A 72089-nucleotide genomic window follows, 5' to 3' on the forward strand; every position below is an offset into this window, starting at 1 on the left:
GATTTTTTTAATAAAAATACAGTGAAACCTTCAATTGTGAGCATAATTTGTTCTGGAAATATGCTTGTAATCTAAAGCACTCATATATCAAAGCAAATTTCAAGAAACCTTGGCTCAGTTGTGATCATTCAATGTCATTCAATGTCACATACTACTCATATTGCAAGACATCAGTCATTTTTCAAGTTAAAATTTATTAGAAACGTTTGTTCGTCTTGTGGAACACTCGCAGAACAAGTTACTTTGCAATCCAAGGTTTTACTGTACTTCATGGGAAGGGTGACTTCTAACAAAGCTTTTTGGGTATCTCTATTTGAATGTCACAGAAATAATAAAATTTTGGGGGTTTTAACAGGTTGATGGAACCAATCTCCTCATAACAGATGAGTGTTTCAGTGATTTACACTTATTTAGAAATGAAACCAGTCTTGAGTTTCTCAGTCAGTTCTCTTCGTTCCACAGCAAACAACCCTCCCAACTCGAATGGAAGCACTATCAAGAATTCATTAATGAAATGATGTTTCTTTCCACTGCTAAAGTTCTGAAAGCACTTTACCTCAAATTGCCATGGGGCATTTATTGGATATTTGAGCTCATGATTAGTTAGTGGTTGTATTTGAAAATATATTTATCAACATACAAAAGTTAATGCTAAAATACTATTTTTGTGATTAAAATTGTAACACATTTAACTCAGTAGTTATTGAAGGATTGGGAGGTGGTTTTTCTTCAGTGTAACAATGTATTTTTTTTTAATTTTAAGGGATAACACTTTGCTCAGTATTTATTCTCACTGGGATAATCTCCTTTATGCACTTTTGTCCACCTGACAAAGTTGGCCTAAGACAAAGTTTTTCTTTATCGTGCTCTCTTATATAGAATGAAGATAACTGAGATTTGATATAATTACTTAAATTTCTGCAATCTTTTTTTCCAAATGTTGATTGGCAGGCTGGAGTGTACCACACTCCAGAAGGGGAGGGAAGGAAAGGGAAGGGACAGAGAAACTCCCTTCTTTTACCAACCCAGTACATCCACCAAGTTTACATACATTTCATGAATTGAAACAGATGCAAATTTATGGGCTTATTGCATAGAACCATATGCTTATTTTTTGCTGAGGACACCATTGGCAGTCTAATAACTGCCATACCTTCAAAGTGATGATGACCACACATGATATTTCAAGATGTCTGAAGCAAACATAATATTCTATAAAGATAACTGTGGTATACTATATTCACAACTCCAGAAAATGCTAAATTTGTATCATAAGATGACAAAAATAAAAATGTAATGCTTTTCCATCATAGATCTCTTGAATTCTATGTACAGACCAATGGATCTGTGGATCTGAATTTAAAACCCCAGGTGAGAGAGCAAACAAAAAAAATCTACTTACTGCAGAAAGAAATTTAAACTTCCTTTTGGAGATGAGGTTTATTTACTCTACCTTAGGAAAATTCTAACTTACATAAAATCTAATAAGGTTTAATTAATTCTTAGAAGAACACTTTATAAGGGGGAAAGAGGCCTTTCCAGCATTTAAATATGCACATGTTTGTCTTTAGACTTTTTTTTCAAAAATTAAGACTTTCTGGGGCACCTGGGTGGCTCAGTTGGTTGAGCGTCTGACCTTGGCTCAGGCCATGATCTCACAGTTCATGGTTTGAAGCCCCACATTGGGCTCTGTGCTGATAGCTCAGAATCTGGAGCCTGCTTCAGGTTCTGTGTTTCCTGCTCTCTGCCACTCCCCCCCTAACACTCTGTTTCTCTCTTCCTCAAAAATAAATAAACATTAAAAAAAAGTAAGACTTTCATCTTTTAGAACAATTTTAGGTTCATGACAAAATTGAGGAAAACGTACAGACATTTCCTATATATTCTCTGCCCCCACACGTGTCTCACCTCCCTCATTATTAACATCCTCCACCAGCTTTAGACTTTTCTGAAAAACATGAAAACCAGATGCCTGCTTACAGCAGTAGAATATCCCCCTGATAAAAATGGACAGAGCTCCCGGATCAGTATTTAACTCATTCGCTAATTTCCTCAGAGTTCAGTAGTTTCATGTTTATGTACTTAGGCTTCCTTTGGCCCACCGTCTCTTTGCTTTGGCTTTGTATTACAGAGGCAAATGTCCAGATGATTTTAGCCAAAATCCACTTTGGACATATTCTGGGGTTTACATATCCATGTGAGTCTTGTACTTTATTCATTAACATTTTATGTTGAGTTAAAATTTACACTAAACTTTGTTTACAGACAAATGTTTTAACAAAAGAAATGTGATGACTGAGATGTTTAGCCCTCAAATTACTTTTTTTTTTGTTTTTGTTGTTGTTGCTGAAATTGAAATTAACTAGTGCATTCATTGTTTACTTAAACTTTGAAATACATCAAAATACTGTTGTAAGTAAACTGTTCAACATCATACTAAAAGATAATATATCTTGAAAAAAATACACTTCACCTCAAAATTAACCCAATATATAATAATCATAAAGCTATGTTAAGTTGAATAGGACAAAAGTGGAGAAAGAAATGATTCTGATATATATTCATGATTTCTTCTGTATCAGACATTATATTATCTTGCTCAATCTTTATACTAACTGTAAGAGGAAGGTATTATTATATCATTATTACTGGAAACCAAGATTAAGTGACTTCCCCAGGTCACACTAATTGACAGATATGGAATTTATGCCCACGTAGTTCTGTCGTCTATGAATAACACAGATCTGGATGTGTAGCTAAGAAAAAAACACAGCCATTACAGACACAATATCCAAGACATCTCATAACAGATTGACCTCAAGCCAATAAATATAAAGACACTGAAGCTTGCAGTTTGCTTTTTTTTTCTTCAGATTTCCCTGAGGAGTTAGTTTCTTTTTTACTTTATTTATTTTAAACAAAGCTGAGTTAAAAGATCACTTTTTAAGGCATAAAACTAACTAGTAAATGAGAAAGTTTACGTGCTGGTTGAATTTATTGTGAAGTTGTTTTAAAAACCACATTTAAATAAGCTAAAAAAGATTTTTTTTCAGCTAAAAAACACATTTTGTTAATAGACTCAACAACTTCTAAACCTGTAGTCCTAAATTTCTTCAGCTTTGTTTGTTTGGGTTATTTTGTTATTACCATCAGCTAATGCTACCAGAATTTCTTTTTGGAAGGAGAGGGTATGGGGGTGGGTAGGCTAACCACAATAGAGACGAGTCTTCTGTCTTTGCAAAAAAAAAATAAGGATTTGGGGATCTTTGTCATGCTTTTCTAGCTCCTCTCTTTCTGTCTTTCCTTCTCCTTCAGCTCCAGGACTGCTGTGTACTTTGGGGTCACTAAAAGAGCAGCTAACCATTTGACACAGTGTTTGGATTCTCACCCCCACACAACAGACCCTCATTACCAAACTGTTAATCACTGCCAAAGGAGCAAGTCCCCTGACAGCTCTCAAGCCCCCATCCCCCAAAGTACATCTTTCCACACTTGGTATCAAATTGCATTGTGATTACAACAACACGGGGACTGGATAGTTTAAATGTACATTAGCAATGAAGAGGCTTTTTTCTAGCTTGGATTTAAATGTTTCTTCAGCTTTTGAGTACATGTTTGCACATCAGCAAGAAGTATAGAGTTTGAAATTTGTTCTTATAAATGTATACACATTATACACAACACACCTGACGCCCTTGTCTCTTGGAGTCAAAACGCTGTCTGTAAGAGATCCAACCTTCCAATGTGGAGTTTTATATTTTCTTGTCATTGGAAATTGCCTAATCTTTTATTTAGCTATTAGGTTAATGACACAACTACTTATTCAAAAAAGAAACGTTTGTGCCATCAACAGTCATTTTGTTTATGTGATACCAAATATCCGAACTGGCTGATGTTTTCCATCCACCCAGTGGACTCGTTCAAATCATCTGGTGTGTTTATAGTGTGTGTATGCAGAGCCAAGAGGTAAAGAGATGGAACTTGATTTTATATAACAAATTCATTTCTGTGTTTCTGGCATGGCTCATTTCTGTATTTCTAGCTTATCTTTATTTTTAAAAGGTCATATTTTTATTTCCTAAACTTAAAGGTTTATTAAAAATATAGTCCTCAAGTGAAAATGCAAGACTAAAGACAGTTATGTAAATAGGCCAGTTTGTCTTGTATTTATTTATTAAATTAAATAGCAAAATGGGGAGCTCCTATATTACAGGTGTTTGCCTCCTTACTTTTTACCCTGTTATATCAAAGACATTCTAAGTGACATGAAATTGAGTACTTTAAGCCAGTTGATGTGCACCAAATCCTCTTGAAATTATATTCTTATTTGTGTAATATTAACAATATATGAATGTAAGTAAAAGTAGCGTGTGGTGATGATCAGTGTTAGTGCTTCTGGTGGTATTTTAGTCCTGTCCCTAGTGGTTGAAAACTAGCACCAATCAAGATTCTGTTGGTTGTGAGTGCTGGATTCCCAAGGCAAGTTAAACTGAAAAGGAATATATTGCTTCACATAACTGGAAAGTCAAAGTAAAATTACCTGTCTGTTGGCACTGTTGAACATAGGAGCTCAAATGTGAACACAAAGACTTTCTCATTGTGTCCACCTTCTTACTCTCTGGCTTTGTCTGGCTTCATTCTGCAAGTTGGCTCTCAACATCTGGTAAGCAAGATGGACCCTTAGCGGAACCAGAACTTGGTTTTTCTGGGAACAGCAGTTCTTTCTTCTAGTGTCTCCATATCAGTCCCTGAAAAATGCTTGGCCTTTCTCTGATTGAGATACATGCTATCATTGGAACTATACTATGTTCAAAATAACTCAGAGCAATAATTGGTATAGCCTCAGTGATATGCTCATTCCTATGGCTATTGGCAGATTTCAATGATCACAACCCTACCAGGACTCTACGGGCCGAAGAGAGATGATTTCTCCAAAGTGATGCAGAAGCATAATTGACATTTCCCCACCCTCCACCCACCTACACCAGTTGCCAACAACACGGGCACTAGCAGGTGACTTAATATTCACTAAGTATAAAGTCAGGAATTCAGAAAGCTGACATTATTTACACACTCTCTCTCTCTGTCAATCTAAGTCTTCAACACAAAGAACTAAGCCACTTTCTTCACCACCCTCATTCTGTTCTGTAGTCTGCAACCCATTTTCACCCCCCATTTTGCTAGGACTGGTTTAGCTTTCTTTTTATCCATTATTCAGATTATATGTATGTTCTGGGAAGCATTTTAAGCTTTCATGTAACACATAACTAACAAACACGCTTATCTTTCTCTTCTTTTATTTCTTATAACATTCTGTTAATCATTTTTTATATATCTTTTACTGCCACCAACAATATCACAAATTATTTTCTAATTGTAAATTTTACTTTCATTGGCATAATAATATGGCTGCCCACAGGCACTGGGGAATGTCTTTTTATTTACATTTAGCAAGGAGGATAAAAAGAAAAAGAGAGAAGATGCTGGCTCTATTTCAAATGAGATCTGAGTGAGCTCTCTTCCAGTAATAGCCCAGTCAAGACTTGCCCATTCAAGATCCAATCTAGGGCCAGAAGAATGTAACCATCAGTTGGCATGCCAATCACTTGAAGCAAAATAAAACAACGAGACCACTATTATATCCAGTGCTGAACTGAATATACAGTAAAGAATCAAATACAAATGCAAATAGAATGGACTATAATGGAATTAAAGCATGTAATAAGCTGGTGAAATGAAATTAAAAGAATTATAATTAATATGCAGCTCCTATTAAATTAGAATTAAAAGAGAATATTTGCAACTCAAATGAATTTTATCTTATTCACAGTGATTTTAAATAATATCCTACAGAGTTTATCTGATTAATCCTTGTACTATATTATTAAGCCCAGTACAAACTTCCTAAAACAAGCAGTGTTATATTAAGAGGTGATATGATTAAGTAATCCCAAAAAGATCATGATAAAATGGCCCAATTCCACTGAGACAATTCAACATAATGACTCATCAGTTTTCAAAAAAGAATTGAGAATTTGATTTTTAATGATCATGTTCAAGATATGTGTTTCCTTATATCTTAATTATGAAGAAATTGAGAGTATCAGAAGAAAGAGTACATAGTTTATTGATATTCATTCCCTATGATACCTGACAGTTTTCTATACCATGGAACAGTGTAAGACTTCTGAAAAAGCAAAGATTTGACCTTAATATGTGGGTCTTGACTTAAATGGATTATGTATAGCATTGATGTTAAGATCCTCTTTCTATTCGCCCTTCTACATAGAAGTCTGTGGGGACATGAGGGTCACTTACTGAAAGAAATTCTCCATTTCCTTTGCCAAAATACCTTTTGGGGGGCACCTGGGTGGCTCAGTCAGCTGAGCGTCTGACTTCGGCTCAGGTCATGATCTTGCAATTTGTGAGTTCGAGCCCCACATCGGGCTCTGTGCCGACAGCTCTGAGCCTGGAGCCTGCTTCAGATTCTATGTTTCCTTCTCTCTCTGCCCCTCCCCCACATGTGCTCTGTCTCTCTCTATCAAAAATAAATAAAATATAAAAAAAAATTTAAAAACCTTTTGGAAGCAGATCTGTGCCTAGATTTGAATGGTCCTGTGTACAGCCAAGAATTTTTCTTGGCTAACTAAAAGAATGCAACCTTTACATTTTTGGACAGTAATATCATTATTATATCCCAATAAACACGTAACCAATGTCCACACATTCTGAATTGAATGCTTTGTCCTTTAATTTTCTGTATCAGTTGTCAAAGTATTTGCCTAGAAATCTGTATATATGTGTGTATGTGTGTGCATATGTGTGTGTAAAGAGAGAGAGAGACAGAAGGAGGGAGAATTATTTCAAGAAGACACTGAACAAAAACAACTATTTAAATTCATATATTTCAGTACTTTTTTCAGTATTTATGAGGGATACAACATAAGGCAATGTTTTCTGTGATGTTATTTCTCACAGACTTCATTGAACAGTGATTAATGGATTGCTGTTATTATTATTATTATTGTAATGTTTAGGGGTTTGCTATTTGGTAGGGAAGACTCACACTTCAAAGTTCTTTGGGGACTTTTTCCTAGCTGTGTGTCTCATGATTTTCCTGGATAGTAAGACTGAAGGAAATTAGAAATGAGTAGAATGGAACAACACTAAGGGAGTGTTCAGGTTGCTAGAATTTTTTTCTTTTTACATGGTAATTGGGAACAATTCTAGAAATATCCTGAGTAGATCAAAAGAACTTTAGCACTGACAAATATTTTTTTCCAGTTATCCTATTAAAATATAAGATCATCAGATTATTTTTTAAAGTAGAACATGTTTAGACACTAAAAGATATTACCTATAGGTAAGATAACCTTACAGGGTGATTTATGTCTATGTTTTAAATCATGCCTCAAACATGGTTTTGTCTTAGATACATACCTAATGAGAAGATAAAAGTTTTAGAGGGGACAGTATAATTTCTTGTATATTCCCTCCCCATAATACCTGACCAATACTTTTTTATAACATTATGACACACATTTTCCTAAAAAACAAGGATTTGAAATAGAATATATAAGTATTAACTCAGAAAATTTACCTTTTTAAAAAATTGTTTCTCTTTTATATTATTTATAACCAATATGTAGGTCTGAAATTTGAAATGTTTACCTAAATTAGGCAGCTAAGGACATTAGTGTCTTTTCCTATAAACTATGCAGAAACAAATAATAGCATCTTGTTGCCTAGTAAATGATCCAACTTTAAACAAAAGGTCTGAGAGTTTGAATGTTGAATATTGAACTACCAAGACACTCATTATACAATAACCAACTATTTCTTATTATGAATTAAAACACTAAGGTAATTTGGCTTTGAATTTTTTAGAAAATTACAGTTCTACTCATAATGTTATCTCTAGAAATCATTATTTCTAATTGAGTTTTAGCTTTTTTGGATAAATCAAATAAGATAAAATATATTGAATTACAGTTTAAATTTTTAAAATAAACTATATTTGAAGGCATTTAAAAATTGTAAAATACAGAGATCCTTGTTTATTTTACAGAATTTTGTTTTAAAATGTTTCTGACTGATTTATGTGACTCAAGAAATCCAGCGTTCTACCATTTTTATAATATCAAGAAGAAATAGAGAGTATTTCCTGAGTTTAACCCCTGTATGTTTGCAACGTATTTTAGAGTAATGCCTAACTTTAGATACATTTGCACATAGATATTTTGCTCTCAAAGATTTAAAATAAAATAAATAAAATCAATGAAATAAAATAACCATAAAATAAAACTTTCCCATTCCAAAAAAAAAATGTAGGTAAGATCGAAGACTCCTATTTTATCTTCACTAATTCATGCCTTATTGAACCATATGCTGCCAGAACTTGTTATTTTCTAGAACAATTAAGTCTTCTTTGGAACTGACATGAGCTTTTTCTTACCATAAGGATATTACTAAATAGAAAGCTGTCATTTTCCAAGCAGTTTTGAAAAGTAAATTCAGAGTCCTTTTACCCCTAAGTATCCACAAACTGCTTTAAACTTTAAGAATTAAATAAAACATCAAAGCAGGAAAGGCCCCTTGTATGACAGTATTTTTATTTATATGATTTTTTTTATTTCCAGGTAATCTGATAGGCAAGTATGACTAACTTCATGATAGATATTGAAAAAAAAATGGAGGTTTAAATTCACTAACTTGCTTCTTGTAATAGAACTAGATACTGTCAATGCTTGGACATGAACCATGATGTCCCAACTCCAAATCAGAATTCCAGCCTTCTTTTTCTTTATCAGATACACAGAAAAATACTCTACAAATGCACATGAATTCACCATTAATATAGTGCATGAATTTCTCCCTATTGCTTGAACCTGTGAGGTGCTTTTACATTCATTACCTCATTTGATATTAAGAACAGCCACAAGAATTAGACAATTATTATGACTTCCATTTCATTAATGAGGAAACAGAGGGTTAGAAAGTTCAATGATTTTTGTCTCTCACTCGACATTTAGCTGTCACAGTGAAAGTCCATATGTCTCCAAGAACTTACCTGATTCTGAGTTTTTAATGATTGGTTAAACCTGTTGCCCTCCAATACCAGTTAATTTTTTCCTTCGCAAGGAGTTCTTTTTAAACAAGTAATTCCTCACAGTCTCACAGGTGCCCAGGATTTATCCAGCCTTTTGATTATGTCCAGACAATCACACCAATAGTTAAATATTTGTTCCACAATGACTTAAACACAAATGTGAAGTCAACAGAGTAACCCAACAACATTTGCTTAATCAGCATTTTTAAACTCCTTCCTTGTAGATGTTGTTCAGAGGACTAAAATCTGCTTTCCCCTTTGAGCCTTTATGCTATATAATAGAGATGGCTGGAAGCCATTAAAACAAAACAATCTGTGTATCCTCAAGGCAGAATAAAAATGTAAGTTCATTTTAAGCATGACACTGCTATGAAGCTGATGTTGTGCTTTTTTTGATTAATCTCCATGTGTATATTCATTTTATGCAATATGTTATATGACAGTAGCTTTCCATTTAGCAAATTGGTTTCTGCCTTAATTCAGTGGGGATGAAAAATATTAAAATCTGCCCTTTTTGTGATGCATTTGCATTTCAAGAGGCCCTGTTTCCAAGAAAAGTATGATTTTGAAGTATACAATAGACAATCTAGTTCAAAAATGGAATTAATTTTGTTTAAACTGGGTCTCTTGAGTAATTATACATTTGTGGTAGCAATAATATTGCTGAAAACAATTAATATGAAGTCCTGATTTTAAAAATATTTCCATATAACAAAGAAATATGACATAGTTTTAGGGTTGCTTTAAGAACAATATAAAGAATCTAACAGTGAAACAGAATTTTATAAGTTTGCTTCAAGGTTTTGATGTTGACGTTGAATAGGCAGTAGGGGGCTGGGGGGCTGGGATAGGGTAGTTGAGTGGAAAGAAGGTTGTTATTAAATTGTGTGTCCCTGGTAGTTTCATTCCCCTAAGGAACTTTCAGAAACCTTGTTTCTGGTGCTGATACAAGTGCCAGACTACAGTTTTCACATTATAAATTACCCTTGTTTTGTTAAAGCTTAAATTATTTTTATTAGCTGGTCACCTGGGATATGTGCAAGAGTCAAGTTAAAACTTTCAGATAAGCAAAGCAGCTGTTGGAATTAGCTTTCTCTTTGTCCCTTTTACCACACACTCTGCCTCTTGCCTTTCTCCATCCAATCTCTCTCAATCAATCACTCTCTCATCTCCCCTTTTCTCCATAAAGAAATAAAGTGACAGAACACATGAGTTTTAAGAGATACTTTGCAAGCCCAATAGATCAATTTTCCATTGTGACACGAATTTATCGGTACTAGGGCAAGTAGTATGGCTGTTCTCTCCTCCAGGATGTGAACCTTAAAGATTCAGCAGTGAAACTGAAAAACTTTCTTGCGGTAACACAGGGAGAATGTGAATTTGTTCATAAAGTCATTTGAAAGAATTTTTGTTTCATATAAGAAAGCCTAACAGTTAAAAATTCAAATCTCCTGAGATATTTCATTTTTATTGAAGTAAATATTTGGAAATTATAGAAATTGGGAAAATGAATATAAGTGTAAGGAAGAAAAATGAAATGGTATATCAAACAAAGATAACTATAATTTTGGTGTTTCATTTGCAGTATCTTTGAAGTGAATAGTGTATATGTATCCATCATACGTATACATATGTATTTATATTCATCATACATATTTTTCTGTTTTCTTATTGTCATATCATTACAATTTTCATTCTACATAATGATTCTTATAACTGCATAATTTCCATAAAATGAATTTCCATTTCATGAATGGATTTATTGTAATATTTTCTACTACTGGACAGTTAGTTTAAATCCATATATTTTTGTGATATTTCATATCAAAAGTCTACTCTTCATGCAAAATATTTTAATTTTTTTATTTCAGACTATTTCCTTAGTTACATTCCTAGAAGTGAAATTGATTGGTTATAGAGAGTGTATATTTGAGAAGAGTGTGGTTTTAGAGAAAATGGATGTCATAGCTATGAGGCATTCTATACCAATAGAGTTCTGATATGCTATTCCCCTACTACTTAGTGTGTGAAATAATTAGTTTTCTCAAGCGGAATATCACATATTAGATTGTTACAAACACACAGAAACCTCCACCAAATATTTTACTATAAGCATTCTATTTTATGAAGAATATTGTTGATCAAAGTACAACCTGGTAACCAAAATGGTTAGGTATCTACAAGCCATAAAAATGATTTAAGGATTTAAGTGTTTTTATCTTGGACATATTATGGGGAAGGATGGTAAGGATAACATACATCTTTTCTTTATATCATTTTAAAAGGCCAGAACAGAACAACAAGTAAAACTATAATGAAACAGCTTCTGGTTCCTTCTGCAGAGCCCTTTATATAATTAGCTTTCATCCAACTTGAGTGAGATGCCTTTATAGATCATAGGTCTTTCAAACATATGTTTCATATGCTCTCTATATAAGGGGCTTCTGATCTGTGTGAGAGGATGAGCTCATTCCCAATATAATAATTTAACAATTCTATGACTTTTAAATACATTTAAAATATTCCTGAACACTTATTTTTAAACTTGTTGTTTAGAACTTTTTCAATTTAATAATATTCAATAATAAGTTTAAGGACTAGATATAATGAATGAATCCATATGTAGAAAGATACCATATTTTAACTGTGGGAGATTTTGCCAACACTCTTGCCTCTCTCTGTTCTCATCAGACTCCATGAACAAAATGGAATGAAATGGCCAAGGTTGTGATTTCTTAGGAAATCACATTCTACAAATAAAATATGAAACTTTTTCTTGCCACAGTACTGAATGACTATATTACCTTATGAAAATGGTTTTGATAATGTTTTTGAAATTTTACAGAATACAGCAGTTAAAAACAAGAGAGGAGAAGTTATAGGTGAAAAAAAGGTAAGAAACTTATATGGTATCATCAAATCCCAACCTATAGAAGATTCGTGATCCTTGATGTAGAATGCATTGGCCCATACAAGTCTCCATAATCCTGAAGACCTATTTCCAGCTGTAACTGTAAGGTGCAATTATTATCAACCCCACTCGTTGGGGCAAATCAACAAAAGAGAGCTAGCCAAACATTGAATTCTTGCATTCCTAAAATAGTTTGAGGAAACCTCTTGAGATCCAGTATCTGATTCTTCAGACTATCTTGGGAGAAGGAAAAAGGAAGTCAGAACAAAGTCATACATATTCTGATACAAAAATAAATAAACATGGTTTTAAAAGTGAAAAAAAGATGATGGACAAGAACAAACATACCCTTAGAACTATAATGTGTTTGGTCTTAAAAACTCTAAGGCAACAAGGGATTTTATATGAAGATGTGACAAATTCCTCACAGATGGGAAAAGATGTAAAATGCTGCTTTGTAAGCATTCATTTTAACCAGAAAGGATTTTCTCATACAATGGCAGTACAGACTGTGTGGCAAATGATAAAATAAATAGATAGCTACTCAATAATATTCCACTGCATTCATCTAGAGGCCAAAGCCACCAGCATAATCTCTACAGTTGAAACAAAGTCTCTTAGTTTCAGAATGGCCACACAGATAGATGTTATCCATTGGCTTGTGAGAAAAAGCTTCTTTAACACTTTTGACATAGTCTAGGGGTGTGTGACATGGGAACTTACCTAACCAAGGCTGTCCACCTACACAAGCGTGTCCTTGAACTGCAAATGTCCTCAATACTAAGTTCACTATCTTCTCTGTATCTTTGCCCAGCACTTCTACAATATTCCTCACTTATTCCCTGTCCCCTGGCTAACCGGCTAACTGGCTAACTGGCATCAGTTATGTTTTCTTTTGTTTCTTTGCTTACTGGTAACCACAGTAGGTCACTTTATTTTATCTTGCTCATTGCCAAGTCACTGAGTGTTACGAAAGGGCAAAGGAGATCACACAAAATTAGGGATAAATAGATGAAAAATTTATTTGATTCTCAAATTCTTTAAGAACAATGAGCTCTGAGAAGAAAATAAATTACCTACATTTTGGGGACTGTTAACTCCCTAAGGTCATTAGGTATCATTTGGTGCGGTTTCCCAAGCTCTAGTTTAGAGACCAACAGCACTCAATGACTCCATTGTTATTCTTCCATGAGAAAGCATATTCAAATTTATTACTGAATAATTATAAAAATGCTTTTCATCACTGATAGCAATTATGATTGCATTTCTCATTTCCTTATTTTGTGCAAATGGGATGGATGCCACACATCAAGAGTAATACTCACATCTCTCAGTTTGGTCTTTAGCCCCCTACCCCATTCTCACATAAAAGTCATCACTGGTGGAGGGTAGAGTCCCAGGCCAGGAAGGAAATGTGATGCCATACAATACTCAAGATAACAATAGCACTCAAACACCGAGGGAGAATGAGAATGGAAAGAATAACCACAAGGTTGGGGTGAGAGTGGGAAACAGAATCTATGCCAAAATTCTAACCATTGCAGGGGAGAAAAATACAGAGTGATTCAAAAGACAAGTCTTATGAAAAAGTAAGTTTTGATTTTAGAACTATTGAAAAACTTCATTATTCTGTAAAAAATAATATGTGAACACACTGTCAATTAAATTTTCCAGTTTCTAATAGGTGTGAGTAATATTTGAGAACAGCAGCAGTGCTCCAGTATAATGTCTTCTAACAGAATGTGAGAATTTAGTGGGTTGAAAGAGTTAACTTGCTTCGATAATAAAAGATATGCATTCACTTCTTACTGGCAGGAACAGGTCACATCTTTAAAATTTCAAAAACCAGCCATCTCCATACATGTCGAGATTAAAACTGTGTTCCAACCTGCTTAAAGTCAGATTCCACTTTGTTATTAATCTCCCCTCTAGCCGCACCCCCCCACCGCCTCTGCACAAAAGCCCTCTGCTTTGCCAGCTGTATACCATATTGAATCAACTTGCATTGAAACACTAACATAGTCTGTGAGTCTGCACTGAAATTCCCATAGGTGTTTTGACTTAGATTATAATTATGGATAGAAATCACATATGGCTACCCCTCTGGAAAATGCTATATCTAATCCTCTGTCAATGTGCCTGTTTGGAGCTGTCCCCTGAAACTCACACCTCTCACCTTTGTCCTCAGTAGAAATCAACTGCCCCATATTACTAGGTAAATGTCCTCCTGTATGTCAATTTAAATATTCTTGTGCCTAATAGTTAATACCTTTTCAAAAGTGCTATCCCGCCTATAAATGAAGGCCTTAGACTCATACAATTACTTTGTCAGTCTTCTATAGGAATGTGTCTAACCTCTATCACAGAACTCATTATAGTTTTATTTAAATGGTATTTATTGTTATATTCTAATTTAATTACTATAACATATTGAATATTATTTATTATTACATGATTATTAACTTAATATATTTATTATTATATTCTAATTATCTGATGACCCAAACTAGACTACAAGCAACTGAGAACAGGGACCATGTTTTGTCTTTGTACAAAGTATTGTACAATACTGCACATTTGACAGTGATACGAACATGATGTTTGTTCAATGAATACACGAACATCGACTATGCATGCCTGGAAAACATACCTTTACTTGTTTTAGATTCAACACCAGGATTACCAAAGAAGGTAAGAATGCAATTTAATTGTCAACCAAAGGCTAGAATGGAATCATATTTTTCAGCCAAATACACATCTTTGCTGTCTATAGAGAAACATGAAAATTGACAACAAAAATGATAGTGTTTAGTGTTATAAAAACAGTAAAATTCTCTGATTAGGATTTTCTCTCTGTGTACTCAACCATTTTTCTTGTGGTTTAGTTGTTTGAAACTTTGCAGCCTGATAAAAGTGTGAATGATAAGCAGAATCAAAATGTTTTAACTTAGGTGTAATGGGGACTTTTATGAAAAAAAATTAAAACATTAATTTTAACTTTGAATACAATTTTAAATTATTGTGTTATAGAGATACACTCATTTCATGCATTAGAAATATCCCATCCCATTCCAAATTGAAATACGTGGGAAATACATCAGATCTAATCCTTTGTCCCCCTCTCACTCTGCCCTCCCCCCTTCATGCTTTCTTTCTCTCTCAAATAATAATAATGATGATAATAATATAATTATTAATATAGAATACTTGATTCAATATAATAATTAATGTAATTGTGTATTATTATTATTATCACTCTCCTAAGATTATGCACTCCATTTTTGAAATCTGGACTCAAAATGGAGAAATAAAGAATTGATGACCTGGGATTGCTTAAATCTGTCACCTTAGTACACTGTATCTCTTATTATACAAGTGAGATTGCACTTGAACTTTGGCCTTGATTACTATCTTAAGACAACATAGCACCATATGCACTCATAAAATTGAGACCAATTTGGTCTTTTCTAAGCCCTAATAAAGTCTCTTTAATAAAATGGAAGGAAGGAATTCTGAACTACTCAACCAATATTCTGATTTTTTAAAAATGAACTTAAAAGCTTACATACCTCTCTGTGTGTGACATTCTGAAGTACTAAATCAACCACCACTTATCAAATGTGTGATTCAAGAATTATAGAATATCTAATGTTAGTTATATGTTAAACTAATGATCAATCAAATCCTTATAATCACTAAATGACCTTCTAAAAAACACGTATGCACACATATTTCTTATTGCTTAAATTATCACTTGTAGTTTGTTGCTGAATCTTATTTTTCATAGATGAAAATGAGGTAATTTTGTTTTTTAAATCCAATTGAAGTGGGAGAATTTCCACTTTGTTGCTAGAGTCTAGAGGCAACTTATGAGAGTCCATATTATGCCAAAAGATGATTGGGGAACTGCTATTTCCAAAAAGATAAATATTTATCTAAAACCTTTCTCATTTTTCATAATCTGTCTGAGACTAGAAAAAGACCTTGACTTCTTTTTGTAGTTCACTTGCATTTTAATTTCTCATGAACTTTTTGATATCATCATAGATTATTGACAAATGAATTATACCAATATTTGCAAGAGCAAAAAACAAGCCTCGATGCAGTAAGACTTTGGGACAGAAAAACACTATAACCCAGGAAGAAAATAATTGCATACTTCATTTTAATTTAATTTTGATTCCCTATCTCAATATCTCATAGAATTCTATTCCCTCGTTGGTAACTATGGTAGCTACTGTGAGTGATCAAATGAAACCATTCCAACCTCTCCCTACACATATGTGCATATCTTGGTCACAGAACTCTCTTTTGTTCAGATATTGATCTGGCAGCAGTGTGTTCTGACAAGGTACACCTTTCCCCTATTTCAAAGAGGTAAATCATGTTTGGTCTCAACCAATCAGGAAAAACATATATTACAATCAATGATGTAGGGGTGGTCATAATTTCCAGTTTTGAAAATGAGACATAAAATGTGAAAAGAGTCCTAGCAATAAAAGTGAGAAGATATACTTCCTGATAAATTAGAGAATATTTGGAAATTGGCCCTTTTCTCTTCCTGTTTTATTTCTTTATGATTGTGTGAAACCATAACGCTTAAAACTACTGCAGTGATTTCTTAAAAAAAAAAATGTTTATTTTTGAGAGAGAGTGAGTGAGCAGGGGAGGGGCAGAGAGAGAGGGGGACAGAGGATCCAAAGCAGGCTCTGTGCTGACAGCAGAGAGCCTGATGTGGGGTTGAACTCACTAACTGTGAGATCATGACCTGAGCCCAAGTCAGATGCTTAACCAACTGAACCACCTAGGCACCCTGTTGCAGTGATTTTATTATGAAGTGAAAATATAGAAGGACAAAAGCCAAAATGCTGAGAAAAATAAAAGGAAAGAGTAGAAAAAGTCTAAGTCACTATACCGGCTCTAGAATTGCCAGAATTCTTTTTTTCTTCCCTAAAATATTCTATTACTTGCAGATAAACACATCCAGATACCATATTCATGCTAAGTTTTAGAGAATTAAAACTTGAGGAGTGCCTGAGTGGCTCTGTTGGTTAAGTGGCTGACTGCATCTTGGTTCAGGTCATGATCTCACAGTCCATGTGTTCGAGCTCAAGTCAGGCTCCATGCTGACAGCAAGGAGTCTGATTAGGATTCTCTCTCTCCCTCTTTCTCTGCCCTTCCCCTACTCTCACTCATGCTCTGTCTCTCAAAATAAATAAACTTAAATGAAAGTTGAGCAAATAGGAAAATACATCTAATTTAGTCCTTTTGGTTGAAAATAGAGACTAAATGCCCTTTGATGTTATCATGTACCAAGTTAATTATTGCTTGAGGTGATAACAAGAGCCATCAAGTTATTTCAATTATAGTTGCCCTGAAACTCAGGCAATACTGAAGTTGAGATGCAACATCAGGGGATTCCCCAGTTGAAAGCCATATGCCTGCTCCAGGACCTTGTCCTCTTGTCATCTCACCAATGAATGGACTCTAAGCATTGGAACTATGTTCCCTCTTATTTTTTTTTTAAATTTTTTTTTCAACGTTTATTTATTTTGGGGACAGAGAGAGACAGAGCATGAACGGGCGAGGGGCAGAGAGAGAGGGAGACACAGAATCGGAAACAGGCTCCAGGCTCTGAGACATCAGCCCAGAGCCCGACGCGGGGCTCGAACTCACGGACCGCGAGATCGTGACCTGGCTGAAGTCAGACGCTTAACCGACTGCGCCACCCAGGCGCCCCTGTTCCTTTTATTAATATAAACACTTTTAGTGACTAGGTCAGCAAGAAATGAAACTGGATTTGCTTTAGCACCTCTTTATCAAATAGCTCATGAAATAGCATCAAGATCTTAGCTGCAATGCCAATAATGATATAAATTACCAAGTAAATACTCAGGGAAAGCGAAAATATTTTCAGTTCTTTTCTTTCTTCTCTAAAGTTCTTAGATTTTTTAAACTGATAAGAGAAGGTATCTTAGTGTACCACTTAGTTTTCTTCTTGGTAAAATATATGGTCTACTAAACACTGATATAAGAACAATCATGGTGTAACAAAAGGACAAATTTTTTTCATTTAAACCTCTGATTATGAATTCAATTGTTCCAGTATTGGCAACCACTTATAAGTGGTTGGCATTGATTAGATAAAAAATATTTAAGCTCTAGTCTTTTTGAATTCGAGGTCAATTTACAGATTTTCTCAAATATTAGTTTATTGAATTCATTATTCAGAAGTATGAGATACCATATTAGGATTGTTATTAAATGACTTATTTTTGTAAATAAATATAATTGTTATATCCAAGCCAAATATATAGATATCCTGGATATATCTATATGTGTTTTTTATCATTGCTCTTAATTTTGTTGGTTTGTGGAAAAGAATGCTAGAAGGAGGAAGAAAGACTGTGGTTAGAATGCTAAGATCTCTTATAAAACAAAAGTGCTAAACATCATCTACATTATTGAAATTATATTTATATAGTTATGTTTGATCTGCAGCTGAACTGATAGAGATATGTGTTTAATATCATTTTTCTGTGAGGTAGTAAGCTCTTGCTAGAACAGATAATATTATTACAAAAATGCAGATACAAAATTGGACATGAAGGTAAGAGATAATAAGGAAAAATGAGTGGCTGGGGCCTCTTTCTGCCCAGAAGTTCATGCTTGGTGGTGCCCTTCTTAGAAATATTTCTAAGCGATTATTCAATATGTCATTGTGTCATTCTGTAGAACTCCCATTTCTGTCTAGGTTTTACCTTGATGCCATATCAACTCTCTCACATGAAGTAACATTCAGAACTTTAAACCAGATAGAAATAGGTCAAGTACTTGTTACATAAGTAAATGATAAAGATAAATAGTTACAAATGTCAAAAAAGAAAAAAAATGAATTATGAACAAAGAAATAAATTTACTTCTGTGAAGTCCAGTAAGTAATCTTTTTATTGCTCAAATAAATCAATTCTCTATTCAAATTCAGCTCAGGGATACTTAGTAAGAACAGGAATGTGCCAATCAGATGTTGAGTAATGATGTGAGAAATGAGGTGCAAAACTGTATACTATTTTGTAATGTCAAAATATATTAAAACAGGAACAGAATGGGAATCCATGTTCCCATTGTTGAGGTGATTGTTTTTTTGTTGTTCATCACAAGTTGTTCTGTGGACATTATTCATATATATATTATCTCCCCCAGATGGTGGGAACTTGGAAAAGAGGAGTCACATTTTCCCCTCAAACATTAATCCCTAGAAAACGTAACCAAGTTCTTTGTATACAGTAAATGCCAATGCCAATACCTTTTTTTCCTTTGTCACATAGATACATTTTAGTGATTTCTACACCTGACTATTAGTTCTTCTATTATCTTGTGTTTTATTTAATATAGTGTGTTTTACCATCAAGAGAACTTTTTAAGGTTTTTAAAATCTAAGATTTCTAAATTTTGTTTCTGGAGATATTTTTAGAACTATTTAGATATTGAATTTTCTTTTTCCATAAGGAGTTGAAGGTTTTCCACTCTTTGGAAAATCTTCAAGCTTGTTAAGATTTAGGTGAAAATGTCATAAGCCTGACTGTTCATATTATGTAATCATATAATATTCGGGCTTTGGTGAAGAAATATCTTCACAAACTGAAATTTTCCTGACAACATCAGAGACCTGAAATTTTATAATGGATTATTTTTAACTTGCTCTGGATATTAAGATGGCCCCTCTCTTTTCTTCTTAAAGCAAACCATACATATAACACGATTTCTACATTAAAGCTGCATCTTTGTAGGAAATGGGCAGAGTGTTTAACCAATGATATACCTGACTTCATTCCAACCCAAACAACACAGCCTTTTTTATTTTTGCCCCTGCCTCAGGCTATCTGAAAGTATTAGAGTTAATGTGCAATCAGGTAAGTAAGCCCATATTACATATCTGTAATTTTCATCCAGTAGAAAGAAAATATTACATTACAAGTCTCCATAATTGCATTCAAATGTAATCAAATACAAAACTTAAAGAACCCAAATCCTTTGAGTTACAAGATCTCTTTTTCTATACATTTACCCAGTCTTAATAGTTGCAAAAATAAGTTGAAATAATTCTCGAGGCACCAAAAAAACCCTAACAAGATTGCCTTATATTGTAACTGCCAGCTTCTGGCTCTCATTCTTTCATAGGACTGTCTGCAACAGCCATTTATATGTTTAAGCAACAAAGACCTGGACAGGGATGCATTTTCAAAACATCTATTTATAACTAGGAAAATAACCCTTTGTAATTAAATAAAGTTTCTTTGGCTGGGGTGTTGGGTGAAAATAATACTATGATAAATAAGAGTTATATATTTATTTTTTTTGATCTATGAATAAAGAATAAAGGTTCCTTGCTTAGCAACAAACTTGAGGAAACCTGAATTAAAAATCTTAGAAAAGAGACTCATCAAAACCATGAATATGTTCCAACCTTTGAATATTTAAAGTGCATTATGTTAACGACAATTCTATTTATCTAATGTGGTCTGCTACCTTCCTTCCTTCTTTCTTATTTTTATCATGGGGAAAATACAGAGCCACTTGAAAAATAAGGATGGGATATGAGGGTAGATACTACTAAACAACATTGAGTCCATCTGTTTCACTCCATTCCAGACTATGTGAAAGGAAACAGGATGTTAAGAAGTTGGACATAGAATATATATATTCTATAGAATATATATATATTCATAGAATATATGAAAATGTTAGCAAACTTCTTGGCCAAGAAAGATTTTCCTCTGTACTCCCCAAATTCTATGTGCTTTGGATTCATTTGAATTAAATGTTTCTACTTTTAAAATATAAACGCTATCTTCATAATGTTATTTCTTATGAGAAATTATTAGGTGATTTTTTTTTCTCCCAAGAATAATTATAAACACCACCAGACAAAATACACACTCAACTGCTTCCCTGCCCTCCAGCAGTTTGAAGACATTTGAGAAAATCTCTGGTAACCATGGGACAAGATCCTGGGGAGAAGGGAAGTGCATTGAAATGAGTTTCACAGGAAAACCATTGATTTTCCTCTAGCACTTGCTGATTCAGAGTTTAGGGTATAGAGCTACATGTGGCTGAATGGAGCTTAAACTAGACTCTCTCTGCCAGGAAAACAGAAATTGGAGTTCAGAGTTGCCAGATTGGCCAGAAAGGAGGGGTCAGTATCTCAAAGAAAGGGACCCACAGCAATATCACCCTGAGGCAAAATGCAATAACTGACATTAAGAATTTAATAATGTGTTTAATAGTGACTTAGAACAAGGAAGAAGATGAATAAACTAAAATATAACTTAGTAGAACATTACCAGATTAAAACACAGAGAAAATAAGAGGATTTGGGAAAATGTGACAGAACACAAGAGACACATGAGACATTGTAAAAATGGTCTCATGTAACTGGAATCACAGAAGGAGAGTAGAAAGCAATAAAGGAGAATTATCTAAACAAACACTGGCTGCAAATTTGCCAAAACCAAAGACTGAATCAAGCATAGATTCAAAATTTTGTAATGAGATAACTAGAATGATAACCACATATGACAATGTCATAGTAATACAGTAAAAAACAAAGACCAGAGAGAATCTTAAAAGCAGGCAAAAACAGGAATAACAAAAAGACTAATACCTGACTTTATAACAGAAAAAAAAAGCCAGATACCAACATAATTACATCTTAAAATGTTGACAGAGAATAACTCCACGCCTTGAATTGAATACCCAGTTAAAACTTTTTAAAAAATGAAGATGAAAAAAAAATGAAGGTGAAATACAGATCTATCAGACAAACAAAAACTGAGAGAATTGGTCACCACCTTACACTCACTAAGGGAAACATGAAAGGTAGTTTTTCAGTCTAAAGAAATAAGATTGAAAATGAAAGCATTGTAAACAGGGAAAATTAAAAGTATAGAAAGAGTGAATATGAGGAGTAAATCAAAATGTATATTGGGGCACCTGGGTGGCTCAGTTGGTTGAGGGTTTGACTTTGGTTCAGGTCTTGATCTCACAGTTCCTGAGTTCCAGCCTCCCATATCTCTCTGACAAATAAATAAAACATTTAAAAAACTGTATATTGACTGTTTAAAACAACAACAACCACCATGTAAATAATTATAATAATATTACCACTGTGTGAGATGGAAAACACATGTAATACTAAAATACATATCAATAGCACAAAAGATGAGAGGTGAGAAAATGGAGGAAAAGTTTACATTGTCTGGAAAATGACAAAAGTACTAATTAAAGATAGATTTTTACATTTTCTAATTTCTAGTGTAACTACTAAAAGAATAATAAAATCAAATATAACAAACAACAGAAGGATAAACTTAATAGTAGAAGACACTTCATTAATCCAAGGGAAGGTAAGAAATAAAAATGGAGAAAACAAGGGGAAAATAAAGGATAGGAAGATGAGGTAAATTTCAAACTCAATACATAAGTAATTTTATTAACTACAAATGGAGTAAATACTCCCTTTGAAAGACAAATATTGTTCGATTAAATAGCAGTGACAATAAATAATGCTAACACAAAACACTTCAAATATTAGACGTTGAAAGTAAAAAGATAGAAAGTACATATGCAAACACAGACCAAAAGAGACTTTAGTGGCTTTACTAATATGAGAGAAAGTAAATTATAAAGCAAAGAGAATTACTAAAGATGCAAAAGATGTTGCATGCTAAGAAAGATGTCAATTCACCAGGAAAATATAATTTAAGAATTGTATACATCTCACACCATAACTTCAAAATTTATAAAGCAAAAATTGACACTAAAAGGACCATAAAGCCTCTATCATACTATTATATCTGTAAGACTCTCTAAGGAAGCAAATATATCTACCTGTACCTATATATCATCTCTACTATCTATCTATCCATCCATCCATCCATCCATCCTTCCATCCATCATCTAACTCAGAAGACGTATGGAAGATTTAAGCAAGGTGATTAACAAATTGACCGTATTGACTTATTCAGAAAAGTGAATTAACTACAGGATACATATTCTTTAAAAGTTTACATGGAATATTTCCCCAAATGGAAGGGTTTAACAAAATCATATACCATATATTCTCTAACCACAGTGCAATTAAACTGGAAATCAATAATAAAAAAGATAAACAAAAATCCTCAAATGTTTGAAAATTCAGTAACATACTTATAAATCATGGGTCAAAGAAGAAATCATGATGAAAACTACAAATATTTTGAGTTGAATTATTATGAAAATGTGATAGCCTGCTTCTTGGCAATTTTCTTCTGTGTTACTTCCAAAGTGTTCTTTGAACAGGGTTCTTACTACATACCACACTCTCTTTCTTTGCAATACCAATCAAAAACACCACCACCATGGCTGTTTCTCCTTAAATAGCTTATCTTTACTCCAAAGCCCTGACTCTTTCCTTGCTGTTCTTCTGCTCATCCTTTTCCATTCAATAGAAAAACAGTTATAAAAATATTGAAGACCATAGACTTCCTCATATTTTAAAACTTATCAAAATCCTTAAGTTTTTCAGTGCTTTTCAGAGAGAAAGAAATAAAAAAGAACCTAAAAAGACAATAGAAAATATCAATGAAACCAAGACTTTATTTTTTGAGGGCAAACTTTTAGCTAGAATTACCAAGAGAAAAAGAGAGAGAATTAAAGTAAATAAAATTAGAAGTGTAAGATGAGACATTGCAACTGATACCACAGAAATACAAAGATTATAAGAGACCACTAAGAACAATTATATGCCCCAAATTGTACAATTTAGAAGTGGATCAATTTCGGGGCGCCTGGGTGGCTTGGTCGGTTAAGTGTCCGACTTCGGCTCAGGTCATGATCTCACGGTCCGTGGGTTCAAGCCCCACGTCGGGCTCTGTGCTGACAGCTCGGAGCCTGGAGCCTGTTTCAGATTCTGTGTCTCCCTCTCTCTGTGACCCTCCCCCATTCATGCTCTGTCTTTCTCTGTCTCAAAAATAAATAAACGTTAAAAAAAAAAGAAGTGGATCAATTTCTAGACATATACAACATACACAGACTGAATCATGATAAAATAGAATATCTGAACAGAAACTACTAGTAAAAAGATCAAGTCAGTAATCAAAAAGCAACCAACAAAGAAAAGTTCAAGACCAAATGGCTTCACTGGTGAATTCTAACAATCATTTAAGAAGAACAAATAGCAATCCTTTTTAAACTCTTCCAAAAAGGAGGGAACACTTCCAAATTCATTTTACAAGGCAACATAACCCTGATAACAAAGCCAGACAAGGATACTACAAGAAAAGAAAATTATAGGCCAATATTCCTGATGAGCATATATACAAATATCTTCAGGGGCGCCTGAGTGGCGCAGTCGGTTGAGCGTCCGATTTCAGCCAGGTCACGATCTCGCGGTCCGTGAGTTCGAGCCCCGCGTCAGGCTCTGGGCTGATGGCTCAGAGCCTGGAGCCTGTTTCCGATTCTGTGTCTCCCTCTCTCTCTGCCCCTCCCCCGTTCATGCTCTGTCTCTCTCTGTCCCAAAAATAAATAAACGTTGAAAAAAAAATTAAAAAAAAATATCTTCAAAAAAATATTAGCAAACCAAATTCAACAGTATATTAAAAGGATCATATACCATGATCATGGAAGATTTATTCCAGCGGTGTAAGGATAATTCAGTACCTCCAAATCAATGAATGTTATACACCACATTAATAAAATGAAGGGTAAAAATTTTATGATCATCTCAATAGATGCAGAAAAAAACATTTGACAAAATTCAGTATCCATTCATGGTAAAAACTCTCAATTAACTGGGCAGAGAGGGAAAATACCTCAACATAATAAAGGCCATATGTGACAAGCCCACACCTAACATCATACTCAATGGTGAAGAGCTGAAATCTCTCCTTGTAAGATTAGGAACAAGACAAGGATGCCCATTCTTACCACTTCTTTTTGACATAGTACTAGAAGTGCTAGGTAGGGCAATTGGAAGAAAAAAAATGTTTTCTAAAATGGAAGAATTAGATGCCTTTGATTTCCTTTTGTTGTCTGATTGCTGATGCTAGAACCTCCAACACCATGTTAAACAACAGCGGTGAGAGTGGACATCCCTGTCATGTTCCTGATCTCAGGGAGAAAGCTCTCAGTTTTTCCCCATTGAGGATGATATTAGCGTGGGCTTTTCATAAATGGCTTTTATGATGTTTAAGTATGTTCCTTCTATGCCGACTTTCTCGAAGGTTTTTGTTAAGAAAGGATGCTGAATGTTGTCAAATGCTTTTTCTGCATCAATTGACAGGATCGTATGGTTCTTATCTTTTCTTTTATTAATGTGATGTATCACACTGATTGATTTGCGAATGTTGAACCAGCCCTGCAGCCCAGGAATGAATCCTACTTAATCATGGTGAATAACTCTTTTTATATGCTGTTGAATTCGATTTGCTAGAATCTTATTGAGAATTTTTGCATCCACATTCATCAGGGATATTGGCCTGTAGTTCTCTTTTTTTACTGGGTCTCTGTCTGGTTTAGGAATCAAAGTAATGCTGGCTTCATAGAATGAGTCTGGAAGTCTTCCTTCACTTTCTATTTCTTGGAATAGCTTGAGAAAGATAGGTATTATATCTGCTTTAAATGTCTGGTAGAATTCCCCTGGGAAGCCATCTGGTCCTGGACTCTTATTTGTTGGGAGATTTTTGATAACTGATTCAGTTTCTTCGCTGGTTATGGGTCTGTTCAAGCTTTCTATTTCTTCCTGTTTGAATTTTGGAAGTGTGTGGGTGTTTAGGAATTTGTCCATTTCTTCCATGTTGTGCAGTTTGTTGGGATATAATTTTTCATAGTATTCCCTCATAATTGCTTATGTTTCTGAGGAATTGGTTGTAATAATTCCATTTTCATTAATGATTTTATCTATTTGCGTCATCTCCCTTTTCTTTTTGAGAAGCCTGGCTAGAGGTTTATCAATTTTGTTTATTTTTTCAAAAAACCAACTCTTGGTTTCATTGATCTGCTCTACAGTTTTTTTAGATTCTATATTGTTTAGTTCTTCTCTGGTCTTTATTATTTCTCTTCTGCTGGGTGTGGGGTGTCTTTGCTGTTCTGCTTCTATTTCCTTTACGTGTGCTGTTAAATTTTGTATTGGGGATTTTTCTTGTTTCTTGTCAAAACCACACTCAGATATCACCTCACGTCAGTCAGAGTGGCTAAAATGAACAAATCAGGAGACTATAGATGCTGGAGAGGATGTAGAGAAACGGGAACCCTCTTTAACTGTTGAGAATGCAAACTGGTGCAGCCGCTCTGGAAAACAGTGTGGAGGTTCCTCAGAAAATTAAAAATAGACATACCCTATGACCCAGAAATAGCATTGCTAGGCATTTACCCAAGGGATACAGGAGTGCTGATGCATAGGGGCACTTGTACCTCAATGTTTATGGCAGCACTCTCAACAATAGCTAAATTATGGAAAGAGCCTAAATGTCCATCCACTGATGAATGGATAAAGAAATTGTGGTTTATATACACAATGGAATACTACATGGCAATGAGAAAGAATGAAATATAGCCTTTTGTAGCAACGTGGATGGAACTGGAGAGTGTTATGCTAAGTGAAATAAGTCATACAGAGAAGGACAGAGTCCATATGTTTTCACTCCTATGTAGATCCTGAGAAACTTAACAGAAACCCATGGGGGAGGGGAAGGGAAAAAAATGGTTAGAGAGGGAGGGAGCCAAAACATGCGAGACTCCTATAAACTGAGAACAAACTGAGGGTTTATGGGGGATGGGAGGGACGGGTGGGTGGGTGATGGGTATTGAGGAGGGCACCTGTTGGGATGAGCACTGGGTGTTGTATGGAAACCAATTTGACAATAAAAGATAAATAAATAAAATGGAAGAATTAAAACTGTCTTTAGTGGGGTGCCTGGGTGGCTCAGTCTGTTAAGTGTCCGACTTAGGACATGACTCAGGTCATGATCTCACAGTTTGTGAGTTCAAGCCCCTGTCGGGCCCTGTGCTGACAGCTCAGAGCCTGGAGCCTGCTTCAGATTCTGTGTCTCCCTCTCTCTCTGCCCCTTCCCCACTCGCACTCTGTCTCTGTCTCTCAAAAATGAATAAACGTTAAAAAAACTAAAACTGTCTTTTATTTCAGATGACATGCTTTTATATAGAAACAACCCTAAATACTCCACCAGAAAACTGTTCAAACCAATAAGCAAATTCATCTGTAGAATACAAAACCAATATACAAAAGTCAGCTTTGATTCTATATACTAATAACAAATTATCAGAAAGAGAAAATAAGAACACTATCCATTTACAACTGCATCAAAGAGAATAGGAATAAATTTAACAAAGGAGGCAAAAGATCTCTACACTGAAATCTATAAGTTGATGAAAGAAATCCCAAAACAACATGAATAAATAAATAGATATTCTACACTCATGGGTTGGAAGAATCAATATTGTTAAAATGTTCATACTACCCAACGCAATCTACAGATTGAATGTGATCCCTACCAAATATCCAATGACATTTTTCATAGAAAAAACTATCCTAAATTTTGTATGAAACCACACAGACCCTGAATAGCCAAACTAATACTGAGAAAGAAGAACAAAGCTGGAGGCATTAAACTTCCTAATTTTAAACTACATTGCAAATCTATAATAATTAAAACAGTATGGTATTGTCATAAAAATGGACACACAGAGCAATAGAATAGAATAGGCAGCCAAGAAATAAACATATGAATACATGGTCAATTAATTTACACCAAAGGAGCCAAGAATATACAGTGGGGAATGGATAATCTCTTCAATAAATGGTGTTAGGGAAACTGGACAACCACATGTAAAAAAAATGAAACTGGACCCTATCTTACACCATGCACAAAAATCAACTCAAAATCAATTAAAGACTTGAATGTAAGACTTGAAACAATAAAATTCCTCACAGAAACATAGGGGACAAGTTCCTTTACATAGGTCTTGGCAATGCTTTTGGGTTTGACACCAAAACAAAGGCAACAAAAGGAAAAAATAAATAAGTGAGACTACATCAAACTTAAAATCTTCTACACAGCAAAGGAAACCATCAACAAAATGAAAAGCAGCATACAGAATGGGAGAAAATATTTGCAAGCCATATATCAGATAAGGGAATAATATTCAAAATACATAAGGAACTTCTACAATTCAGTAGCAAAGCAGCAAGCAATCATTAAAAATGGGCAGAGAAACTGAAATTATTATTATTATTATTCTAATTATTATTCTATTATTCTATTCCTTTATTCTATATGATTATTATTCTAAAGAAGACATACAAAAGGCCAACAGGTACATGAAAAGGTGCTCAGAGAAATGTAAATCAAAAGCACAAGATCACCTCACAATTGTGAGAAATGACGAGAGATAACAAGTGTTGACAAGGATGTGGGGAAAAGGGAAACTTGGTACACTTTTGTCGGGAATGTAAATTGGTGCAGCCATTATGGGAAACAGTATAGAGTTCATCAAATAATTAAAAATAGAATTACCAAATGACCCCGCAATTCCACTTCTAGGTATATATCCAAAGGAAATGAAAACAATATATCAAATGGATACAAATACTCCAATGTTTACTGCAGCATTTTTCATAATAGCCAAGATATGAAAACAACCTGTCAACAGATGAATGGATAAAGATGTAGTTTATCTATATACAATGGAATATTATTCAATAATGAGAAATAAGGAAAATCTACATTTGTAACAATATGGAAGGACTTGAGGGCATTGTGCTAAGTGAAATAACCCAGACAGAGAAAAACAAATACTAAAAGGTATCATCACTTACATGTGGAATCTTAAAGAACAAAAAAACATGTCAAATGTACAGACACAAAATAGAAAAGTGATTGCCAGGGGCTGGGGAGTGGGAGAAACAGGGAGAAGTTGGTAAAACGGTAAAAAATTTCAGCTATAAGATAAATAAGATCTGAGTATCTAATGTAAAACACAGTGACTATAGTTGATAACACTGTATTGTATAGCTGAGATTTACTAAAAGAATAGTACTTAAATGTTTTTGTCAAAAAAAAGATAAATAAGTGAGATGATGGATATGTTAATAAACTGGGTGAGGAGAACTTTTACACAATGGGAACATATATCACCAAGACGTACAATTTGAATAGTTCATAATTTTATATATCAATGATATATAAAGTAAAGCTGAGATTGAAAAAAATAAGTAGAGATAAGAATTGCACAGCTGATTCTTGATGATATTGGAAAATTTCAAGCTCAGAAGCAGTTCATGGACTGTGTCTCTAGAACAGCAAACTACTGCCTGTGGGCCAACTACAAGACCTCTTCCTATTTTTTTAAATAAAGTTTTATTGGAACATATTCATACACATTCATTTAAGTATTGTTTATGGCTGCTTTTGCACTACAAGAGCAGAGTTGGGTAGTTGTAACAGAGACAGTGTGACCCTCAAAGTCTAAAATGTTTACTGTATCCTCCTGTCTCTGGAAAGAAAATTGCTTGGTCTAACTTGAATCATGGGTTCATCCCTATGGCTTAAGGATGGTGTTGGGATGGACTTCTGTGATTGGCTGGTCTATCAGAAACATGATGGGGAAGAAAGCTCCTCAGAGGAAGGGCATTACTATCACTAGAAGAGTAGGATGGGATATCAGGCAGATACCACTAATGCATGGTCTTACCCTATGCAGGCCAATCCACAAGAATGCCATCAATGCCAGGTTGATATACAACTGAAAAAAAGCAATGACAAGCAGACCTTGAATTCTAAGACTGTGACAATATGTGGAAAAAGGTTACTTCTATATATTACATATTATTTTACTATTACAGGCCACAGATTAGAGCAATAATTCATTTACATTTTATAATTATATATCTGACATTTATTAGGATTATAAAGAGAGAATTTATCTCAGTATCTCCTTTCAGGAAGTGTTGTTATCTCTATTTTATATGTAAGAATCAGAAAAGTTATGTGATTTGTCTATGGTTTAGATTTAATATGTAGAGGAAGACTAGAATATTATCCAGTTCAATGTTCATATTGCACTTTAAATGCTCCCCCTCTATTTTTCTGACAGTTACCAACAGAAAAAACAGATTATATTGGTGAAAAGGTGCCACAAGATATATTCCTTTTAACACTATTACAAAAATTCTGTTAAACAGCCTTCATCTTTGTTAATTTCATTTTGTTCAGTCTATAACAATCCAAATTGCTAATATCATGAATATATGCTATTTTTTTCCAAATAGAATATCTATTGATCCTGGAATATAAAATGCATTTTAAAGGTAATAGCAATAAAAACTGTAGTAGATATCTGGAGAAGAAATCACAATATTAGAGCTGGCAGATTCATTCTATATCAATTCTAACTTGCCTTTGTTGTTGTTGTTGTTGTTAAGGAAACCACAGATTTAGGAAGGGTGAGTAATTTGTTAAAAGTTAAGTAGTTATTTGAGAAGAAATCTAAGAAGAGTGTAAGTGTATTATTTCCCACTGGATCTTTTTTTTTAATCCCTTGGGGAATGTTTCCTGGCTCTATGTATTTAAGATCCATATGGCAATTGGGAATACTATCAATTTTTTGAAGACTTTGGATGGAATAAGAAACAATCTGGCACAAGGAAAATTTATTTGAATGTTATTCTAAATTAATTCCTTATATAATCACTTATCCAACTATTGCAGAAAGATTTTTTAAAAAGTGGTGATGTTTTTCTTAGAATATATCTACTGCAGTCTGTCTTCACGTAAACTACTTTCATCATGCCTGCCCATACTGCACAAATAAAACAATTATTTTATCAATAGCGAGAAAATTTTACCTTGACTGAGGCCTCAAATCCATAGTCATAAACCTTAAAGTCAACATTTAACTGTCTATATTTTTTAAACATTTCTTATAGTGCTGAAGTGCTAGTGCTAAATAGTTCTAACATATAACACACATATTCTGCATGACAAATATATTCATTGAATGAATACCACACAAATTTATTTGAGAAATTTTATATATCTTTACTTTAAAAGCTAACTTAAAATTTGTTTTGTATATCAAGAAATTAAACATTATTGTTCTTTTCCTTTTAAAAGAACTTCTAGGGCGCCTGGGTTGTTCAATCGGTTAAGCAGCCCACTTCGGCTCAGGTCATGATCTCCCAGTCTGTGGATTCGAGCCCCACATTGGGCTCTGTGCTGACAGCTCAGAGCCTGGAGCCTGCTTTGCACTCTGTGTCTCCCTCTCTCTCTGCACTTCCTCTTATGTTCTGTCTCTTTCAGTCAAAAATAAATAAACATTAAAAAAAAATTTTTAAGAACTTCTCATTAAAAAACCCAAAGAAATACAAGTTACAGGCAGGATCACCAAAGGGTGCTAAAACAATTGTTTGAAAGTCCATTGATGGAAAAGATAGTCTCACCATGCCCAGGTACCATCTAATATATTACTTGTTAAATATATATATATATATATATATATATATATATATGTCTCCAGCAAATCGCAGGATATAATCAATGTGCAGAAATCTGTTGCATTTCTATACATCAATAACAAAGCAACAGAAAAAGAAATCAAGGAATCAATCCCATTTGCAATTGCACCAAAAATAATAAGATACCTAGGAATAAACCTAACTAACGAGGTAAAAGATCTGTACTCTGAAAACTATAGAATGCTTATGAAAGAAATAGAAGAGGACACAAAGAAATGGAAAGACATTCCATGCTCGTGGATTGGAAGAACAAACATTGTTAAAATGTCTATACTATCCAAAGCAATCTATACATTCAATTCAATCTCTGAAAAATACCACCAGCATTTTTCACAGAGCTAGAACAATCCTCAAATTTTTATGGAATCACAAAATACCCCAAATAGCCAAAGCAATCCTGAAAAAGAAAAAAAACTGGACACATCACAATTCCAGACTTCAAGCTATATTACAAAGCTGTAGTCATCAAGACACTATGGTACTGGCACAAAAACAGATGCATAGACCAATGGAACAGAATAGAAAACCCAGAAATGGACCCACAACCATATGGTCAAGTAATCTTTGACAAAGCAGGAAAGAATATCTGATGGAAAAAAGACAAGTCTCTCCAACAAATGGTGCTTGGAAAACTGGATGGTGATACGCAGAAGAATAAAACTGGACCACTTTCTTACACCATACACAAAAATGAATTAAAAATGAACGAAAGATCTAAATGTGAAACAGGAAACCATCAAAATCCTACAGGAGAACACAGGCAGCAACATCTTTGACCTCGGTCAGAGCAACTTCTTACGAGACACGTCTCTGAAAGCAAGGGAAACAAAAGCAAACATGAACTATTGGGACTTCGTCAACATAAAAATCTGCACAGGGAAGGAAGCAATCAACAAAATTAAAAAGCAGCCTATGGAATGGGAGAAGATTTTCTAAATGACATATCTAATAAAGGGTAGTATCTAAGATCTATAAAGAACTTATCACACTCAATACCCAAAAAACAAATAACACAGTTATGAAATGGGTAGACGATACGAATAGAAACTTTTCCAAAGAAGACATCCAGATGGCTAACAGACACATGGAAAGATGCTCAACATCACTCATCATCAGGGAACACAAATCAAACCATGATGAGATACCACCTCACACTTGTCAGAATGGCTAAAATTAACAACACAAAAAACATCAGTTGTAGGTGAGGATATGGAGGAAAGGGAACCCTCTTGCACCATTGGTGGGAATGCAAACTGCTGCAGCCACTCTGGAAAACAGTATGGAGATTCCTCAAAAAACTAAAAGTAGAACTACTCTATGACCCAGCAATTGCACTACTAGGTATTTACCCAAAGGATACAAAAATAAAGATTTGAAAAGGTACCTATACCCAATGTTTATAGCAGCATTATCAACAATAGGCAAACTATGGAGAGAGCCTAAATGTCCATCAACTGATGAATGGATACATCATGTGTATGTAAACATACATACATACATACACAATGAGATGTTATGCAGCCATCAAAAAAGAATGAAATCTTGCCATCTGCAAAAACATGGGTGGAACATTCTAGAATGTATTATGCTAAGTGAAATAAGTCAGTCAGAGAAAGACAAATACCATATGATTTCACTCAGATGAACATATGAAAAGGGGGAAAGAGGAGAGAGGGAAACAAACCACAAGACATTCTTAACCATAGGGAACAAACTGAGGGTTGATGGAGAGAGGTGGGTGTGGGAAGGACTAGATGAGTGACAGGTATTAAGTGTTGTGATGAGCACTGGGTGTTGAATGTAAGTGATGAATGTACAAATGTGATTTGTATTTCATTACAAATAATACATATGTAATGAAAAATATATGTATATGTATACATGCCAAAGGTATATATTACCTTTGAAAAATTCTTGCCAAAATTGTTTATCTTAAATTTAAGCATGCTGTGAAATCTAACTTCCAGTTTACAGAAAATACAGGGTGCAGAAGAAAGTTAATTATATCACACGGACATATTTAGACAAATTCAGAAATTTAGATGTCTTATGAGAGAACTGACCTGGTCTCTTCAAAAATTCAATATCATAGAAAAAAAAGGGGGGACGACAACTCCATGGGAAAGAGACATAATAATAATAAGCCATATATGTATATTGATTGAATTGTTTCTAAAAATAGCCAATCAGACATTTTGGTGGCAGCTGGTTAAGGATGTTATTGGTGAATTACTGTTAACTTTTGTAAATGTAAAAATAATAATGTGGTTATGTAAGGAACCTCCTTATTTTAGGCAGCAATGCTGAAATTTTTAGGAGTGATATCTCAATATGTCTGCATCTTATTTTCAAATGGCTGATCAGAGAATTAACAGGAAAAAAGAAGAAAAGGAGGAAAGGAAGGAAGGAAAGGTAGGACGGGAAGGAAGGAAAGGAAAGAGTGAAGAAATATAGGATATTGTAAAATAAGATGGAGGCTATAGGAGTCTATTGTATACTCATTCATATTTTTTGAATGTTTGAATTTTCATAATGAGAATGTGAGAAAAAAATTCTTGTAAATCTAGGCTAGAAGAATAGCTGCTACCTGAGGAAAGGTATTGTCCTTGTCTACAAGAGATGGTACATTAGTGAAATAAGCACTAAATCAAGATCAAGTCAATTTCTCATAGTATTCTTTTCAGAATGTCCCTAAATACATACTGCAGCAACCATGTACTCTACAGAGACGGCTCCAGCTTTCCTTCAAGTGACATTAGAGCAGGAGGATGAGAAGGGATTTTAACTCTTCTTTTATTAATTTCTGAATCAAGTTTTTAAAATATACTCCAATATAATTATTCTTTTCTTCAGTCATAAATTTTTGGGAGTCTAATAAAAAGGCATTTCTACATATAAAGATGTTCTCTAAAAGGGTTAAAAAAGTAACATTTTGTCTTACCACAGTTAATGAACTTTTAATGAAATCACCTGTAAATAAGTGTCTATTTTTTGGTTTCGATTATTCTTATATGAACAAAGGATTATATGAGAAGTAAATCACAATCCTCTCACTTTCTGTCACTACAGTGCTTTAATAGATACATACTGTAAGATTTTAAATGGTTGATAAAAATACTCAATTCCAGGAATTATGTTTTATTATAAATCTTAGCCTTTGATATTGTTTTCCAAAGAAAATGCTCCAACGATTTTCAATTCCTAAGGGCCAAATTCTGCCGTCAGTTATCCATGCATGGCTCCCATTGACTTCAATGGCTTTCAGTGACTACCATGGAAGAAAGCCAAATTCCACTCGAGGATGTGTGCATGCAACTCTATTTGAAGTTAGTGGGGGTCACATACATATCCTAGGGCAGAACTTGGCCCAAGGATTCTATACTAATCAATTGCTGTCTTAGCATGCAAAACAATGGAAAAAATATTGCCACTACAAAAGTAAACCAAATGTTAAAGACAGCTCTCCAAGAGAAATCTAGAAAAGACTTCTTAAAGAAATATAAAAACATTGTCATGCCATTACTGCTCTGCTGGAGACTGAAAACAATTAGGATCCTAATAAGATATATGTTGCAATGAAAAATTTTCCTGGATTATACAACATTCTCACACAAATCTGGCCCACTCAAGAATCTGGCCCATTTCAAACTTTGGCTTTTCCTTCTGTGAGTATGTTAATCTCCTGACCTTTCTCCACGCTTAGCTCCCACAGTTATTTTAAATGCTGTTCATGTATTTTACATAAATATATACTAAAAGTGGATAGTCAGTTTGGTGCCTTCTCTTGTTTTTTCCCCAGTTAGTACCCCAACATGGGATACTAGTTGAATGTAACAAATAAGCACAGTGCAATTACTATAGTAGGAAGAAACATAACAATAATCAATTTTATCTGTAATTTTCATCTTTTTTTCAAACTCCTTTCCCTGTCCAGATGACAAATCAGTCCAAATATGCTTTCTTTATTTGTATAAACAAAGAATGTAGTGAAATATCCCTCTTTGTTACTACCTTAGCAGTACTGCAGCTTTTTTAAGGCAAGAGATGCTGATTTTCCATTTCTTCTCAAGTTAACATACACACAGAAGAGGGTGCATATCACAAATGTATTTATGAATTTTTACAAAATAAAGATGGCAATGTAAGTATTACCAGATGAAGAAATTATCATGACAAAAGTCTCCCTGGTTCACCTTCCCAATCATTACTCTCTCAAAGGTAATGAGTATTGTGGCTTCTTGGTCACACATTAGTGAGAAAGACTGGAGTGTTTATGAGTCTCTCCTCTTTGTGTTTCCTGCCTGTTAAGGCTGAAAATCTCAGGTATGATTTTTAGCCTTATACCTGTACCTTTTAATTCAGCCTCTTGGTCCAGATGACCTTAAAAATAGGCAAATTCCTCAAAAGGTAGGAATGTAGAGTGTCAGACTCATTATTCTCTGTTTTCTTGTCTCTGGGATTTTTGGCCTCTGAAGTCCTAGCTGCCTTGGTAGTCCTGAACTCCAATTGCGTGTCCTTGAAACCCCAAGAGAGCTGAAAGATTTGAACTGTACTTTAGACTTGGGCTCTTGGATCACTGCTCATCGAACCACAAATATCCAATGTGGAAAAAATGATGGCAAATGCTGGACTCATCTCAATTTGTTCTCCTCTTTAGAATCTTTGGCCCTCAAAATAAGTCTCCCTTGATTGTTTCCCATGACTTTACAGAGCCTTTAAAATATTATTTATTCATCTTTGTAGTTATTTTCAGTAGGAACATTGATTAGATATAAACTACTCCATCATATTCAAAAGAAGTGTCTTCTTCAGCTCTTTACAACTCTCCCTTTTTAAATTTTAATTCCAGTATAGTTAACATACCATGTTACATTAGTTTCAGATGTATAATACAGTGATTTTGCAATCCAATACATTACCCAGTTCTCAGCACAAGTTCAGTCCTTAATCCCCATCACCAATTCCACCCATCCCCCACCCATCTCCCCTCTGGTAACCATCAATTTGTTCTCTATAGTTAAGAGTCTGTTTCTTGGTTTCTCTCTCTCTCTCTCTCTCTCTCTCTCTCTCTCTCTCTGTGTCTGTCTCTTTATCTCTCTCTCTTTTATCCTTTGCTTGTTTGTTCTGTTTCTTAAATTCCACATGTGAATGAAATCATATGATAATTGTCTTTCTTTGACTTAGTTTGATTAGCATCATACTTTCTAGCTCTATCCATGTCTTTGCAAATGGCAAGATTTCATTCCTTTTTATGGCTTAATAATATTCCATTATATATAGATAGATAGATACATAGATAGATATGCACAATATATATATCACATGTTTTTTATCCATTCATCTATCAATAGACACTTGGGCTGCTTCCATAATTTGGCTATTTTAGATAATGTTGCTAAATATAAGGGTGCATATATCCTTTTGAATTAAAGTTTTGTATTTTTTGGGTAAATACCCAGTAGTTCAATTATTAGACTGTAGGGTAGTTCTATTTTTAATGTTTCAAGGAAGTGCCATACCGTTTTCCACAGTGACTGCACCAGTTTGCATTCCCACCAATGGTGCAAGAGGGTTCTTTTTTCTACACATCCTCACCAACACTTGTTTTTTTATGTTTTTGGTTTCAGCTATTCTGACAGGTATGAGGTGATATCTTATTGTAGTTTTGATTTGCATTTCCCTTACTTACCTCTCTTTCTTTACTAACTTCTTCAATTTTCCTCTTTGGGATAAAAATTGTAATATTGTCTTCCTTGTCCCTTCACCCAGTCATTACCATTACATCTTCCTTTTCTCTGTATACTTATATTATTTGACCTCTTTCAATGTTTTCTGTACTATTTTTTTATATTTATATCTCCTCTACTGGCCCTACTGTTGTTACATTTTGGCTATTATCTATATAAGAACTACAGTTAATACATTAAGCCAGTATAGTCATACATACCTATGTAGAATTGAGAATTTTACTAAATATAATTTGCCCTGCTTCACGTAATACATCCTGATCTATTCTTTTCATCATGTTCTATTTTATTTCATTTAAAAAATGCTGTTTGTAATCAATTAAATTGATTTTAACTACCATAATTTGTCCATACCTAAAAACCATGAACTCTTTGAGCCTAAACTAACATTTTACTTCATTAATTGCCAACTGTCCCCTGGACCCAGAATTATACTAACATATTGCAGGTGATCAATAAATGTTTGGGGCTTGAACAAACAACCAAAGCCAATAGGTTCCTGGTTGGTCTAGTGAAGGCATTATTAGAAACAAATTGCTAACTGAACTAGAGCTATTTAGTGTCGTAGCATAATTCTTATGGAAATTTGTTTCTGAAATATAATAGTAATTTCTTGTCAATATTGCTCAAAGACTGGAAATACCTGTGCAGTTTTAATAGTCAAGTTTATATTTTGTAACATTATTGAGTTATAAGTGACATACAGTGAAATGCACATATTTGATGAGTCTTAACATATATGTAAACTTTTGAAACCAACACCATGATCAAATAATAACCCCTTTTCCACTACTCCCAAATAATGACCTTTTTTACTACTCTTTGTGCATCCCTTTAATCTGTATCTCCCAATATCCCTCCTCAGGCAACAACTTATTTGATTTCTGTCACTGCTGATTATTTGCAGTAATAATATCACTTAGAAAAGTTATTTTGAGTAACAAAATCACTTAGCAAAATTATTTTGAGATTTATCCATAATTTGCATATATAAATGGTTCATGCCTGTTTATTGTTGAGTAGTGTTCTATTATGTGGATGTGCTATAATTTTATTCACTAGTTGATGGGCATTTGAGTTGTTCCCTGCTTGGTATTATAAAGCTGCTATGAACATTTGTGTAGAAGTCTTTGAATATATGCTTATACTATAAAAAGAAATGGGATGGCTAGGTCATGCAGGGGGTTTATATATAGCTTTTTAAGAGATTGCAAAATGGTTCCCGAAATGGTTTCCAAAGTGTTAGCACTATTTTACATCTCTACCAACAGTATATGAGTGTTCTAGTTACTCTGCATTCTCATTAACAGTTGGTTATTCTTTTAATTTTAGCCACTCTAATAAGGTGTGGAGTTTTCAGGTAGTTTCAGAAAGCATTCCTCTCCACCATTCCAGATACTTGTTCCAACAGCATACCGATTTAGAGTCTGGCTCTGCAGTTTTTTTTTTTTAATTTTTTTAATGTTTATTTATTTTTGAGAGAGAGAAAGAGACAGCCTGAGCTGGAGAGGGGCAGAGAGAAAGGGAGACACAGAATCCAAAGCAGGCTCCAGGCTCGGAGCTGTCAGCACAGAGCTGGAGGCGGGGCTCAAATGTGAGATCATGACCTGAGTGGAAGTCAAACGCTCATCCAACTGAACCACCCAGGCGCCTCTGGCTCTGCAGTTATATTCACTTGACTCCTCTCTATCTGTGTGAACTCAGAGGAGTTATTTAACATTTTAGAGAGATAGTTTATACATACCTAAAGTAGAATATTTATATCTAATTTCTAATGATGGGGTAAACTCAATTAAAAAATATGTTATATCATTATTTTTCTCTCTTCTTTTCCTATTTTTCCACATATCTATATATATCCAAAATCATATATATATATTATATTATATATATATATCCAAAATCATAACAAAATTAAAAAATATATCACTTTCACTCCCTACAAAATAAAAACCAGTTAGTCATACACCCTGTTCATATTAGCTTTAACCATAGCTGACTTAAACCACATTTTAAAAAATATAGTCAGGGTGACATCAAATTAGATAAATCCTTATTTTCTCTTTCTTTCTTATCCGTTCTTTCTTTTTACTTCTCCCAAAACTCAGTGGTTTGTTTTTTGAAAGGTCTGGTCATGTACCAGTTTAAAAGTTTTCTTATTTATCAAAAGTTTTTGGCATCTCATGCATTTTTCTCTCTGGATACCTTCTTGGAAATACTTACAATAGTAATTTATTTTAGATTAAAAAGAAAATTATTATACTGTGTGTTTCAAAGGAGTATTAAAATTATGTAAAAGCGTTAAAATTGAAAAGTATTAATAAATTAATTTTTACAAAACTAAGAAAGTCATTTATTAATTAGCATTTCTTCTTTAATAGACTGCAATTAATCAATTTTTATTTAATTAAGGTTCAGAGTTTAATGAATTGTTACAAAAAACATGAGACGGAAGTTCATAGCATTCTGAAAGTTTGTAACTTAATTCTACTTGAAGAACAAGTCATGATAAAGCAGAGATTCTTAATTACCATTAATGGTTGACTTTAATGGTTGCCATCGCCTGTTTTCAAACACCAAGTTTTCAACTTAAGATTATACTCATTCAGGGGCGCCTGGGTGGCGCAGTCGGTTAAGCGTCCGACTTCAGCCAGGTCACGATCTCGCGGTCCGTGAGTTTGAGCCCCGCGTCAGGCTCTGGGCTGATGGCTCGGAGCCTGGAGCCTGTTTCTGATTCTGTGTCTCCCTCTCTCTCTGCCCCTCCCCCGTTCATGCTCTGTCTCTCTCTGTCCCAAAAATAAATAAAAAAACGTTGAAAAAAATTAAAAAAAAAAAAAAGATTATACTCATTCAATATTTTTGTTTTTCTTTTGTCACATGCATTCCATATGATATATTTTTAAACTCCTCACTTATCTTTCACATGAATAGTTCCATGTATTAACTTGTTACTAATAAATATAAGATTTCCAAAGCACGTCAGTTGGGAGAGGGTTTCACTGCCTGAATCTATCTTTCCTGCTGTCTTATCTCTACCTCCCAAAATAAAAGCACAGAATGGCCACACAAGATCTTTAAGAAAAGGTTTCCAAACCATGAACTGTTACTAGATTATCTTCCTAACCATTTTTCACTTGACTCTCCTTGCTTAAGATTGATTCACACTCATTGTCTTCTAAGGTGTTAATTCAACTCTGGACTACAAATATTTGCCTATCAATAGCACTTGAGCTGGGGAGAAACACAAAAGAGATACTATATTTTCTCAAATCTAAGATATCATCTATCATAAGATAAATGGATGTATGTACCACTAAAGAAAAAAAGTTGCCAATTAAATTATGGCACAATTAAAAAATGCTGCTGACTATAGCATGCATCCCAAATTCAGAGATGAAAAAAATTAAAGGAAAATGTTTATGTTAAAATGCAGTGTAACATAATAGTTCATGATATGGCCTCTGTGCAAAACCAGCATGTTGCCATGTGAAGCTGAATGAATTATTTAATGCTCCCATGCTTCAGTTCCCTCATCTATAAGAGGAAGATAATAATTACTTCTGGGTTGAAAGGATTAAGGGAAATATGTGCATGTGAAACTGTTGGGGTTGTGCCTCGCATAGAGTAAATTGAAAATAAGTGATGGATTACCATCATTATCTTTTTTAAAACATTGAGCTCACATAGCCAAAAAATGGAAATTAATTTAAAATAACATAAACATAGTCAAGAAACTGGGAATACACAATAGGTGCATTAATAAATGGGGCAAGGCAGACACAAGCAAATTAGAGGCTTGACAAAAGAGATCAATTTTACCTACGTGAGATACGATGAGAATGAGAAGACCTCGTGGTTAAGAACAGAGTGAGCAGAGCCATGGAGGTAGTAAGTGTGATACCCAGAGTGAGTTCTGTGGAAAGAACACTATGTGTGATCACTGGCCGCTGAGTTTTCCTCTAGACTCTCCTCAACAGACATGACACTTCAGACAAGTAATCCCTCCTCTCTTGACCTCAATTTTCCCATCTTTCCAAGACAGGTCGAGATGAAATCATTTTTATGATGTCTTCTACCTCTACAATTTCTTATGTCCCTGCATGCACAGAGAGAGGGGAAAATAGTGAAAATTACCAGAGTGGAGGGTTAGCATTGAGATGAAGTAAGGAAGCAGGTTGAATATCATACTACAGATAAACAACTTTTAACCAAGATGAAAGTGCAGACTTGATGTAGTTTATTCCATTCATGTTTACCTTCCATTGTTCCCATTAATATTATTAGTGACAGTATATAAATATAGACATATGTATATAAGTATGTATTCTCATATGCTGATAGATAGATAGATAGATAGATAAATCAAATTGTGGAAACTTTTATAGTACAAAGAATTCTGTTTCTAGCAGAGTCTTAAAATTAAGTGTTCTTTTAATATTCTTCTTGAGTTACTGCAAATATTATACATAAATTTTTAATTTTCAAAATACAACAAATAACACTTAGTAATGATATTCTATTTGAAAGAATTTAAATTTTAATTGATGAACAGAAGCAGACTTAGGAACTTTCAGGATTATTTTAGTAATATCATTTTTTTTACCCAGAGATATGTGGACTTGCCAATTTATGAGCTTGCTGATGAAACTTCTATATACAGATCAGGACATATAACAACATAAATTACTATTTCTTTTCTAACTTTATGTTAATACACATGAAAGAACATATGATTTATCTACCTAGATGTTTAATTTTCAAGAAATGGTGTTTTATTACTCTAAGAGATGCAGTCTTAACAAGAAATCATGTTATGGCATGGGAGATGACAATGAGGGAAAAACAAAGAAGTATAATACAAAGAGTGACTTCATTGTACAGGCAGCTTTGCAGATTATGGGACATAGAAAAATACCTTTTTTTCCTGAGTTTAACTCTACTATCCATAAGAATGAATATTTGTCCTTGGGAATATGTGTGTGTGTGCACATGTGTGTGCGTGTGCATGCATGTGTGTCTGCATATTGTGTGCAAGTACATGTATGAGGTTTGAAAGTTACCCACTGGTCACTATGAAAGATAGAGAAAATTTGGAGCCTGACCCTAAAGGAGCACAGGGCGATGGGTGAAGATCATGGGGTGTAGGCACTCCTGAGGTACTGAGTCCTGCATTCCTTGCCCTGCAGCTGGGAGCAGCATGCCAGCCCCTGCAAGAAAGAAGAAGAAAGAAAGAAAGAAAGAAAGAAAGAAAGAAAGAAAGAAAGAAAGAAAGAAAGAAAGAAAAGGAAACAGAGAGAGAGGAAGGAAGGAAGGAAGGAAGGAAGGAAGGAAGGAAGGAAAAGAAAAAAGAAAAGAGAAAAGAAAAGAAAAGAAAAGAAAAGAAAAGAAAAGAAAAGAAAAGAAAAGAAAAAAGAGGCATATTATCATACACTGAAGGAGAGACCAGGAAGGGCTACTTTGCTTGGAGGTTTCATTCCTATCCTGGCCTGGACTATGAGGCTTGGGTGCGAAGGTGATCCTTCTCTGTAATGTACTGAATGGTGCTTCCTCAAAATTCGTATGTTGAAGTTTTAACCACCAATGGGAGTGAATTTGGAAATAAGTCTCTTAGGAAGTAAAGGTTATGTTATTTTGTAAGGATGGAGTTCTAGTCCTATGGAACTGATGAATATGTAAGAAGAGGGAAAGAGAGATCACTCTGTATGCACATGCACCAAGGAAAGGCTATGTGAGACCACAGTAGAACGGTAGCCATCTGCAAGCCAGAAAGAGAGCTCTCACCAGAACTTGGTTTTCCAGTCTCCAGAACTGTGAGAAGATAAACTTCTGTTGTTAAGCCAGTTAGTCTCATGGTACTTTGTTACGGAAGCCTGCACAGGCTGAGATCCTCTTCTTCCCTTAACTTTTCTGCCACCACAGTCTGTCTCCCTGGATCTCTCTGGAGTGTAGGACTATCTCAGCCTCCCTCAGTCTTTTCACTCAAGAGGAACACGTGAAATTCCTTTTAAGGGTCAAAAACTAGCATAAAAATTATCATATTGAAGTTTTTCTGGTTCTGCATGTAAAGAGCTAGGAAGTCATAATTCCATCTTCACAAATAAAAAGCTGAACAGACTTAAAATACCAAAAAAGCAATAAACACAATGACTGGAAAAACAAAACAGAAGGGGTGCCTGGGTGGCTCAGTTGCTTAAGTGTCCGACTTTGGCTCAGGTCATGATCTCATAGTTCATGGGTTTGAGCCCCACATTAGGCTCTGTGATGACAGCATGGAGCCTGGAGCCTGCTTCGAGTTCTGTGTCTCCCTCTCTCTCTCTCTCTCCCGCTCACGCTCTGTCTCTCTATCTTTCAAAAATTAAAAAAAACAATTAAAAAAAACACAGAATAGCCAAGGACTGTGGGATGTAACATATATATATATGTGTTACATATATATGTAACTCTGTGTGTGTGTGTATATGTGTGTGTGTGTGTGTCTGTGTGTGTAACATATGTATAACAGGAATATAGAAGAAAAGAAAGAAACAGAAGAAATATCTGAAACAAGAATGACTAAGGGTTTCCCCCAAATTAATGTTAGACACCAAACCACAGATAAAGAAGCTTGAAGAACACCAACCAGGCTCAATGCCAAAGAAGTATACCTAGGCATATCATTTTCAAAGTAGAGAAAATCAAAGATAAAGAAAACAATCCTGGAAGAAGCCAGAGGGAAAAAAATATTGTTTTTAGAAGAACAGGATAAAAATTACATCCACTTCTCAAACCATGTAAGCGAGAAGAGAGTGGAATGAAATATTTAAAGCATTGAGAGATCAATCTACCTATGTAGTAGGCGGCATTCTGTAAAGCTATTCTTAAAAGGTAAAGGGGAGATGAAAACTTTCTCAGACAAACAAAAATTGAGGGAATTGAAGGATTAGGCCTGGTTGATAAGAAATGTCTAAAACAAGTTATTTAAGGAGAAAAAAAATTATAGATCAGAAACTCAGATCTATATAAAGTAAGAAGAAACATCCAAGAAAGAATAAGTGAAGATGAAATAAAAAAATAAAATCTTTATTTTGGGGTGGCTCAGTTGGTTAAGCATCTGACCTGACTCTTGATCTCAGCTCAGGTCTTAATTCAGGGTCATGAGTTCAAAGCCCACAGTGGGCATGAAGCCCACTTAAAAAAAAACTTGGGGTGCCTGAGTGCCTCAGTTGGTGAGTTTCTGACTTTGGCCCAGGTCATGATCCTGTGGTTTGTGAGTTCAAGCCCTGTGTTGGGCTCTGTGCTGACAGCTCAGAGCCTGGAACCTGCTTCAGATTCTGTGTCTCCCTCTCTCTCTGCATGCCCCACCCCCCATTCCTGCTCTGTCTCTCTCTCTCTACCTATGTCTCTCTCTCTCTCTCTCAAAAATAAATAAACATTAAAAAGTTTTTAAAAAAAACTACTTTGCTTCTTCTTAATGGATCTAACAGGTAAACAGTTTGTTCAAAATAATAATGCCAACAATGTATTTGATTATGTATGCTTATGTATATATTTTAAGTGTATGTATATGTGTGTGTATGCTTATGTTATGCTGATATGAATGAAATATGTGAAATGAGTGACAGCAATGATGCAAGCAACAAAAGGAAGGAATTGGGATTGTTATTATAAAGTAATTGCACTATCCATCACGCAGAATAGAGCTACTTGGAAGTAGATGTTACTCAGCTGTAAATGTATACGGCAAACTCTAAGGTAACCACAAAAAAAAGTTTTTTAAAAATATAACTGATATGCCAAGAAAGGAGAGAAAATGAAATCACATAAAATGTTCAGTTAAAATCACAAAAGGCAGGGGCACCTGGGTGGCCCTTCGGCTCAGGTCATGATCTGCCAGTTCATGAGAGCAAGCCCTGCGTCCAGCTCTGTGCTGACAGCTCAGAACCTGGAGCTTGCTTCAGATTCTGTGTCTCCTCCTCTCTCTGCCCCTCCCCTGTTCATGCTCTGTCTCTATCTCTCAAGAATAATAAATAAACTAAAAAAATTTTTTTAAATAAAAAAATAAAATCACAAAAGGCAGAAAAAGGGAGGAAGACATAAAAAGTAACAAAGAACATGAGCAATGAATAGAAAACTAAGAAATATGGTGGATATAAATTCATATCTATCAATAATCACCCTGAATATCAATGGTTTAAAAGTACCAACCAGAGGTGCCTGGGTGGCTCAATTGGCTAAGTGCCTGACTTGGTTTCAGTTAAAGTCATGATCTCACTGTTTCATGAGTTCAAGCCCCACATCAGGCTCTCCACTAGCAGTGGCTAGCCTGCTTGGGATTCTTACTTTCCCTCTCTCTCTCTGCCCCTCTGCTGTCTCTGTCTCTCTCTAAATAAATAAACTTTAAATATAAAGGCAATATAGATTAAAAGTCTATGCATACAAAAAAATAGATCACGCTAACACTAAGCAAAAGAAAGCATGAGTAGCTATATTAATTTAAGACAGAGCAGATTTCAAAGTAAGGAAATTTATCAAGGATGAAGAAGGGCGTTGCATAATGATAAAAGAGGCCAATTCTCCAATAAGACATAATAATTAACACGTATGTGCCTAACAATTGAGTGTCAAATTACATAAGGTAAAAACTGATAAACTTCAAGGAGAACTATGTGAATCCACTACCATAGTTGGACATCAACATTCCTCTCTCAGCAATGGACAGACAGATCTACCAGACAGAAAATCAGTCAGGACAGAGCTGAACTCAGCAACACCATCAATCAACTGAACATAATTGAAAATTTCATCCAAAACCAAAGTACATATTCTTCTCAAGCTCACATGGAACACTCACCAAAGTATGCCACAATTTGGGCCATAAAACACATCTTAACAAATTTAAAATAATAAAAATCATACAATGTCTGCTTTCAGATCAAAATGGAACAAATTTAGAAATCAGTAACAGAAAGATAACTAAAAAATTCCAAAATCATGGAGATTAAACAACATGTGTCTAGATAACACAAGTCAACTATGTAAAATCAAGAGAAAGTTTTAAATTTTTCGAACACTGGAAATATGTGAAGAGGGTAGATTTCAGGTGTACTCATTAGACACACAAAAGAGGTAGCTACGTGAGGAGATACATTACTTATCTTGACTGTAGTAATCATTTAACTATATATATTTCATGTATATCAAATGTTCATGTTATATACTTTATACAAATATATACAACTTTTATGAAACATATATAAATAAGTGATTAATGTCAGAAGTATTTTGAACTAATTAAAATAAAAACTCAACTTGTTAAAATGTGTGGGATGCACTGAAATTTCAAGTAAGCCCTCCATTTTTCAACTATACTAGAAAGATAGGGAGGAAGTACCAATTGAGTTCCACATACTCACCCCCTCTAGTACCTCACTTCCCATGAGCACTTCAATGCCCTCTGTAATCTATTGAAACAGTTCTTATGAAGTCATCTTCTGCCTTCTAATTGCCAAATCCAGAGAATATTTTCCCAACAATATTTTATTGAAGCCCCCCCCATATTTGGCACTATTGATCATCTTCTTAAAAGTTTCTACTCCTTTGACTTCCCAGATGCCACACTTTCCTTATTCTCTTAGTTCTGTAAGGATTCATTGTCTGCTTCCCTTCCAAATTCATTCTCCTTTGCCCACTAGTTTAATGTTAACTTTTCCCAGGACACTTACTATATATAGTTCACTACTTTACTCACTCTACACAAACGTCCTTCCACTTTACCCCATTGAGTACTTGTATTTTTTTTAAGACTAACTCAGCAGAAAGTTAAGTTACAGAATTACATTTTATGGCTCTTGAAATTGCTAGGAAGGATACTGAAGCAGGCTTAGGACACCAGAAGAAATAAAAGAAACTAGGCAGCAGAGTACGTGGCCAAGGGCACCACACAGGAAGCTTGTTTGTCCTCCTTGCTGGTTCCACCTTAGGTGACATTAGCTGCCGGAAGTGCAGGCCCACTGGGCCACTGTGGCGAGGGCCTTCTCAGAGTTCTATCATCTTGCCTACCAGATTCAAAGTCCTGAGCAGGTGCCTCAGAATTGGTCACACTCCTTTGTAGAGAGGGAAGGCTGAGTCAATTTGGAAGACTTACTTCCCATCTAGAATCACACAATGGAAATTCCCCAGAGAAAAAGAAACACTCAGGTAACAAGCACTAAGAACAAAAAAGAAGTAAATACAACCTAGCATCCCAGAGCCCTTCTCATGTCCCTTCCCTGCCCCTAAATTGTACTCCATGAACTATCCCCCGCCCAGCCTGCATCCATTGTTACCAGCATCCTTACTTCCAACTATATAAATGGGTTTTGTCACATTTTGAACTATACACAGATAAAAAATAAAATGTGAGAATTAGTAATGATATGTGTGGTTTATAGATCATTCTCATTGGGACACAAAATTCAATTGTATGGATGTATCAAAAATTGTTTCTACTTTATCCATGGACATTTGGGTAGTATTCAGGGTTTGACTATTATGGTTAATGTTATTATAAATATTCCTGTATATGTCTTATATTAAATATACATTTCTGCAAGGGCTACACACAGGAATAGAATTGTACTTTCTAACATTTTTTTGCTACACATTTTTTATTCACGTTGAGAACCTACACTTTAGAAATACACATTACATCAGGCTCCAGTACAATACAAAAATGTAACTGAAAAAAAGTTTTAAAAAATAACTTAATAAATGTGATGCAGTCTGATATTTTGTATCCTATGTTTAATGCATTCTTTTAATTTCTTTGAACCCTGGGCTTCAGGATAAAGGCCAGATTCTTAGAGTGGTGCCCTGTGCTGCTTCTGTCCCTGTGCACTTTGCCAGCCTCATGTCTCACTTTTCCTTACCTTCAACTTTCTGTCCTGGGAGTGGCAACTGCTTGTAATTTCCTGCTTACTCCCCAACCCTCATGTTCGCTCACTTTTCCTCTTCTGCCTTCTCCATTTCTCATTCCCATTTTATCCAAAGAACTTCTACTTGTCCTTTGAAGCCCCCTCTGACTCTCATTGCTTTTCACCCTTAAGTCTTCCTATAGATGCCACCTTCTTGAAGACACGCTCCTGACCAGGTTTCCCCACCCCAAGGCAAACTTAGGTAGTCTCATGATTATTTTATTATGTACTTTAGATATCTGTACTGTTTTACCAACCATGCCGTATCTTTATTTGTGCTTCTATGAGCTTCTTGAGGGCAGTAACTGCTTTATTCATTCCTGTAGCCCTAGAATTTAGCAGAAAGGCTGCATAAACCATATACTCAATAAATATTAATTGTACAAATGGGTTAATTCAAATTCAGAAACGTTACGGTTTCAGTTACAGATCTATTTATTATCTACTTGAATTTTGGTGGATTGTTGACCTTAGGTGAGCCTCAGTTTTCTTATCCGCTAACGAGAGATCATAATATCCATAACAACCGACTATGACTGTTAAGATCAAATAAAACAATGCAATCACACAGGCCCTTATAAGTTATTTATACACAACTATGCTAACTTATTAGATTACGAATTAGGTGTGTGTCTATTTTTTACCTTGTATCTTTTCCTCTTGCTTTTTTTAAAGTTTTCATTTAAATTCCAGTTAGTTAAAATAGAGTGTAATATTAGTTTCAGGTGTTCAATATAGTGATTCAACCCTTCCATACGACACCCAGAGCCCATCACAAGTGCACTCCTAATCCGATCACCCATTTAACCCATTCCTTTACCCACCTCCCTTATATTTTTTAAAGTTCATTTCATTTGATGTTTAAGTTGGGTTGAATGTATTTTCTAAATCTTAAATTTCCCATGTTATCAAATATCAGGAATGGTGTTTAAATATATAGTTGGGAGAGTCATGCAGTGAAATACTCCATCAACCAATTGAACCTAAACTAAGACCATTTTTAACATAAAATATAGATATTTTTGCATTAATATTGCTTATCCAAACTAAACCCTTGGCCTTCACTGTGTGTGGCAAGCAGTAACATATCTTGGAAGAAATTAGGATTCGTGCAACATGATACTTCTGAAAAGGTTCACACTGTGTAAAAAGTCCATTTGTGCCCATACACTACCTGACATGTAATCCCAGCCCCATTTTGCATTTTTAATACAGGCAAAATACCCTTTAAAGCAAATATTTTTAAGACATAAAAGCTATTTATTATTTACTCTATGGCTGAGTTCATCTTAAAGTATAAAAAGCAAATATAACTTCATTTTATTGGAAAGAGCCTAACAGAAACAAGATAAACCTTCAGAGATACATACAAGGTAGTAAATTCAAGAATGAAAGATGACAAAAAAAAAATCCAGATCAAACTAGAGAAATTTATGCCAAGGTTATAAAATAAAATGGTTCATACAACCAGGAAGTTATTTTTGCAAGCGAGCAAAGCCTGTAGGACATAAGGTCTAGGATTTGCAGCCCCTAATGCTAGGGTTGTGGCAAAGTAGCTCGTGCCCAACTTGAATAGGTCAGGCTTTATCTGTGCCTGCCAGTCTGGCCATGCAAGAATGTGGATCCAGTATTGCCAGAACTTTTGACTTTTCATAAGAAATTATACATTCATATTTTACATGAAGTTTCTAGGTTTTAAAATCTTATTTCCATTTGTTTAAGTTGTGCAGGCCAAAACCACAGCTTTGAATCAAATCAGGCATCTTGTCTACCAGTCTGCAAAATGTAGGCACAGACAGAACAAATGAGGATACTGTTGAATATAAATTGAATATGTTCCAACAATACAGTAATTTTTTAAATGAAGAAAAGTCCCACAGCAATGGCTATTAAAGCGTGGTATTGTAATTAGTATTAGTCATCTCATTAAGTTATTGGATATAATTTTTATCCTCTCATTTCAGAGAAATTTATAGCAACTAGGCCATACACAGGAAGTCATTCAAAATAACATGTTTGGAAAGATTTGGAAAAAGTTACTCTAAGAAGTATCAAGACAGTTACAGCCGTTTACCCAGATTTGCATGAAAATTAAATACGATGTCTGGACTTTGCCCCAGCTTTGGACTTTGGCATATTCTGATTCCTCTACATAAAATTCTCTTCTCTCTAGTCTTTATATGGCTACTTTTGCCTGGATAACATCTCCAAAAAGACTTCTTTGTGTCCCCAAAACTCAGCCACCCCTCTGATCTATCTATCTATATATCTATATTATATATTTATCATATATATATATCATATATATATCATATAATATATAGTGTATTTAGTGTATTACAATATAGTGTATTTATTGTATTTAGTGTATTTTCCTAACATTGTACATTCCCCTGTGTGGCTTCTTTGTCTCTCTTCTTCCTCGGAGTCATGCATTCTTTGAAGACTATGTCTAGTTTATTTTTTAAAACCTAGGAACAAGCATAATAGTAGACACAGGCATATAGTAGGTAATAGATAATGAATACATAAATGAATAAATCAATAAATTGATCAATGAACAGATGATTCTCTCATCTGACATAGTTGTACACAGGCTACTACTGTTTTTCATTCTTCACTAATTTTCATTCTACCAGGAACCATACTTGGCCTTATTAACATTTTTAGTATATTGACAAATTTTACTTGCAGAAGTAGTAGGAGAATTAAAGAAACTAGTATTTATTAGTTACCAATCATATGCCATATTTTGTTATATAATCCTCACAAAAACTCCAAAAGGTAGGCATTATTATTCTCATTTCACAAATAAAGAAAAAACAGTTCTGGAGTTTGAGAAACTTGACTAAACTCACACATCAGGTAAATGAAGGAGCCATGATCCCAAATGAAATAAATATCTTTCAGCTTCAGAATTTATGGTCTTCCCATGATAACAATTCTACCTTTCTGTGAGCTCCAATGGAAAGGGTGGTTTCACTGACAGAGTAGCACTGACCTTCACAGGATATTCGCAGAAGTGATTTAGTCCTAACGAACCATAACTGGGTGCATAGTAAATTGGATGTACATGTTCTCTGTTAGAAAGAGGCTGTTATTTAAAATCTCATTTAAAATGTCAGAATATCTTTTTTTTCCTGAAAATTTATTTTTCTGCTTGAAACACTTACTTGAACTCCATTATTGTGTAGTTTTCCATTATCTTAGGAAACATGCAAAACAGAACAACTTTGCTGGTTCTACATTGTCTTCACATCTTATCTCCTGGTAAGTTGAACACAACTGGGAAGAAGTAGACAAATTTTCATAGGAGTTTCTAGAACCCTCTAAGACAAAAAGGGGTGAAGTCATTGATAAAACTCCTTTCTCTTTAAAGTTGAAATCTTTACAATGGCTTTAATTAATTGAGGTTATCTTTAATGCGATTAACTTGCAAGAAAGTATGCCAGTCAGTTCTTTCTTTCTCCCTTTCTACATCTACAGAAATGTACAATTAAGATAGGATGAATTTGGTTCAAGCTCAATACAAAAAAAATTGTATTTACCATCTTTCTGAAAAGAATAACAAGAAATTAAAAATAGGTCCTACTGTTAATTTTTTAAATGAAATTGTCTTTAGAATAGGCTACTTGGGCTCTCCACAGAGTGGAATTTGGTGAAAACAATGAGTCCATTACAATATACTGAATACTATCTAGTTTTAAGAAGCTAAGTTGACATGCTTCAATTTAGACTCTGTTATTAACTTTGAACAAATGCTTTGTTTCTCTTACTTGCTTAGATAATGCCTTCTAACCTTAAAATACTCAGTTCACATTTTACCTGCATTAGGAAGCCTTCTATATCAGAGTCCAAAGAGAAAAACAGATACAAACCCCTCTGAGTATTTAAAACACAGGAAATTAGCACAGGAAATTGAATTTTCATATGAAGGACAAGTTTAGGAATCTAACCAGGGCAGAGTGGGTCAACTCTGAGAGTAGAGAAAGCAGAAAACCATCCCTAAGCTTGAGAGACAAAGGGAGAAGATGGCATTATTGGAATCAGCTAAAGAAAGCTGGAATCCTGGCAGAGCTTTCCCAGTATGAATTGGAATCACAAAAATAACTTGCCTCCTTGCTTCCCTCACTTCAGTGCCAACCACTGTCCATAGCCTCTAGGAGATCAGCAGACTCCAGAGGCTAGCAAACAGCCTACTGAGGTGAGCCCTCTTGAGATACAGAGCAGGATAAGGATGAGGCAGTGAATAAGGAACAGGAGAGTGCCTGTTGCCTCTTCTCTCACCTTAAACAGTAGTCATGTTAGATGTTGTTCTTACGGTCCTATGAAATATGACTATATCACTTTGTGTTGTGATTAGCTATTTTCCTGTGTGGGAGATGCTGAGATGCATGAAATCAGGGACTGTGAATATTTGAGGACTAAATGAATAAATGAATCAGTTCTCCACAGTGCTCTCTTCACCTGCTAACACACACTACCACTTTATTTTCAGTCCCATGGTGCTGATCGTTTTCCAAAACCTCACAACTATAGTCCTTGAAAGGTAAGGCTTGCCCCATGTAATTGAACCTGGATGGATAATCAGTTGGACCTAATCCCTGGACGTTATAGCCAAATGTAACATGAGATTTTAGCCATTCCTTTCCATCCTGTCATTCTATAAATACACTGCCATGCCTCAAGGTATTTGAAAGTAGGCAGTACAAATTTTATGCCTGGGAAAGAATAAAATACTTCCTTCATATTAGAGAAATGATAACCATAGATGTTAATGTTAATATTTCATATTGTTGCAAAATCATGGGATCTTATTATAAAATGTTTCCTTTCTTTTATATATAAAGGAAAATAAGAAGTCAGTTCAGTAGAATAGTTTCATTCATTACAGCAAGCACTTATTATTTTCTTATTGTGAAGAGACATCCTATAAAGTCTTTTGGTGACAAATATCTCTGCAACTCAGATGTGTCTGAATTGAAGCATGACTCATAATGGGCTTCTAAGCTGAGCAGTGTTTCTCAAACTATGTTCCATGGTATACAGTAATGCAAGGTCTTAACAAACTGTTACCAAAATAGAAAATTCTGCAGTCAAATGAATTTAGGATATGGTGATTAAACAAACCAGATAAGTTTCTTTACTGAGGACATTTTTACTATATAATATGTTAGCATGCTTTGAATCCTCAAGAAAAAGAATTATTTTTCAGTAGAACACTTCTACAAAAGTGAGATTTTCAGATTTGTGCAAAATTCCACACACACAAAAGAAAATCTATTATACAATAGACAAAACAACTGCTCAAGCATTAATTTTTATTGGGTAAATAAATTGATAACAGTAATCAATAGAAGATATAAATTGATTAGAATAAAATGTTATATATGTTTAAATCCCTTAGTGCTATCTTTAAAATGAAATTTTTCTGAACAAATCAGGAGACTATAGATGCTGGAGAGGGTGTGGAGAAATGGGAACCCTTTTGCATGTTGGTGGGAATTCAAATTGGTGCAACCACTCTGGAAAACAGTGTGGAGGTTCCTCAAAAAATTAAAAACAGATCTACCCTATGACCCAGCAATAGCACTGCTAGGAATTTACCCAAGGGATACAGGAGTGCTGCTGCATAGGGGCACTTGTACCCCAATGTTTATAGCAGCACTCTCAACAATAGCCAAATTATGGAAAGAGCCAAAATGTCCATCAACTGATGAATGGGTAAAGAAATTGTGGTTTTATATACACAATGGAATACTACGTGGCAATGAGAAAGAATGAAATATGGCCTTTTGTAGCAACGTGGATGCTAAGTGAAATAAGTCATACAGAGAAAGACAGATACCATATGTTTTCACTCTTATGTGGATCCTGAGAAACTTAACAGAAGACCACGGGGGAGGGGAAGGAAAAAAAAAAGGTTAGAGAGGGAGGGATCCAAACCATAAGAGACTCTTGAAAACTGAGAATAAACTGAGGGTTGATGGGGGGGTGGGAGGGAGGGAAAAGTGGGTGGTAGGCACTGAGGAGGGCACCTTTTGGGATGAGCACTGGGTGTTGGATAGAAACCAATTTGACAATAAATTTAATATTAAAAAATAAATAAAATGAGATTTTTCAAACTTAGAATTATTTAGTGTTTTACTTGATTGCATTAATAAAATCTCTTTTGTAGGAAAAAGTCCCATTGAATAGAAAGCTATGTTACTGCATTTGATTCTCCTATCCACATCTACAACTTTTGATTATGAAATCATGTAAAGTGTCATCTTTCATCCAGCAAGAGTACAGCATAGTATCAGTATATTCAGAGGAAATAAAAAGCCTCTGAAGTGTTCGATTTGTGGCCTGTCATTTACAAAGTAATTGTAGTAGTTGCATTTACCATAGTGAAAAATGAAGAATGATAAGAAGAGTTATTCATTAATTTAACAAATATTTGATTTCCTATTATGTACCAGGCATAAGTAGTTATAAACACTCAGCTCTTAGGGATGCCTGGATGGCTCAGCCAGTTAAATGACCAACTTTTGCTTAGGTCAGGATACCCCAGTTCTTGGGTTTGAGCCTCAAGTTAGGCTCTGTGCTGACAGCTCAGAGCCTGGAGCCTGCTTTGGATTCTGTGTCTCCCTCTCTCTCTCTCTCTCTCTGCCCCTCTCTGGCTCACTCTCTGTCTCTCTCTGTCTCTCAAAATAAATAAATGTTAAAAACATTTTTTAAAGTTTTAAACACTTAGCTCTTTAAAATAATTATTACCTTAACATATGTATAAAGTTTAGTTTCTACAGATAAATTATCTAGTTACTGGAGATTTGCAGACCCTTTGATTATAACTGTTTACTTATTTTTATATTTTATTTGTCTATTGGAATATCAATCTCATAGAGAAAATTTTCTGTGTGGGTTTCTCATATTTTTAAAAAATTTTTTTAAGTTTATTTATTTTTGAGAGAGAGAGAGAGTGCCAGCAGGGGAGGGAGAGAGAGAGAGAGAGAGAGAGAGAGAGAGAGAGAGAATCTGAAGCAGGCTCCAGGCTCTGAGCTGTCAGCACAGAGCCCGACACGGGGCTTGGGCCCACGAGCTGTGAGATCATGACCTGAGCTGAAGTCAGACGCTCAACCAACTGAGCCACCCAGGCACCCCAAGCATTTCTCATATTTTTAGAATAATAGCTGAGTGAGGAAACTCAGCTTCTGTAACTAACTAATAAAACTAGATTTGATGATAGCAACATTTCCTCTACATGTGTATTTTCTAAAATTATAAAATGTGTATTGTATAACACTCTTTTGATATATGTAATAATATAACCACTGTCTATCTTTGTTATTTTGCTTCTCAAAATTCCAAAATTTCGAAAAGTTTGCCTTTTTAAAGTTTGGTTTAAGGTAAAGAATTGCTTCAAATCAAGATTTGGTGGTAATTTTGTTATAAAATGTCCCCAAGCCCCTGTAAAAATATAAAGAGAAAACAGAAGAGTAAAACAAAAAATTCACAGCCAACATCTTGCATAAAATGAGGTGGTAACATATTCATAAGAAATCCAGAACATGGGCAAATAGTAATAAATTCGTAATGACAGTAAATATAAATGCTACAGATATTTTGGAAGCAATTTGGCAAATTCTAAGTACATATATATATATCCTGAGACCCAGAAATCCCATTCCTAGGTCTACATTTGAAAACCTAAAGAAATATTCACGTAAGTTCATAGAAACATTGTGTGCACTGGCAAAAAGTTAACAACAATCCAAATGTCTTCCAATTAGAGAATGAATTGGTGACTTGGTGTATGTTCATACAATGAGATACAATGCTAAAAATAATGAATTAAAGGAACATGCATAATAATATGTATGATTCTCACAAACAATACTGAGCAAACGTTTTTTAAAAAACAGGTTGCAGGGGCGCCTGGGTGGCTCAGTCGATTAAGTGTTTGACTCTTGATCTTGGCTCAGGTCATGATCTCACAGTTTGTGAATTTGAACCCAGCATCGGGCTATGTGCTGATGGTGCAAAGCCTGCTTGGGATTCTGTCGCACCTTCTCTCTGCTCCTCCCCCGACTGTGCACTTCCTTTCTCTCTCTCTCCCTCTCTCTCTCTCTCTCTCTCCAAAATAAATAAATAGATAGATAAATAAATAAATAAATAAATAAATAATAAATAAGCAATTTATAGAAGAATATTAAGGAATGATCTTTTTATGTATAGTTTTAAAATTCGCAATGAATATTAAATGCTGTTTAAGACATGCCCTTAGGAACTATTTAAGAAGACACACATGTGGATGTGTGTGTGTGTGTGTATATATATATATATATATATGTATATATTATATGTATAATATACAATATATGTTATATATTTACATGAAATTTATGGAAACAACAATCACAGGGTGTAGAATATTGGTTGCACTATGGCATGAAGGAGAATGCTGTAAGGAAGGCTTACACATCCATTTTAACTGCATTAGTAACATCTCATTTCTGAAATAGGTGTGGCTCCATGAGTGATCATTGTATTACTCTTTATAGCTTTTAGTGCCTTAAATACTTTACAATAAATTCAAAAAGTCAACTAAACCATTTTTCCCTGACTCTATGAGATATAGTTCTCCAGTTACACCCGTGACCTAGAGCAAATATATGTATAGCCTCTTTTTGTACCATCCCCAGTGTGTTTACTCCCCTGTGCCACATACATATAGATATCACTCCTTTGGGTTTTCTCGTCAGAAGTTTATCATTATTTTTTAATAACATTTGCCAAGTAGATATAAATAACTTGCTACTCAGGGCCATCGTAGGACATGGTCCTTTTCAAGAAGCTTCATTTTTGCCCTGAATAGTAGCCTAGCATCCAGCCATTTACAACAAATAAAACTTTCTCTGCTCAGGACTAGAGAAAAAGAGTCAAGGAATGATCCCTTGGTTCCCAGGTCTCTCACCCAATAAGACATTATGGCCTTTTAGTGCCTAGTGACTTTCTAATGTTCCCCTAAAACATCAGCACTTCACATGAAGGTTTCCACTTGCCTCTCCTTTCAATTTAAAAACAGAACGACCAAAATATACAAAGTTTTCACATGTGGTTGCTCCATATTCTCCTTAGACTTTAAGTGGCTATCATCATACTCTCTAAAACACTGTCTCTGATTTCAGACATAAACCTTGCCATTTCTCTTTAGAGGAATAAAAAACTGTTTCATATAGCATGACCCTGACCTATCTTCGTATTTCCAGTATGCCCAGATTTTTCCATTCTGACGTGTTTGCAATTCTGGGAGACAGTGTATACTGACATGCAGATTTATTGCCAGAAGCTTCCCAGTGGAGTCAGTGGCAGGAGATAAAATTTGGTCACAATTCACATGTGTTTGAAATGAGCATTCCAAGAGAAAATGATTAATTTCTCTTTAAAACCCAAAGGATAAAATACCATACTTACCAGCATTACTACCTCTGCATTTGCTCAGTCTCTCCATTGTTCATTTGCTTCTCTACATTTTCCTCACATTTTTTGCTTTTTTGCAAGCAATGAACCAACACATTAATGTTATTCATGAGAAAAAAACATAAATATGTAAAAGAATTTCATTTTGCCGTTGATGCCTTCAGAAAAAAAAAGGTAGAGAAGAAAAGGTAAAACTGAAGTAGGATAAAATGCTAACACAAAAAAAGTATATTAATATCTCCAGTTCAGTATCTTTACTTTGTAAAGTGGAAACTGAAGCCTAAAAAGATTAAGTGCCCACTCCTAAGTCATTTCATTCATGCAGGGGGTTGAGGAGGCATCGGGATCCAGATCTTCCAGTTCTGAGTCAAGAATCTCTGAACTTGTAGGACAATGCCAGAAAATGTATTATCGGTCTTCATGCTTTGGATTAAAACCTTGATCAGCATTAAAATGTTTACCCTCTCCCTTCCTCCCTCCAAAAGTATCCCCAGAACAATTAACATTTTAAGTCTTTGTCTAATGTACCATCCCACAAAGCGGCTACAGACAAGGGGGAAAAAAGAGAACAATTTATGCAATAAATTATTTTAAGCATCATAATACCAAATGGAGGTGACTTATAAATGTAAGATTGCCTAAATTTTTGACAACATTAAAAATATGTGTATAGGGACACCTGGGTGGCTCAGTCAGTTAAGTGTCCAACTTCTGTTCAGGTCATGATCTCATGGTCTGTGAGTTCTAGCCCCACATCAGGCTCTGTGCTGACAGCTCAGAGCCTGGAGTCTGCTTAGGATTCTGTGTCTCTGCACCTCCCCAACATGCACATCATCTCTCTCTCTCTCTCTCTCTCAAAAATAAATAAACATTAAAAAAAATTTTTTAAATATGTGTATATATTCTTGCCTCATGTGTACAAAGTAATGTACAAGTGTCAGTTAATAGTATTTGTGGCAAGGCTTTTTAATGTATTAACTATCAAGTAATATTTGTCTGCTTCTTTAGTATTTATATTTCACCTACATCAAATAGTATTTTCTGAGCTTAATAACATGGAGCATTGCTAAACAGCAAACTAGCAAAACCATTAATATAAGGATTTAAAAGAAAAAGAATCCAAGAGCCAAGACACTTTCATTCAATTCTATAACCCCAAGCTCCAGACATGGTCCTCACTACTGAGTATAAAAAGGTGAATGAGATCTGGTCCCTACCATGGGGGTATCTCACATCCTAATGGGCCTTTATTGTAATGCAAGCAAACTCTATCTGTAGACAAAATTGATTTCCCACTCATCAAAATATCCACGAAACAAGCAGGAGGAAGCCTAGGAATAGAAAGAACTTTTCTCTAAAGTTCCAAAGAACTTTAGAGAGTCCAAGAATTTCAGGGCTAAAAAGTCTCTTAAGAGGTCTTTATTCCTACACTTTAAATTGTCCTCTATCTAGTATATCTCAACTGAGTGGCTCTTCGAGTTCTGCTTGACCAACTCCAGTTATTGATGCTACATTCGATTTTGAAACTTCTCTAAACACTAAATTCTGCCTTAATATAAACTGAGTTACTTCAGACCATGAATACCAGTTTGTGGATTCAAACGGAGTCCCATTTAAAACAATATCCATACTCCAGGAACATAGGAACCCAACGCTTTAGAAATTGTATCCCCCAACTCCTTGTGTTTCTGGTAGCACCAGAAAATGTCTCAAAAGTACTGATCAACACATGAAATCAACTGTCCTGTATACCCCGTCACATAGAATCTGCCACTTCTGCTAGGCATGATTACCTCACCCTGCTTACTTGCCACCATTTACCCTGTTCCCTGGGGCTCACAGTTGCCGAAACATCTTCTGAGCTGTGCAGTCACCTCTAGAGAAATGGGAAAGACTTTGTTTCTCCCAGTTTTTTAAATGTGTATTTATTTATTTTGAGTGGGGGGAGGAGCAGAGAGAGAAGGCGAGTGAGAGAATCCCAAGCTGGCTCCATGCTGTCAGCACAGGGCCAGATGTGGGGCTGGAACTCACGAACTGTAAGGTTGAGCTGAAATAAAAGTCAGATGCTTAACCTACTGAGCTGCCCAAGTGCCCGTGTTTGTCCCTTTTGTGGTGTACTCAATTGCTACTTGTAGGGCCAGTACCATCCCTCCCCAATCCAGTGCCTTCCCAGGGCTTTTAATTTACTGCCCATTGTTATCTCCATTCACAGCATAGATTTGACTCTAAAAGTATCTGAGTTCAGAGATTGGTGCGAATGACAGATACAACACTGTACTCAGAAAGCCTCCTCCCCTATGGGGTGCCTGGGTGGCTGCTGGTCAAGAGTGGGACTTTGGCTCAGGTCATGATCTCATCGTTCATGAGTAGGAGCCCCTCATCAGGTTCTCTACTGTCAGCACGGAGCCTGCTTCAGATTCTCTATCTCCCTCTCTCTGCCCCACCTCTTTTTGTTCTCTCTCTCTCTCTCAAAAACATAAATAAATATTAAAAAAAAAAAAGTCTCCTCCCCTAAAATTTCTAAGGCTTTCATACTGGAAGCTCCATTATTCCTACAAATGGAGTTCTGGGATCACTTCACCAATTCATCAGTCAGGTCTATGTCCTACTGATAGGCACAGCTTAGACTCAAACTTGAATCTGTGATAGATATGAATTGAGTAAGGCCGTATATCTTATTATACATTCTAATATCCCCTACAGTTAGCACATATAGAAAAAAATTACAATGATAATAATCATAATAATAACAACATATATTGAGCATTATAACCTTGTAGGTAACATTTTGTTTAATCCTCACAGCAATTCTATGAAGTAGATACTGTTATCATTCTTATCTTATAGATGAGTAAAATGAGTCACAAAAGGACTAATTAATGTGTTCATACTCACAAGGATAACAAGTAGTGGTGACTGGAATTTGAACTCAGGCAATCTAACAACTGTAGAGCCTGCAGCCTTAACCGCCACATATATTAACTTCTTACCGCCCACACAGAAGAGGTGAAGAAATATTTGAGGAAATGTCATGTCCGTCAGCCATCACAGTTTTGCTGTTTCCATCCTAAAGAGAATGTAGGTATTGGCTACCAGGTACCTCGTAAGGGTAACTTGATGATCAGAATTCTGTAACAGTCCAAGAATCTGAAAATGTCTCCATTTCCTTTCAGTGAGTGGTTTGAGCAATTATTCAACCTTTTCTGAAAACGGGTTTCAACACTTTGTTTCTTCTGTCCTTCCCTCTATCCTTATTTCCCATCAGCCCTTTAAACATCCATTGGCAAGTAGTTAGAGATGCTCTCCTGCACAACAATGTGTGCTCTTCAACGTTCCTATTCTTTTATGCACACTGTCTCCCTTGTGGCTGGACAGTGGCTCATCATAGGTTCCAGAGTGCATGCTCTCCCGGCTTGTCTCATCTTGGAAACGTTTAAAGGAGGTACATTTACACAAAAGTTGTGATTTATTAGAATTTAATGTATTGAGTCATCAAGAGGCTTTGTTTAAAAAAATGTTGATAACTAGATAAAACAATTCTTAATTCAAAAGAATTAATCCCTCATGACGGACTTGGAGGAGGTTTGAGGCCTAAGTAGGACTCTAACAGTTTTAAGATACTTTCTTGAATCTCAAAAGAGTAATAACCACAATAAATTATCATGTGCTGGAAACTTCCTTTATCTTATTTAGCACCTCTAACACCTTAAGATGTAAGTATTTTGTTCCCATTGGAGAAGATAGGAAAATTTCACAATTTGCATGCTAGTCAGAAGCATCATTGAGCCTTGAACTCTGACCTATTTGACACTTTGCCACTGCTTTATTGCTTAGTTGACCTCTTAAGAATTCAGTTCCTTGGTGAATTTCTAGGGTAATGTCCAGTTAACCTGAAAGACTATTTTGGTTAAGATAAAAATAATTTAAGCACAACTAGCACATTTTCATTTTAATAAATCTTTAAGGCATTAACCGTAGAGAAGTGATTTGGTGGCTTAGAGGAAGGGCTTTATCATGGGCACGTTTGAAGATAAGTGGACTTTCTGTCAAAGCACACTGTGGGCAAAGAGCTCCTTGACCATAAATGAACTGAACTCTACTCTAGGAATCTGCCAGAGAAGCTGATCTTTACCTGAATGTGAAATGAGCATTAGAAATTTGGCTGCATCTACACCTCCCTCTGTCACTAATAAGCAGTTTGGTTTTACTCGGTTTGTCTGTCCTTTCCTTTCCTCAACTGTAAAGTGAAAATGTCTGACTGGATCAGAGCACCTCAAGCCTGCAAGCTCATCAAAACCAACTGAGGAGTCATCTTTCAAATTACCCATACCTGTTTCCCTTTACTCTCCTCCAGAAATCATACTCAAAGATGCCTTGAATCCAATTAACAGGTCTTACATAACTTCTGACTTTACCATGTTATAATTAAACTCTGGGAGGTATCATCATCCTGAAAATTATAGGGAAAATAAAATCTACCAAAGCATTAAAAAATTTGTAATATCATGACTTTTTTTGACTAGACACCAGAATGACTAGATAAAAGGTGAACAAAAATGTGTATAATGTCAGAAATTTGGTTGACTTCATTTTTCATTGTATTGATTAAACAGAAGATATGGGTTGACATAGTATTGTGGCTTAAATATTCTCAAGTTACTTTTATCCTTTTTCTTAGAAAAGATGGGTTCATAAAATTGAGTGTTTTTTTAAATTTAATTCAAGAGAAATATTTTAAAATTTGGACAATGATTTCTATATTGTGCACATGACATCAAACAGCATGCTTGATTAAAAAAAATATTTTTAACTTGTTGCTTCTGCAGTATTTTTTGTCTGTCTTTATTTTATTCTGTCATTATTATTTTAATTTTTTTTTCAAGTTTATTTATTTTGACAGAGAGAAAGCATGCATGAACACGGGAGGGACAGAAAGAGAGACAGGAAGAAAGTGAATCTCAAGCAGGCTTCGCACTATCAGCACAGAACCTGACATGGGACTTGATCTCACAAACTGAAATCATGACCTGAGCCAAAATCAAAAGTCGGTTACTCAAATGACTGAGCCATCCAGGCGCCCCTTAAATTCCCTAATTACAGATATCATACATTTCATCTGACATGTGAAACATTTGCCTCATGAGAAAAAATTCCCACTGTGGCATGATTTCTCACCAGTTTTATGTATCTGAAGAAAAATCTTTCAAAAAGATTGAGATGAGCGACTATAGAGCAAGCTTTCAAATGGTACTGTTGATTCAGAGCACAGTGAACAGTACCAAACTGTTTACGGATGTTACGCTTGGCCGCTTTCCCAGTGCCAAATATTTGCATGAGAGATAAAGAGCATAATCTATTCATATCTAATGACTTTCCTCCATGAAATCTTTTGAGGTTGCTTACATTTTAATAGCCATTTGGTCTTAAAAATGGATTTCTTTCTTGAAGACTATCTGCATTTGTTTAGCTAGGCATCTAATTCCTTCCTTGCCTTCAGTACTGAACGTGGGTTTCCCTCCATAAAGCACACACTTATCACACTGCCCGGTAGATTGTGTTCTTGCCACAGTGAAGGAAAAGGAAACTTTGAGTGATGTAGCATATAGTGTTTTATTTCTTTCTATGGAGCATCATCTAATCATGTGGTACAGTGAATACAAGGACAGGTTGTGATGTTAAGTTGCTCTTTCTTATTCTGGCTTCACCAGTTGTGTGATCTCAAATATGACTTAACTTCTCTAAGCTCCTTTAGCTTACCTTTAAAATGAAAATAGCACTACATATCCTCTTAGAGTTGTTTGGATGATTAAATGAGAAAATGTACACAAAGATTAAATGTTCAGCAGAAGGTAGCTGTTGTATTTCTTCAGTGTCTCAGGAACACAGAAAATGTTAATGTGGAGGGAAAAGTGGCTCATCCATCTAGTGGGAGATAAAAGCTAATTCATTTCCTGGCAATTAAAGGACTCGTGTCATTAGTTTCAAAGATAGTGATGGGTGAACTGAAGTATATTTCTACCGGGAAAACCTTTTTTGAATGGTGACATACAAGATAGAGATAAGACATAGTTTTCCATGTGCATCTCTTCTATGAGGAGCTTAATATTCTTTAATCCAATGGTTCTCAAACTTACCTCATTACAAGTATTATCTGTGAATCTATAAAAACAAACGGAAATAACAAACCAAAACAAAAAACCAAAATATGGCTGGGCCCAACCACAGACCTACTCTATCAGGAGGTCAATGGATAGAGGTGTGGAACCTAATTTTTAAGAAGTCCTCCATTCGTTTTTGATGCACAGTCAGAAATTTCTGGGATTTCTAAACTCTTCTCCCCATATTCACAGAGTCAGATGCCAATTATTACCCTGACAACTTACAAGGTAATTTACTTGTGGAAATGGAAAAAAAAACCTGTTTTTGTTTTTTTAGTAAAACAGTGTTTCTATCAAGAAAGAAGAGCACTAATAAAAATGTCAGGAAGTAATTGATTTTTAGCACTATTAAACTAGTTTTTAAAAAAATATTAAGAAAGCATCAGCACATTAATATAAATATGAAGTTAATTGAAGGCAATAGAAAAACAGAATTATGGAAGCAGAAAGTTGAATACAATACAGAAGCAAATTTGAGACAAAAATTTATAATATAAGGATTAAATGAAAATAATGAGGAGTGCCTGGGTAGCTCAGTTGGCTGAGCAACCAACTTCAAGCTCAGGTCATGATCTCACAGTTTGTGAGTTGGAGCTCCACATGGGGCTCTGTGCTGACTGCTCAGAGCCTGGAGCCTGCTTCTGATTCTGTGTCTCCCTCTCTCTCTGTCCCTCCCCCACTCATGGTCTGTCTGTCTCTCTCTGTCTCAGAAATAAATAAACATTAAAAAACATTAAAAAAAGAAAATAATGAGAATAAGCAAAAGAGACAAAATGATACAAAAAGAGAATATATAAAATTTAGAATCAATATATTCAATTTAAGAAAAATTGAAAGCAAATAAAACAAAAAACAATAATCAAATATAAGACTAAAGACTCAATTGAAAAGAGAGCAGGTTTTTACTTCTGGCAAAAAAGAACAATAACTCATATCTTAGACATGTGGTGCAAACATTTAAAAAGTTTTAAGATTAAATAATTAAAAAATATATAAACAGGTAAAAGAACAGGTTATCTACAGCTTACAGAAATTGAGGTGATCTTAACATTCCGCATGACACTAAATACCAGAATGAAATGATATGATTTTATGGAGCTTATACTTGAATAATTTAACATACATTAATATGTAGAAGCTACAGAAAAATATCCTCAGATGTATAAGAACAAAGAAAATAAACTACCCATAAAAGTTTCTGGAAAGAATCTATTTCTTTCTTAAGAATATATTCCAGGGGCGCCTGGGTGGTTCCGTCGGTTAAGCGGCCGACTTGGGCTCAGGTCATGATCTCACGGTTCGTGAGTTCGAGCCCCGCATCAGGCTCTGTGCTGACAGCTTAGGGCCTGGAGCCTGCTTCAGATTCTGTGTCTCCCTCTCTCTCTGCCCCTCCCCCACTCATGCTCTGTCCTCTCTCTCTCTCTCTCTCAAAAATAAAGAAACATTACAAACTTAAAAAATATATATATATTCCAATTACACTAAGGAGCAAAACACTCATAGAATAAAAAAAATTATAGCAAACACTGTAATCATTAAGTAAAGAAAGTAAAATGGAATAATTACTAAAATATGAAAAAGTTGAGAGAAAATGCCATAAATAACTTTAAAAGATTAACAGTTCACAATATTTGTGGAAATCTGTAATTTTTTATTAAACTTATAAAATTTTGTAACTGGGTCTAAGAGGAGAAAAGAGTTATAAACCTCCAAATTTTGAAATGTATAAAATCAAAAATCATATTTCCTTTTCTGCTTTGATTGTATAAAGATTTGTTTGAGCTTATTTTGAAAACTTAAAGATAAACACAGAATTTGATTATAAGATAATAATAAAGAAAACATCAATCATATCGTATAAAGACTACCAGGGGCTGGAGGGGAGGGTGGGTGATGGGCATTGAGGAGGGCACCTGTTGGGATGAGTACTAGGTGTTGTATGGTAACCAATTTGACAATAAATTTCATATATATTAAAAAAAAAGACTACAAGGGGCATGCAAAAGGGTTCACAAAACAAAAAGAAAGTACTCTATTAAGATGACAGAAAAACTAACTTAACCAATAGTGATGAATAAAAGTTATTTAACCACATGACAAGGCAACTTGTTTAATAAACAAATTCAACTGTATGTTACTTACAAGAGATATAAGGAAACCAAAATGGTACAAAAAGCTGACTGAATATTTGATAATGGCTTAGCAGGCAAATAGAAACCGATGTCAGACATGGCTATACAAAACTCCATAAAATTAAATTTAATGGCAAAACAAATTAAAGAGACAAAAGGTCATAAATAATACTTTGATAAAAGAATTCACAATAAAGACAAATAGTGACATATGCAGGAATAAATGAGTCAAATGTTATAAAAATGGCAAAGAATGTGATTAATGTAATGAGAACAGATTAAGAAATAATCATCGCTAGATTAAGAAGTAAATATTGAACTCTACAAAATATATTATATTTACATGTGGTTGTGAAACATACTGAAATTCTCAACAAATTCTAAATAATAGTAGTTTTTAGGTAACATTTGACCATTATATAGACATATCCAAATGTAAAAGCAAAGTTATAAAAATAAATATCTATTGCCTTGTTAAGTACTTAGTATTTTTATACCACTGAGACAAGAAAAGCAAAACATAAATGCAATCTAATTTTTATAAAAATAAGGATATTAATATCAAGATAATCTAGGGTGCAACCAAAGTTATATTCAGAGAAATAATTGTGTAGACTTATGGGATTATGTTGTTTAAAAAGAAAGCAATTAAACATTTAGCCAAAAAGTCTGAAATTTTTAAAAATCTTCTGTTTTGGGAGAAAATAAGGAAATAAAAACCCCAGTCAATTGTTTAAAATATATAAAAAAAAATTAAAAATGGAATTAATAAATGAGTCTGAGAACTGATTCTTGGGGAAAAGTAAAATAAAACATACTAAACAGGCAACATTTTATTTAACTTCTAGTCAAGAAATTAAAAACCACACAAATAATGTTAGAAATCAAAAAGGAGACATAATAAAAACTGAATTCATAGTAAGCTTCTTAATTCTCAGGGCTTTGTTTTGTTCATTTTATTCATTTATGACCTAGCACACACACAACCTAACACTTCATAGGTGTAGCAGGCTCTCATAAATATTTATAGGTTGAATGAATATGGAAGATATTAAAAAATTGTAAGAGGACACTTTGCACAGCTGTGTACTCATTAACTCCAAGAAAAAGTTCCAGATTCAAAGAGTTTTATGCTTAGTTGTTTTTAATCTTTTGAAGGCTAAATGTTTTTTTATTTGTCCTAGGATAAATATGGAAAACTTGGAAAATATGGAAAACTTTCTAGTTAATGAAAGTAGTAAAATACTAATAAAATTGGACAAAAATAGAAAACAAAAAAGAAAAACGATCACATACATAAACAAACACTAAAAAAGCAAAACACACACACAAAAATGAGAACAATATCACTTTTCTGCAATGGAAAAAATTAATAGAGTGCTAGCAAACCTAATTAAAATATTAAAAAGATGGTTCACCATCTTAAAGTAGGGTTTCTTCTAAGGATGCAAACCTAACTTAATACAAGACTGTGTAGCCTGTGGTTATGAGCATGACCTTGGACCCAAGCAGCTTGATTCAATTCTCTGTTCTCTCAGTAGTGGTGTGATCTTGAACAAATAACTTATCCTCTCTGTGCCTTAGTTTACTTATCTGTAAAACAGAAATAATAATAGCATTAGTCTTGACGAATTAGTTGTGAAAATTAAATGATATGTAAAATGATGAGCATGGCACCTGGTATATATCAGTGTCACTATTATTATTATTACTATTATTTATTACTATCATTATTATTTTAATTAATAATCTCAGGAGCCATCATTGTCAGACTTTTATTCCAGGGCAGTAACATGTACAATTGCTAAAATTGTTGTGTTATAGTATTTTGATTAGCAACATGATTGAAGAAAATCCAAGAAGGGAAGGAAACCTGTATTATATAATAAGTGAAAATGTCTCTAATTCCAATATTCTTCTTTATGCAGGCCCTGGAAAGATTTCCCTTGAGGTAAGTGTGTGTCACTCTTTCATGGCCTATGGCTGAGTCTAATCTGGGAAAAACTGAAACTCGGGTACATGCATGCCTTTGGCCCTATTACAATCATGATGTACTTATAATTGAAGCAGGAGGATTTTGTCAGCTAATATCTGTGACTGCTCAGTGGTGAAGCTGGAAATAAAGCAGTGGATGAGCTATTTTCCAAAACCTAGTGGTAGATTTGGAGATGGCACTGTCCTCCATGATTTTAACATGGATTGTGTTTACTGAGGAAACATGGCAGGTAGAGGTGGGAGATAATCTAGCAAATGTCCCACTTTGTCCCTCAGGCACAGGGAAGGGCTATGGTTTTCTCTTTTAAGTCCCAAATGCAGATATCAAAGCCTGTGTTTGTTTTTACTGTATAGAATAAACTTGCCACACTCCTTTTTTTTTTTTTTTTTTTTTTTTAATTTTAGAGAGAGAGAGAAGGAGCCTGAGCAGGGGAGTAGGGGAGAGGGGAGAGGGAGAGAGAAAGAGAATCTTAAGGAGGCTCTATGGATGTGGAGGACATGCGGGTCTCAATTCCATGACCCTGGAATAGTGACCCGAGCTGAAATCAAGAGGCTGGGTTAACCAACTGAGCCACCCAGGCACCCCGCTGTACTCCTTATTTTAAAATATGGAATGAAGATCAAATTATCGGAGAGGTCGGAAGATTGCGGCATAGGAGGACACTGGGCTCACCGCGCGTCCTGCTGATCACTTAGATTCCACCTACACCTGCCTAAATAACCCAGAAAACCGCCAGAGGATTAGCAGAATGGAGTCTCCGGAGCCAAGCGCAGACGAGAGGCCCACGGAAGAGGGTAGGAAGGGCGGCAGGGCGGTGCGCGCTCCACGGACTGGCGGGAGGGAGCCGGGGCGGAGGGGCGGCTCGCCGGCCAAGCAGAGCCCCCGAGTCTGGCTGGCAAAAGCGGAGGGGCCTGACGGACTGTGTTCCAACAGCAAGCGCGACTTAGCGTCTGGGAGGTCATAAGTTAACAGCTCTGCTCAGAAAGCAGGAAGGCTGGAGGAAAAAGGGAGGGAGAGCTGCTGAGCCCCCAGATGACAGACCTCAGTTTGGTGGGGAACAGAGGCGCTCGCCAGCGCCATCTCCCTCAGCCATCCCCCAGCCAAAATCCCAAAGGGAACCAGTTCCTGCCAGGGAACTTGCTCCCTCCGCGCAAACACCCAACTCTGTGCTTCTGCGGAGCCAAACCTCCGGCAGCGGATCTGACTCCATCCCGCTGCCACAAGGCCCCTCCTGAAGTGGATCACCTAAGGAGAAGCGAGCTAAGCCTGCCCCTCCTGCCCCCCTGCACCTTGCCTACCCACCCCAGTTAATACACCAGATCCCCAGCACCACAAGCCTGGCAGTGTGCAAGTAGCCCAGACGGGCCACGCCACCCCACAGTGAATCCCGCCCCTAGGAGAGGGGAAGAGAAGGCACACACCAGTCGGAGTGTGGCCCCAGCGGTGGGCTGGAGGCAGACATCAGGTCTGACTGCGGCCCCACCCACCAACTCCAGTTATACACCACAGCACAGGGGAAGTGCCCTGCAGGTCCTCACCATGCCAGGGACTATCCAAAATGACCAAACGGAAGAATTCCCCTCAGAAGAATCTCCAGGAAATAACAACAGCTAATGAGCTGATCAAAAAGGATTTAAATAATATAACAGAAAGTGAATTTAGAATAATAGTCATAAAATTAATCGCTGGGCTTAAAAACAGTATAGAGGACAGCAGAGAATCTCTTGCTACAGAGATCAAGGGACTAAGGAACAGTCACGAGGAGTTGAAGAACGCTTTAAACGAAATGCAAAACAAAATGGAAACCACCACGGCTCGGATTGAAGAGGCAGAGGAGAGAATAGGTGAACTAGAAGATAAAGTTATGGAAAAAGAGGAAGCTGAGAGAAAGAGAGATAAAAAAAAATCCAGGAGTATGAGGGGAAAATTAGAGAACTAAGTGATACACTAAAAAGAAATAATATACGCATAATTGGTATCCCAGAGGAGGAAGAGAGAGGGAAAGGTGCTGAAGGGGTACTTGAAGAAATAATAGCTGAGAACTTCCCTGAACTGGGGAAGGAAAAAGGCATTGAAATCCAAGAGGCACAGAGAACTCCCTTCAGACGTAACTTGAATCGATCTTCTGCACGACATATCATAGTGAAACTGGCAAAATACAAGGATAAAGAGAAAATTCTGAAAGCAGCAAGGGATAAACATGCCCTCACATATAAAGGGAGACCTATAAGACTCATGACTGATCTCTCTTTTGAAACTTGGCAGGCCAGAAAGGATTGGCATGAGATTTTCAGTGTTGTAGACAGAAAAAATATGCAGCCGAGAATCCTTTATCCAGCAAGTCTGTCATTTAGAATAGAAGGAGAGATAAAGGTCTTCCCAGACAAACAAAAACTGAAGGAATTTGTCACCACTAAACCAGCCCTACAAGAGATCCTAAGGGGGATCCTGTGAGACAAAGTACCAGAGACATCACTACAAGCATTAAACATACAGACATCACAATGACTCTAAACCCGTATCTTTCTATAATAACACTGAATGTAAATGGATTAAATGCGCCAACCAAAAGACATAGGGTATCAGAATGGATAAAAAAACAAGACGCATCTATTTGCTGTCTACAAGAGACTCATTTTAGACCTGAGGACACCTTTAGATTGAGAGTGAGGGGATGGAGAACTATTTATCATGCTACTGGAAGCCATAGAAAGCTGGAGTAGCCATACTTATATCAGACAAACTAGACTTTAATTAAAGTCTGTAACAAGAGATGAAGAAGGACATTATATAATAGTTACAGGGTCTATCCACCAGGAAGAGCTAACAATTATAAATGTCTATGCGCCGAATACCGGAGCCCCCAAATATATAAAACAATTACTCATAAACATAAGCAACCTTATTGATAAGAATGTGGTAATTGCAGGGGACTTTAACACCCCACTTACAGAAATGGATAGATCATCTAGACACATGGTCAATAAAGAAACAAGGGCCCTGAATGATACATTGGATCAGATGGACTTGACAGATATATTTAGAACTCTGCATCCCAAAGCAACAGAATATACTTTCTTCTCGAGTGCACATGGTACATTCTCCAAGATAGATCATATACTGGGTCACAAAACAGCCCTTCATAAGTTTACAAGAATTGAAATTATACCATGCATACTTTCAGACCACAATGCTATGAAGCTTGAAATCAACCACAGAAAAAAGTCTGGAAAACCTCCAAAAGCATGGAGGTTAAAGAACACCCTACTAACGAATGAGTGGGTCAACCAGGCAATTAGAGAAGAAATTAAAAAATACATGGAAACAAACAAAAATGAAAATACAACAATCCAGGTGCTTTGGGATGCAGCGAAGGCAGTCCTGAGAGGAAAATACATAGCAATCCAGGCCTATCTCAAGAAACAAGAAAAATCCCAAATACAAAATCTAACAGCAGACCTAAAGGAAATAGAAGCAGAACAGCAAAGGCAGCCTAAACCCAGCAGAAGAAGAGAAATAATAAAGATCAGAGCAGAAATAAACAATATAGAATCTAAAAAAACTGTAGAGCAGATCAATGAAACCAAGAGTTGGTTTTTTGAAAAAAATAAACAAAATTGACAAACCTCTAGCCAGGCTTCTCAAAAAGAAAAGGGAGATGACCCAAATAGATAAAATCATTAATGAAAATGGAATTATTACAACCAATCCCTCAGAGATACAAACAATTATCAGGGAATACTATGAAAAATTATATGCCAACAAATTGGACAACCTGGAAGAAATGGACAAATTCCTAAACACCCATACTCTTCCAAAACTCAATCAGGAGGAAATAGAAAGCTTGAACAGACCCATAACCAGCGAAGAAATTGAATCGGTTATCAAAAATCTCCCAACAAATAAGAGTCCAGGACCAGATGGCTTCCCAGGGGAGTTCTACCAGACGTTTAAAGCAGAGATAATACCTATCCTTCTCAAGCTATTCCAAGAAATAGAAGGGGAAGGAAAACTTCCAGACTCATTCTATGAAGCCAGTATTACTTTGATTCCTAAACCAGACAGAGACC

Source organism: Felis catus, chromosome B2 (assembly GCF_018350175.1).
Source record: "Felis catus isolate Fca126 chromosome B2, F.catus_Fca126_mat1.0, whole genome shotgun sequence".
Classification (NCBI taxonomy): Eukaryota; Metazoa; Chordata; class Mammalia; order Carnivora; family Felidae; genus Felis; species Felis catus.